The sequence below is a fragment of the Bombina bombina genome, chromosome 7 (assembly GCF_027579735.1).
Source record: "Bombina bombina isolate aBomBom1 chromosome 7, aBomBom1.pri, whole genome shotgun sequence".
NCBI lineage: Eukaryota > Metazoa > Chordata > Amphibia > Anura > Bombinatoridae > Bombina > Bombina bombina.
The window spans coordinates 502,333,786-502,405,874 of NC_069505.1; positions in this window are offsets into that span (position 1 = coordinate 502,333,786).

Below are 72,089 nucleotides of genomic sequence, written 5' to 3' on the forward strand. Positions count from 1 at the left end.
TTTACATTGACCGGCTTCAGAAATGTCCCAAATAGGACATGGGTGCATGATGACAGATGTGAAAATTCCAAGTTGAAAAACTGGAATGCGCCCCCTAAAATTAAGGCCTTTTAGCCCCCAGAGAACCCAACACACCTATACATGGGTGGTATCACTGTACTCAGGAGATGTTGTTGAATACATATTGAGGTTTTTTTTGGCAGTAACACATAACAGGGACTGAGAATATATGCCTAAAGTACAATGTGTGTGAAAAATAATGCAAAAAAATGACTACCTAAAAGTTTGACAAAGACTAGTGGTTGAATTAGTGCATGGGAAGTGTTAAAATACCAGCATTTGAAATACCCTAGGGTGTCTACTTTTCAAAAATATATGGTTTGATGGGGGTAATTTACATTGGCCGGCTTCAGAAATGTCCCAAATAGGACATGGGTGCATGATGACAGATGTGAAAATTCCAAGTTGAAAAACTGGAATGTGCCCCCTAAAATTAAGGCCTTTTAGCCCCCAGAGAACCCGACACACCTATACATGGGTGGTATCACTGTACTCAGAAGTTGTTGTTGAACACATATTGAGGTGTTTTTGGTCAGTAACATATAACAGGAACTGAGAATCCATGCCTAAAGTACAATGCGTGTGAAAAATAACACACCAAAATGACTACCCAAAAGTTTGACAAAGACTGGTGGTTGAATTAGTGCATGCAAAGTGTTAAAATACCAGCATTTGAAATACCCTAGGGTGTCTACTTTTTAAAAATATATAGTTTGATGGGGTAATTTGCATTGTCCGGCTTCAGAAATGTCCCAAATAGGACATGGGTGCATGACGACAGATGTGAAAATTCCAAGTTAAAAAACTGGAATGCGCCCCCTAAAAATAAGGCCTTTTAGCCCCCAGAGAACCCAACAGACCTATACATGGGTGGTATCACTGTACTCAGGAGATGCTGCTGAAGACATATTGGGGTGTTATTTGGCAGTAACCCTTAACGTTCTCAGTAAATGTATTCTTGAATTGCTATTTTGTCAAAAAATCACCACTTTTTTTTTTTTTTCAAACTTTGGCATAGATTGGTGGTAAAATAGTTGCATGGAAAGAGTCAAAATACCCCATGTTTAATACCTTAGGTTGTGTTCTTTTAAAAAATATATATATGTGAAGGGTTAATCAGGGATTCCTGACAGATATCAGTGTTCCAATGTAACTATCGCTAATTTTTTTTTAAAAAAATTTGGAAATAGCAAAGTGCTACTTGTACTTATTGCCCTATAACTTGCAAAAAAAGCAAAGAACATGTAAACATTGAGTATTTCTAAACTCAGGACAAAATTTAGAAACTATTTAGCATGGGAGTTTTTTGGTAGTTGTTGAAGTGTAGGAGATTTTGAGGGTCAAAGTTAGAAAAAGTGTGTTTTTTTCAATTTTTTCTTCATATTTTATAAAAAAATTTTATAGTAAATTATAAGATATGATGAAAATAATGGTATCTTTAGAAAGTCCATTTAATGGCGAGAAAAACGGTATATAATATGTGTGGGTACAGTAAATGAGTAAGAGGAAAATTACAGCTAAACACAAACACCGCAGAAATGTAAAAATAGCCTTGGTCCCAAACGGACAGAAAATGGAAAAGTGCTGCGGTCATTAAGGGGTTAAGCTGCAAATAGCCTCCTACACCTTTTCTATATCATGCAGCAGGAATGGTAAAAAACATATTTTAAAATGAATACTGTTTCTGGCCACTTTGAAATGGCTGCCGAGCTCCACTCACTGATGACATCATGATCTAGGCTGCATATGGCATCCAATCACAAAAGGCTCCCTAGTTGGATTCAACATACTTTCAATGCTATTCAGCAGAATGCCTAGATGCAGCCCAGATTGTGATGTCATCAGTGGGCGGAGCTTGACAGCCATTTAAAACTGGCCAGAAACAATATTCATTTTAAAATAACTTTTTTACTGTTCCTGCTGCATGATATAGAAAGGGCACAGGAGTCTATTTGCATCTTAGCCTAAGGTAAGACTTTAAGATGACTAAGGTGTAGACTGTCCCTTTAGATAAGGGTATACAACATATATAACATGCAAAAAGAAGAGGTATGAGATGTAGAAATACAAGTTATTGGGTGAGGTGGATTTGGAAGAAAAAGTAGAAAAAGTGATATGGAGCAATAGAAGGTATTATAATGAGGTTTGGAACTGGACACCTAATAAAATATTATTATTATTGTTATTAATATGGTTATTGTTATTGTTATTAATATGGTTATTGTTATTAATATGGTTATTGTTATTAGTATGGTTATTGTTATTAGTATGGTTATTGTTATTGGTATTAATATGGTTATTGTTATTAATATGGTTATTGTTATTAGTATGGTTATTGTTATTAGTATGGTTATTGTTATTAGTATGGTTATTGCTATTAGTATGGTTATTGTTATTGGTATTAAAACTGATTTGTAAAAATAAAACAAAGTTCTTTAGCGATGATAAGCAAGTTAGTAAGATACGCCTCTTGTATAGATGATTTGCTATATTCTTTATTGCTAGCGACCAGGTTGATGCTTGACAATCATATTCTTGGCTTTAACATGGGACAAATTAAATGGGACATGTTTGTGGAGAATCAAATATTGATCCATATTACTCCTGGATTATCTTATCACCTTTTTACAATTAAATACAAAAAAAGAGAACAAAAGAAATTGGATGCATTGTCAATCTTATTTCTAAATGTTAAATTAATTATGAGTAATCAGTCATGCATAAGCCAAAGAAAGAACTATTAAACAGTCATACGGCTTAAAGGGACACTGAACACAATTTTCTTTCATGTAATTAGCAAGAGTCCATGAGCTAGTGACGTATGGGATATACATTCCTACCAGGAGGGGCAAAGTTTCCCAAACCTTAAAATGCCTACAAATACACCCCTCACCACACCCACAATTCAGTTTTACAAACTTTGCCTCCGATGGAGGTGGTGAAGTAAGTTTGTGCTAGATTCTACGTTGATATGCGCTCCGCAGCAAGTTGGAGCCCGGTTTTCCTCTCAGCGTGCAGTGAATGTCAGAGGGATGTGAGGAGAGTATTGCCTATTTGAATGCAGTGATCTCCTTCTAAGGGGTCTATTTCATAGGTTCTCTGTTATCGGTCGTAGAGATTCATCTCTTACCTCCCTTTTCAGATCGACGATATACTCTTATATATACCATTACCTCTGCTGATTCTCGTTTCAGTACTGGTTTGGCTATCTGCTATATGTAGATGAGTGTCCTGGGGTAAGTAAGTCTTATTTTCTGTGACACTCCTAGCTATGGTTGGGCACTTTGTTTATAAAGTTCTAAATATATGTATTCAAACATTTATTTGCCTTGACTCAGAATGTTCAACTTTCCTTATTTTTCAGACAGTCAGTTTCATATTTGGGATAATGCATTTTAATTTAACATTTTTTACCTTAAAATTTGACTTTTTCCCTGTGGGCTGTTAGGCTCGCGGGGGCTGAAAATGCTTCATTTTATTGCGTCATTCTTGGCGCGGACTTTTTTTGCGCAAAAATTCTATTTCCGTTTCCGGCGTCATACGTGTCGCCGGAAGTTGCGTCATTCTTTGACGTTATTTTGCGCCAAAAATGTCGGCGTTCCGGATGTGGCGTCATTTTTGGCGCCAAAAAGCATTTAGGCGCCAAATAATGTGGGCGTCTTATTTGGCGCGAAAAAATATGGGCGTCACTTTTGTCTCCACATTATTTAAGTCTCATTTTTTATTGCTTCTGGTTGCTAGAAGCTTGTTCTTTGGCATTTTTTTCCCATTCCTGAAACTGTCATTTAAGGAATTTGATCAATTTTGCTTTATATGTTGTTTTTTTCTTTTACATATTGCAAGATGTTCCACGTTGCAACTGAGTCAGAAGATACTTCAGGAAAATCACTGCACAGTGCTGGAGCTACCAAGCTAAGTGTATCTGCTATAAACTTTTGGTATCTGTTTCTCCAGCTGTTATTTGTATTGCATGTCATGTCAAACTTATTAATGCAGATAAAATTTCCTTTAGTACTGTTACATTACCTGTTGCTGTTCCGTCAACATCTAATTTTCAGAGTGTTCCTGATAACATAAGAGATTTTATTTTTTAAATCCATTAAGAAGGCTATGTCTGTTATTTCTCCTTCTAGTATACATAAAAGTCTTTTAAAACTTCTCTTTTTTCAGATGAATTTTTAAATGAACATCATCATTCTGATACTGATAATGGTTCTTCTGGTTCAGAGGTTTCTGTCTCAGAGGTTGATGCTGATAAATCTTTGTATTTGTTCAAGATGGAATTTATTCGTTCTTTACTTAAAGAAGTGTTATTTGCATTAGAAATAGAGGATTCTGGTCCTCTTGATACTAAATGTAAACGTTTAAATAAGGTTTTTAAATCTCCTGTAGTTATTCCAGAAGTGTTTTATCTCCCTGATGCTATTTCTGAAGTAATTTCCAGGGAATGGAATAATTTGGGTAATTTATTTACTCCTTCTAGACGTTTAAGCAAATTATATCCTGTGCCATCTGACAGATTAGAGTTTTTTGGGACAAAAATCCCTAAGGTTATGGGGCTGTCTCTACTCCTGCTAATGTACTACTGTTCCTACGGCAGATAGTACTTCATTTAAGGATCCTTTAGATAGGAAAATTGAATCCTTTATAAGAAAAGCTTACTTATGTTCAGGTAATCTTCTTAGACCTGCTATATTTTTAGCGGATGTTGCTGCAGCTTCAACTTTTTGGTTAGCAGCTTTAGCGCAACAAGTAACAGATAATTTTATAGCATTATTATTATTCTATAACATGCTAATAATTTTATTGGTGATACCATCTTTTGATATCATTAGAGTTGATGTCAGGTATATGTCTCTAGCTATTTTAGCTAGAAAAGCTTTATGGATTAAACTTGGAATGCTGACATGTCTTCTAAGTCAACTTTGCTTTCCCTTTCTTTCCAGGGTAAATAATCATTTTCGTTCCTTTCCTCACAAGGAACAAAAGCCTGATCCTTCATCCTCAGGAGCGGTATCAGTTTGGAAAATATTTCCAGTTTGGAATATATCCAAGCCTTATAGAAACCTATAGCCAGCTCCTAAGTACCTATGAAGGTGCGGCCCTTATTCCAGCTCAGCTGGTATAGGGCAGATTACGTTTTCTTCAAAGAAATTTGGATCAATTCCGTTCTTAATCTCTGGTTTCAGAAACATTGTTTCAGAAAGGTACAGAATTGGCTTCAAGTTAAGGCCTCCTGCTAAGAGATTCTTTTCTTTCCCGTGTCCCAGTTAACACAGCAAAGGCTCAGCATTTCTGAAATGTGTTTCAGATCTAGAGTTGGCTGGAGTATTTATGCCAGTTCCAGTTCTGGAACAGGGGCTGGGGTTTTATTTTATCTCTTCATTGTACCAAAGAAGGTCAATTCCTTCAGACCAGTTCCGGATCTATCATTATTGAATCGTTATGTTAGGATACCAACATTCAAGATGGTTACTGTAGGACTATCCTGCCTTTTTGTTTAGCAAGGGCATTATATGTCTACAATAGATTTTCAGGATGTGTATCTGCATATTCCGATTCATCCAGATCGCTTTTTAGTGTCTGAGATTCTCTTTTTAGACAAGCATTACCAGTTTTGTGGCTCTACCGTTTGGCCTAGCCTCAGTTCCAAGAATTTTTTTCAAAGGTTCTCGGTGCCCTTCTTTCTGTAATCAGAGAATAGGGTTTTGGTATTTCCTTATTTGGACGATATCTTGATACTTGCTCAGTCTTCTCATTTTCGAAGAATCTCATACGAATCGACTTGTGTTGTTTCTTCAAGTTCATGGTTGGAGGATCAATTTACCAATCAGTTCATTGATTCCTCAGACAAGGGTAACCTTTTTAGGTTTCTAGATATATTCAGTGTCTATGACTCTGTCCTTGTCAGACAAGAGAAGTTTAACATTGATATCAGCTTTTCAAAACCTTCAGTCACCATCATTCCCTTTGGTAGCCTTATGCATGGAAATATTGGGTCTTAGGACTGCCGCATCAGATGCGATCTCCTTTGCTCATTTTCACATGCGACCTCTTCAGTTCTGTATGCTGAACCAATGGTGCAGGGATTACTCAAAGATATCTCAATTAATATCTTTAAACCGATTTTACAACACTCTCTGACATGGTGGACAGATCACCATCGTTTAGTTCAGGGGGCTTCTTTGTTCTTCCGACCTGGACTATAATCTCAACAGATGCAAGTCTTACAGGTTGGGGAGCTGTGTGGGGATATCTGACGGCACAAGGGGTTTGGGAATCTCAGGAGGTGAGATTTCCGATCAATATTTTGGAACTCCGTGCAATTTTCAGAGCTCTTCAGTCTTGGCCTCTTCTGAAGAGAGAGTTGTTCATTTGTTTTCAGATAGACAATGTCACAACTGTGGCATACATCAATCATCAAGGAGGGACTCACAGTCCTCTGGATATGAAAGAAGTATCTCGAATTTTTTGGTTTGGGCGGAATCCAGCTCCTGTCTAATCTCTGCGGTTCATATCCCAGGTATGGACAATTGGAAAGCGGATTATCTCAGTCGCCAAACGTTGCATCCGGGCGAATGGTCTCTTCACCCAGAGGTATTTCTTCAGATTGTTCAAATGTGGGAACTTCCAGAAATAGATCTGATGGCTTCTCATCTAAACAAGAAACTTCCCAGGTATCTGTCCAGATCCCAGGATCCTCAGGCGGAGGCAGTGGATGCATTATCACTTCCTTGGAAGTATCATCCTGCCTATATCTTTCCGCCTCTAGTTCTTCTTCCAAGAGTAATCTCCAAGATTCTGAAGGAATGCTCGTTTGTTCTGCTGGTAGCTCCGGCATGGCCTCACAGGTTTTGGTATGCGGATCTTGTCCGGATGGCCTCTTGCCAACCGTGGACTCTTCCGTTAAGACCAGACCTTTTGTCTCAAGGTCCTTTTTTCCATCAGGATCTGAAATCCTTAAATTTAAAGGTATGGAGATTGAACGCTTGATTCTTGGTCAAAGAGGTTTCTCTGACTCTGTGATTAATACTATGTTACAGGCTCGTAAATCTGTATCTCGAGAGATATATTTTAGAGTCTGGAAGATTTATATTTCTTGGTGTCTTTCTCATCATTTTTCCTGGCATTCTTTTAGAATACCGAGAATTTTACAGTTCCTTCAGGATGGTTTAGATAAGGGTTTGTTCGCAAGTTCTTTGAAAGGACAAATCTCTGCTCTTTCTGTTCTTTTTCACAGAAAGATTGCTATTCTTCCTGATATTCATTGTTTTGTACAAGCTTTGGTTCGTTTAAAACCTGTCATTAAGTCAATTTCTCCTCCTTGGAGTTTGAATTTGGTTCTGGGAGCTCTTCAAGCTCCTCCGTTTGAACCTATGCATTCATTGGACATTAAATTACTTTCTTGGAAAGTTTTGTTCCTTTTGGCCATCTCTTCTGCCAGAAGAGTTTCTGAATTATCTGCTCTTTCTTGTGAGTCTCCTTTTCTGATTTTTCATCAGGATAAGGCGGTGTTGCGAACTTCTTTTGAATTTTTTCCTAAAGTTGTGAATTCCAACAACATTAGTAGAGAAATTGTGGTTCCTTCATTATGTCCTAATCCTAAGAATTCTAAGGAGAAATCGTTGCATTCTTTGGATGTTGTTAGAGCTTTGAAATATTATGTTGAAGCTACGAAATCTTTTCGTAAGACTTCTAGTCTATTTGTTATCTTTTCCGGTTCTAGAAAAGGCCAGAAAGCTTCTGCCATTTCTTTGGCATCTTGGTTGAAATCCTTAATTCATCTTGCCTATGTTGAGTCGGGTAAAACTCCGCCTCAGAGGATTACAGCTCATTCTACTAGGTCAGTTTCTACTTCCTGGGCATTTAGGAATGAAGCTTCGGTTGACCAGATCTGCAAAGCAGCGACTTGGTCCTCTTTGCATACTTTTACTAAATTCTACCATTTTGATGTATTTTCTTCTTCTGAAGCAGTTTTTGGTAGAAAAGTACTTCAGGCAGCGGTTTCAGTTTGAATCTTCTGCTTATGTTTTTCGTTAAACTTTATTTTGGGTGTGGATTATTTTCAGCAGGAATTGGCTGTCTTTATTTTATCCCTCCCTCTCTAGTGACTCTTGTGTGGAAAGATCCACTTCTTGGGTAGTCATTATCCCATACGTCACTAGCTCATGGACTCTTGCTAATTACATGAAAGAAAACATAATTTATGTAAGAACTTACCTGATAAATTCATTTCTTTCATATTAGCAAGAGTCCATGAGGCCCGCCCTTTTTTGTGGTGGTTATGATTTTTTTGTATAAAGCACAATTATTCCAATTCCTTATTTTATATGCTTTCGCACTTTTTTCTTATCACCCCACTTCTTGGCTATTCGTTAAACTGAATTGTGGGTGTGGTGAGGGGTGTATTTATAGGCATTTTAAGGTTTGGGAAACTTTGCCCCTCCTGGTAGGAATGTATATCCCATACGTCACTAGCTCATGGACTCTTGCTAATATGAAAGAAATGAATTTATCAGGTAAGTTCTTACATAAATTATGTTTTTTTCTATCGTGATTCAGATAGAGCATGCAATTTTAAGCAACTTTCTAATTTACTTCTATTATCAAATTATTTTCATTCTCTTGGTATCTTTATTAGAAATGCAAGAATGTAAGTTTAGATGCCGGCCCATTTTTGTTGAACACATTGGGGCCTATTTATCATATGTTTGTCGGACCTGATTCGACAGTGCGGATCAGGTCCGACAGACATCGCTGAATGCGGAGAGCAATGCGCTCTCCGTATTCAGCATTGCACCAGCAGCTCTTGTGAGCTGCTGGTGCAACGCCGCCCACTGCAGACTCGCGGCCAATTGGCCGCCAGCAGGGGGGTGTCAATCAACCCGATCGTACTCGATCGGGTTGATTTCCGGCAATTCCTGTGCGCCTCATAAGAGCAGGCAGACAGGGTTATGGTGCAGCGGTCTTTAGACCGCTGCTTCATAACTGGTGTTTCTGGCGAGTCTGAAAACTTGCCAGAAACACGGCCCTTCAAGCTCCATACGGAGCTTGATAAATGGGCCTCTATATGTTCTTCTTGCTGATTGGTGGATAAATTCACCTACCAATAAACAAGTGCTTTCCATGGTTCTGAACCAAAAAAATAGCTTAGATGCCTTATTTTTCAAATAAAGAAAGCAAGAGTATGAAGAAAATTGATAATAGGAGTAAATTAGAGAGAGAAAGATTTGAAAAAGATACTGAAATGAGTGTTAGTGAAAAATAAAAATGTAATGCATCTTATAAAAACACCATTGAGTGGATGTAAATATTTTAGCATGAACACAGTCTGGAAAGTTGTAAAATCATAGAAAATATACTTTATTTACTTTATTTTGTTAACAGAATACCCCATGAAAGTTCTTTATTGAATAACAATATTGACTGAGCGAAGCAACCATAAATTTCTTCTACACAGAAGGATCAGCTGACCTAGGTATAATTTATTTACTAATTGGGATAAATAAAACAATTTGATTAACTATATATATATATATATATATATATATTGTCCCTTACAATATTTTTGGTATTATTGAGTAATAAAGTCCATAATGACAGGTGTTATTGATCTAGGTGGACATCAACAACTTAAATAAAAAGATTTGAGATAGCTTAGAAATAATGTTGTATTCATCGCACAACAAATGAGAGTTGAAAAGGAATGGGGTGATTCAGAAATCCAGTTATTTTTGTAGCAATATCCTCATTAGTAAACGTTTTCTCTGAGGTTAAGGAGAAGTTTTGAAGGATAATGGTGAAGAAAAGAAAGAGCTCTGTTACAGCAAGCACCTCCCCAGGACATCTCCGCTTTCCTGTAAAAATAGAAAATAGATATTCACCAACAGCTTTATAATGGCCATGGCATATAAAACATAGATCACAGTTCTCTACAGTAAATAACTTTACTGACAAAGATTGATACCTGCAGAAAAAGCCATCAAAGCTTTATTTTTCTTTAAAGGGACATTAAACACTTTGAGATGGCAATATAAAATGATAAATTGCATATAATAAAACAACTCTGCAATATACTTTCATTATTTATTTTGTCCTCTTCGCCTGTAATTCCATTCTGAAATTGTGAGCTTTTCAGTTCCTGTTAGAAATGGAAGTGCAGAACACTGTTAAATCCAGCACAACCATTGGCTGCACACTCTAGTGACCTATTTATAACTGACCCTAATTGGTCACAGCAGAGAAGGTAACACAAGTTACAACATGGCTGCTCCCAGTGTTTTATAGACACTAAAACTTTACACTTATTTTGTCACTTTTTAAACAACTAATGAAACTTTAAAAAATACATCTACATGTTAGTCATGGACTAATCTTTTCTTTGAATGCATCATTCTATCTAGCATTTATTTAGTGTTTAATGTCCCTTTAATCCACCGTTCTCATCTAGGAAGTGATTGGGGTTGAATTTGTACGGTGTAGAGAATTGGGTCGGATCACGATGAACAGTACAGAGCAATGGGTAAATGTCAGTGCCCTTAAAAAGTGATAAAGCAGAAGCAAATTAGCTATTTATTGAACAACATTTAATACATCAGAAGTGACAGTTCTTTGAGGATCAAGAGTCCCCTCTATTGGAGGATTAAGTAATGTCGTCCTACAGGATCCTCAATTACTGCTCCAAGTTCAAAAATAGCCACTTAATCTAATTATTTGCTACATACCTATGTAACTGGCCTCTGTTTATTGTGAGTTAAAAAATATATATGTATGTATGTGTATATATATATATATATATATATATATATATATATATATATATATATATATAAATAAACACCAAAAAGCGCACTCTCACTCGCCAACAAAACTCAGGACCAGGGTGCTGAAAAAATATTCATCAAATTCCAATAATCAGCACTCTCTGGATTTACACACAGCAAATTTAATAGGCAGAGATGTTTCGGGGCATTCACCCCTTCCTCAGACCAAGGTCTGAGGAAGGGGTGAATGCCCCGAAACATCACTGCCTATTAAATTTGCTGTGTGTAAATCCAGAGAGTGCTGATTATTGGAGTTTGAGATATATATATATATATATATATATATATATATATATATATATATATATATATATATATATATATATATATATATACACCCTCTTGGGTGAGTGGTAAGGACAGTATAAAACTCTATATCTATCTTATTCAGATTAATATTTCATGTATTTGAAATAAAAGCTCTTTTTAAAACTCTGTACTGTAATGTCCTGAATCAGACATGACACAGACCTAGCTTTTACTATGCTCAAATACACATTACTGATCTGAAGTCTCAAAGCACAAACGGGGATAAACATTTGTTTAGATAGAAAGATATGTCACTTCAAAGAAACTTTTAGATCAGTCTATAGATATACAAGGAAGCAGATCATAGGCCCTGTGCAATGACAGGGAAACTGAGGGCTCGATGATTGAAAGCTCATTTTTAAAATATGTAGTGATGTCGCGAACATAAAAATTTGGGTTTGCGAACGGCGAACCTAAACTTCCACAAATGTTCGCGAACCGGGCGAACCGCCATTGACTTCAATAGGCAGGCGAATTTTAAAACCCACAGGGACTCTTTCTGGCCACAATAGTGATGGAAAAGTTGTTTCAACGGGACTAACACCTGGACTGTGGCATGCCGGAGGGGGATCCATGGCAAAACTCCCATGGAAAATTACATAGTTGATGCAGAGTCTGCTTTTAACCCATAAAGGGCATAAATCACCTAACATTATAAAATCTGAGGAAAAAATTGAAAAAAACACACTTTTTCTAACTTTGACCCCCAAAATCTGTTACACATCTACAACCACCAAAAAACAACCATGCTAAATAGTTTCTAAATTTTGTCCTGAGTTTAGAAATACCCAATGTTAACATGTTCTTTGCTTTTTTTGCAAGTTATAGGGAAATAAATACAAGAAGCTCTTTCAAAACCACTTTTTTTCAAAATGAGCGCTAGTTACATTGGAACCCTGATATCTGTCAGGAATACCCGAATATCCCTTGACATGTATATATATTTTTTTTTTAGAAGACATCCCAAAGTATTGATCTAGGCCCATTTTGGTATATTTCATGCCACCATTTCTCCGCCAAATGCGATCAAATTTAAAAAAAACTTAAATTGTTTGTCACTGAAATTATTTACAAACAGCTTGTGCAATTATGGCACAAATGGTTGTAAATGCTTCTCTGGGATGCCCTTTGTTCAGAAATAGCAGACATATATGACTTTGGCGTTGCTTTCTGGTAATTAGAAGGCCGCTAAATGCTGCTGCGCATCACACGTGTATTATGGCTAACAGTGAAGGGGTTAATTAGGTAGTTTGCAGGGAGCTTGCAATGTTAATTTTAGCTTTAGTGTAGAAATCAGCCTCCCACGTGACACATCAGACCCCCTGATCCCTCCCAAACAGCTCCCTTCCCTCCCCCACCCCACAATTGTCCCCGCCATCTTAAGTACTGGCAGAAAGTCTGCCAGTACTAAAATAAAAGGTTTTTAATTTTTTTTTAATTTTTTTTAATCATATTTACATATGCTGTGGTGTAGCGTCGCCCCTTAGCCCCCAACCTCCCTGATCCCCCCCAAAACAGCTCTCTAACCCTCCCCATCTGCCTTATTGGCGGACATCTTGGGTACTGACAGCTGTCTGCTATTATTTCACAGTCAAAAAAGTGTTTTGTTTTTTTAAATGTACACTACTGTTACACCAGATATGAGTGGTGGCACTGGGCAAGTGGGCACAGTATACGCTGTGAGCCTGACACACACGCTGGCAGGCAGACAACTGCAATTAGATTACAAAGGGAAACAAAAAAAAAGCAGACTGATGTTCTAGCCCTAAAAAGGGCTTTTTGGGGTGCTGTCCTTACAGCAGAGATCAGATGAGTCCTTCAGGACTGTAGTGGACACTGAATACACTAGCCTAGCTATCGATTTCCCTATTAAATCAGCAGCAGCTACACTGTCCCTCCTCTCACTAAGAATACAGCTTCCGAATGAATCTAAAATGGATGCTGTCCAGGAGGTGGGAGGGTCTGGGAGGGAGGGTCTGCCGCTGATTGGCTGGAATGTGTCTGCAGACTGTGAGGTACAGAGTCAAAGTTTACTCAATGATGATGAATAGGGGGTGGATCGAACATCGCATATGTTCGCCCGCCGCAGCGAACGCGAACAAGCTATGTTTGCTGGGAACTATTCGCCGGTGAACTATTCGCAACATCACTAATGATATGATGTAAAGATGTCCGCACTGGAGTGCAAATATAATATCGTAATGATTGAAAGTGTTCGAAATTGATTGTGTGTATGTATTCGAAATGGGCGTGTTTTCGTCATTCGACATACGCTGCGAATGTTTTTTTTTGCTTTGCATAATGTTAAATACCCACTTTGTATGTGTAATTCTGTATTCGTAATTTATTTCAAAAGTGTCTATTGATCAATTGTATTGTCAACTTTGAACTTAGAAATTCAGATTTGTATATTATAAATATTAAATGTCCAAAACTCATGTATTATTTCTGACTTTTGTTTATTTTGAAATAAAAAGGAAATTAATACAATTGTATTCATAAGTAAAGCAATGCAATGTAATTATACAGTTTTAAATCAAAAATAATTATTAATCATGTGTTCCCTCACACTGGTGTTTAAAGCAGGGTCCTGTGAAGAAAATTCATTTTGAATTATTCCATGTTCATAATCATAATCTACATCAATATCTAGATTATTTTCAATGGCTAAATTATGAAGCATACAACACAAAGTTATTATTTCTGCAGCCTTTGTCGGTTGATATTTCAATGCTCCTCCAGTTTTATCGATACACCGGAACCTACTCTTAAGAAGTCCAAATGTACGTTCAATAGCTGCTTTTGAGTGTGCGTCATTGAACTTCATTTCTTTTCTGTTTGCTGGTTTGGAGACAGGTGTGATTAACCATTTTTAACATGGGTATCCTGCATCTCCTGTTGGATGTATGATTTATGGTTAGTATTACAAATAATTTATTTTATGTATTAGACAATTAAACATCTTAGTACATAACTTACCAAGTATCAAATCATTTCCACAAATTCCTGCATTCATATATTCATAAAGGAGTGATTGCTTTAGAATATAAGAGTCATGTGCACTCCCTGAAAAGCTGACAACAGAGAAATAATTTTGTATTTGTGGTCACATAATACTTGAGTGTTTAGAGAGTGCCACCCCTTTCTGTTAAAATATGTTTCTGGATGATCAATTGGTGCACAAATTTGTATGTGTGTGCAGTCAATACATCCTAGAGTATTTGGTATTCCATAATGTTCATAGAAATATTCATTAATTATATTTTTTTCATTTTCAGTCATTGGAAATTTTATAAATCTGTTGATATTTTTCTTGAAAACATTAATTACCTGGTTAAGAAATCTGGAAAAAGCACTTTGTGACACACCTGTATTTGAACTGGTGGTATGTTGGAAAGAACCTGTTCCCAAAAAATGAAGTGTGGACAATAATTTAACAATTCCTGGTATTGCTCTATTTCTCCTTGTTCTAGGATCCAAATCATCTTTAAATAATTTGTAAAGGGTAATTATAACTGATCTGTTAAATCAAAATCTTTGAAATACAATATCATCAGGCATGTCACTTAAAAATTGTCTTTCACTGTATGTTCTGGGCCTGTATACCCTGTGTGTCCTCATGGTTGTTGGTTCAACATCATTTTCATTCAATATTTCTATCATATTTGTATGATGTGTTATCAACCTCCTTCTTCTCCTTTGAAATCTTCTATGTTCAAATAATGTATAATATATATATTCTGCCATCTGTAATTATAAATATTAAATCGAATTGTAAATTAAATATTTTATTAAATGTTAAATCATATTTTTCTAAATCATTTTCGTAAACTTACCCTCGTAAATTGAATTTCGCGCACTTTTTTAAAAATTGCATCAAAATATTTATAGTCTACATAATTGCTTATTACGACGCTCTTTGGTCACGTCATTTTTGATCATTGCGCATTTTGTAATAAAGTTTTGCTGTGAAAACATACGCAATCATCCTTCGCTATTTCAATATAAACTTCGTAAATGTGTTTTTGAATATTCGTAACTGCAATCGTTACGTAATTTGACATTATAAAAGTCCCCTTTTTATGGCGCGAAATTCTCTATGCTACTTTCCTGAGTAAACTTAAAATTCGATTTGCATTTCCCAAAGAAAAACAAGTGTATTTAAATTCAGAAAATATTAACAATGGTAAGTACATATAATCCACCATATTATATATATTTATTGTATATGTTATTTTACATTTACTTTTATTTATTTAAAGAAATATGAAACATTTAATGCTAATGTTATTTTATAAAATATTTTTTTAAAAAATGTATTCATAGGTTCTACCAACTGGAGTATCATCACAAAATAGTGAGTCTGGTAGAAACCCTGCATTCACAGAAGAGGAAAATTTTGTATTAGCACAGCAAATGCAAATGTATTATGATAAACTGTTTGGATCCATGTCTGCAAAAACTTCAAATTTTGAAAAGAATTCAATATGGGAAAAAATTGCAAAATCTGTATCAGCTGTAGGTGTTAGGCCCAGATCAGTGACCAAATGCAAAAAAAGATACTCTGATTTAAAAATTAAAGTTAAAGCAAAAATGGCAAAAGAAAAAACTGAAAGAATGAAAACAGGTGGTGGAACATATGTACCAATCACATACTCTGAATCTGAAACAAATAATTAGAGAATTAATCCCAGCTGCAATGGTTTCTGGAGTTCCTGGACCTACTAATATTGGTGTAAGAACAGGTAATTTTGATTATGTTTCTGGATAATGTAATTTAAAATATGTATGTGAAATAATAAATATAAAATAAACAAAAAACATTTTTTTTTAGTGGCAGAAGAACAAAATGAAAGCTCACAAGAAAATATTGAGACACCATCATTGGATCGTAATGAATCTAATATTAATGAAATGTTTGATAATTTAGAATGTAATATAACTAATAAAGAAATAAGTATTGAAAGTGAACTACCACCCAACAATATATCATCTCAAAATGAAATACCAATAAATGTAGTGTTGGATTTATCACAAGCCACATTTTCAAATAGTAACACAGAACAGGAGGAGGAAAACAACAATAGCAATGAAGCTGAACATACAATTATTTTTTTACAAAATGAAAATAATTCATTACCATCAGAAAATGAGAACAATCCTGAGGACAATGAATTTTATAAGGATGTTGGTGAATTTAGTTATAAATTAATACAACATAATGATTTATTACGCGACAGACTTGAGATTATGAATAACACAATGCTTGAATTTAAGGAAGAAATAGTTCAACAAAATCATGCTATTAAAAAATTAAATGATTCTGTTGAAAAAAGTAATACACATTTGGAACACATTAGTGAGTCCTTAAAATCAATAGCTCAGTCAATGATTTTTCTATGTCAAAAAAATGATTGTACTAATACTCCTTTAAATTTAAATGTTAGTTCTTCAGAAAAATTTAATTTTAAAATTTAAATTCATTTGTAACCGAATCAACCAATTTAGGAAATTCAGATATTGATGGAATAAATTCTGATGTTATAATTTCTGATGGAAAAAGAAAAGGAAATCAGAATTCTGATGGTAATCTTCAAGCTAGTAAAAAGCAATAAGAAAATATAGAAAAAGAAAATAAATTTAATATGTGTATATTATTATTCTTTGAGTTAAACATAGTAATTTAAAATAAATGAAGATAAAAAACTCGTAAAATATTTGTAAGGTTTATTTTTGAAAAATATTAAAGGGACAGTGCACACAAATATGCAGACAAATATGTGTATTATAAACTAATATAAGTAAGAACATGATTTGATAATGATATATACATCCATGTTCATTAATTATATAATCATACTTGTGAACACCCCACACTGAAATCATAAATCAAATGTACATGTCCCTTTAATACATGTGTGAAAAATATGTAATGTGTTGTATGGTGTATAACTCAAAAAATAAAGAGACCAATTATAAACATTCTTTTTATTAACTTTCAAACTAACAAACAAAAAAACAAACATAAGATATAAATGTGGATGATAAAATGGTCCACCACGTGTTTTAACCCCAGAATAAAATGCCCTTCCCTCCCACCTTCTTTCTCTGAACATTATAGCACGCTGTTCTTTTTGATTTTCAATGTCTCTGGTTAAAAGTCTTCTTATTTTTTGGTTGTGAAGATGATTTTTGCGAAAATTGTGAAGCATAGAGTCTTTTAAAACGGTGAGATTGGTGTTTATATTTTCTAGCAAAACACACATTTTATCAAATGTATTGTCTTCCCTTTTTCATGTTATAAATAAAACAAATATCATATTAAACTACATTAAAAATTTAATTGCACTATGCACAAATGTAAAATATTGTTATGATAAAGAAAAAAAGACAAAACAAATTGATAGTTCATGTGTTAAAAATAAAAACTGTGACAACAATGTAATTTTATTTTTACATTTAAATAAAAAATGCACACACATAAGTGACATTCTTTATTAACATGTAAATTAACATGTTAAGGTGTAAATGAATACATACCTTGTTCATGTGGTTGAGAATCTTCTCCATTGTCAGCATCAACCACATTTGCACTAATTGCATTTTCAGCATTTTTAAAAATAAGAAAATGAAATTAGTTAGAAACATATTTATATATTTTTTTCTATATTACAAGTAGTGAAAATAAAATATTGTGCATCCATTAATGTATAACAAATCCCTTTTATGGATGCATAATTAATAACCATCCATTACAAGTGCTTTTAACATTATTTACAAAGCAGAAGCAGGTTTTTGGGGTTAAACTTTGCAGATGTAAGGAGATATCCTAACATGTTATAGATCAGGGGATTTACATATTGGTCTATAGGGAACTTTGTCATCTAAGAAAAAATAAATACAGTGGATATAAAAAGTTTACACACCCCTTTTAAAATGTCAGGTTTCTGTGATGTAAAAAAATGAGACAAAGATAAATCATTTCAGAACTTTTTCCACCTTTAATGTGACCTATAAACTGTACAACTCAATTGAAAAACAAACTGAAATCTTTTAGGTAAAGGAAAATAAAAATAAAAAACTAAAATAATATGGTTGCATAAGTGTGAACACCCTTAAACTAATACTTTATTGAAGCACTTTTTGATTTTATTACAACACTCAGTCTTTTTGGGTATGAGTTTTTTAGCATGGCACATCTTCTTTGCAAAAACACTCTAAATCTGTCACAATGCGAGGGCATCTCCTATGCACAGCCCTTTTCAGATCACCCCACAGATTTTGAACTGGATTCAGGTCTGGGCTCTGGCTGGGCCTTCCCAAAACTTTAATCTTCTTCTGGTGAAGCCATTCCTTTGTTGATTTGGATGTATGCTTTGGGTCGTTGTTATGCTGAAAGATTAAGTTCCTCTTCATGTTCAGCTTTCTAGCAGAAGCCTGAAGGTTTTGTGCCAATATTGTCTGGTATTTGGAACTGTTCATTATTCCCTCTACCTTGACTAAGGCCCCAGTTCCAGCTGAAGTAAAACAGCCCCAAAGCATGATGCTGACACCACCATGCTTCGCTGTGGGTATGGTGTTCTTTTGGTGATATGCAGTGTTGTTTTTGCGCCAAACATATCTTTTGGAATTATGGCCAAAAAGTTCAACTTTGGTTTCATCAGACCATAACACCTTTTGCAACATGCTTTTGGGAAACTTCAGATGTGTTTTTGCAAAATTTAGCCGGGCTTGGATTTTTTTTGTTGTAAGAAAAGGCTTCTGTCTTGCCACTCTACCCCATAGCCCAGACATATGAAGAATACAGTTGTCACATGTACCACACAGCCAGTACTTGCCAGATATTCCTGCAGCTCCTTTAATGTTGATTAGGCCTCTTGGCAGCCTCCCAGACCAGTTTTCTTCTCGTCTTTTCATAAATTTTGGAGGGACATCCAGTTCTTGGTAATGTCACTGTTGCACCATATTTTCTTCACTTGATGATGACTGTCTTCACTGTGTTCCATGGTATATCTAATGCCTTGGAAATTCTTTTGTACCCTTCTCCTGACTGATTCCTTTTAACAATGAGATCCCTCTGATGCTTTAGAAGCTCTCTGCGGACCATGGCTTTTGCTGTAGGATGCGACTAACAAAATGTCAGGAAAGACCAACTAGAACAGCTGAACTTTATTTGGGGTTAATCAGAGGCACTTTAAATGATGACAGGTGTGTACTGACTACTATTTAACATGATTTTGAATGTGATTGCTTAATTCTGAACACAGCTACATCCCCAGTTATAAAAGGGTGTTCACACTTATGCAACCATATTATTTTAGTTTTTTATTTTTATTTTCCTTTACCTAAAAGATTTCAGTTTGTTTTTCAATTGAGTTGTACAGTTTATAGGTCACATTAAAGGTGGAAAAAGTTCTGAAATGATTTATCTTTGTCTCATTTTTTTTGCATCACAGAAACCTGACATTTTAACAGGAGTGTGTAGACTTTTTATATCCACTGTATATATATTCAAAAATTACAATGCTTAAAGGGACACTGAACACACTCATAGAACATGCAATTTTAAGCAAATTTCTAATTTACTCCTATTATCAAATTTTAATTATATTCTTGCTATCTTGATTTGAAAAAGAAGGCATGTAAGCTAAGGAGCCAGCAAATATTTTGAACAGCAGTTGTTTATTTGTGTGTGAACTTATCCAACAATCAAGAAGAAAAACACAGGTTGATTGTCAAAAATGTGCTAACTACTAACAACTAAACCTACATTATTGCTTTTCGAATAAAGATAGCAAGAGAATGTATAACATTTGATAATAGGAGTAAACTAGAAAGTTGATTTTAATTGCATGCTGTATCCTATTCACAAAATAAAGAATGTGGGTTCATTGTCCCTTTAAATTGATGTTTAAATTTACATGCTAAATGATTATAAAATAAAAATATACACATATATACCGGTAATGATGAATTCCAGATTTTGAATTTCTGCAATTTCAAATTGGTCACTTCCACATGCTGCCTCAGTGCTTTCAGCAAGTAATGCTGGTGACGTAGTAACTTCTTGCACTAAATTAAAATAAACTTTATGTAATTTTTTTAAGGAACATGATATGTTAAATAAATTAAAAAAAAGAAAATTACCTTCATCCACATCCTCAGTATTATTTTGCTGCGAAACATCACTTTCTAGGCCAACAGAGACATCTACATGTTCTTCACACAAGGGAGAAGTCTGGGAAGATGATGCTGAAGTCGACTGTTGCTCAATGTCCACATTAGGGTTTACAGACATTAAAAGTTTAATAAATATTCTTTCATATTTTAAAAATCGCCTCCTCCTCTTATTCTTTCTTTGAACTTTCCTTTTAATGTCTGCAACCCTTTTGCGACATTGAGCCACAGTCTTTATATGTGTGGCATTTAAATTGACCATTTCAGCAATATCTTCCCAGATTGCATCCCTTGTCTTTAAACTAGTGTCACGCCTCTGTGGTCCAAAAAGCATGTCATAATTTGGCTCCAAAGCAGATACAAGGATTTCGTTCTCCACAACTGAAAACCTCTCAGCAACCATTTTCAAATATCTCATCAACTGCCTCACAGAATAAAATATAATATCTATATAAATATACATGTAACCAGAGTAAAATGTAAAATACGCTGTGATTGTAGAATATTAAGGAAGTACTCATAAATATGCGTACATAAATGTATTGCAAGGTATTATGGTAACAGAAATAATATAACAGTAAATATGATTGGTTAACAAATATTGCACATTGAACATTTTTTAAAACATATACGCAATTTCGTAATAATACAAATGAGTGAAAATATCTAAATAAAGAGCGTAAAAATATTTATTGTACGATTTCAATAAAAAGTATAACAAAATATAACAAGAACACTAAAAGCAGAATTCATTGCAAAGGAGAGTTTCATTTGGCGAATTAACATGAATAACATTATTTACAATATTTATTTCATTTGAAAAATAATACGATATAACGTATTTAGACAATATACTATAACTGTAGTTTTACATTTTGAAATATGCAAGCGCAAACTGAAATAAAGTGAATCATTAAAATTACGAAGCGACGCAATGATATTTGGAAACCCATTTCGAAGTTCGTGAAATTATATAAGGAGGCGAAGTCTATAGTTTACTATGGACAACTTATCGTGTAACGTATTGTTTACAATGGACTGCCCACTTTATACGATCATTACACATGGCGTGAAATTTGCGAGATAGGCGAGTCAGAAATATACATTTCTCGCCGCCAATGACGAGCTTTCAATCATCGAGCTCTGAGTCTAACCTTTAGTTGAGATATGCTCAGAATCCCAGGATATAGTGAGTTAACAGATACATGTGATAGGCAAATGATGGGACAAATAATCCCTGTGAAGGTCTGAATCCACATATACATCTGTAAGGGACACTAACAAAGCATGGGGGAGTTTAAAATTTAAAAGTTAAAATTTAGACAGAAATCATATATTTAACCCTTTGAGTGCTAAGCACTTTCCCACCTGGGTGCTAAGCTGGATTTGAGGTTTTTTTGAATATATATATATATATATATATATATTTATATATATCATTTTTTTTTTTTTTTCTTTTTTTCAGATCCCCAAGACTGTTACCATTGGAAAGGTTAGGCGATTACCTTTTCAACGGTGGGTCTTGAGGGTCAGTAGTTGCTTAGATGCCTGAGATACAGGCGCGGTGACATCATCACGTCATTGCGCGTGATGTTACCAGGCGAAACATGAAGCCCCAGCGATGCCTGTCACTATGCAGGCAAAATCGCCGGGGTAGGAGCAGGTGGGAGCCCCCAGATCTCCCTCAAGGTGGGAGAGTGCTAGCGACGGGTTAATAAATAAGTAAAAAAAAGTATTAATAATGCATATATATATATATATATATATATATATATATATATATATATATATATATATATATATATATATATATATATATATATATATATATATATATATATATATATATAAGCCTAAGAGGCATGTCTAAGCATAGCACAGGTTACAATATATTAAATATGAAGTGAATTTAATAAGTAGCAATACTGATTTGTAATATTTGACCAACAACATTTTTTTTTCCTGAAATCTGATGTACTAATGAGGGTTTGAAATGAATACATACTAAATAAACTCTTGCTATGAATTATATCTTAATTATGTTTAATAAAAAAGAAGCAGGGGATCTCAGTGCAGTAAAAAATCAGGATTTTATTGAAAAAATAGGATAAAAATCCCTAACACCAGCACTACAAAAGAGAACCAGCTGGTCCTACTAGTTTCGGCTGAATGCCGTAATCTAAGACCTGCTGTATGCCAAACAAATTGAGGTTTAAAAACATTTCTCTACACAGTCATTGGCTACATAGTGGAACAGAGGAAACACCCACTTAACCCTTAAAACAGTGTAAATCAATAATTAGTTGATAATTACTAATAAAGCTGGGAATGGAAGAAAAGAATCTAACTGATATAACTAAGATAATAAATAAATAAATACATATATTTACAATATATGATACAAATAATATACATTTGAAATAAATGGTTGTACAAAGAACACGCAGGACACAAAACACAAAAATAACCAGAAAAAGCTCCTCAGTGATAGAATAACAATGATGGATAATATGCATATTTGAATAATACAGAAAAAACAATATGAATCAAAGATTATGAAAAAAGAAGAAGATGGAAAACATATTAAAAAATAAATAGTTTATCCTGCTACATTGCTTGCAATAACTTAGGTGCCTATTGGAGGTACACTATAGTTACATAAATCAAACTGTAATATTTAAACAACAGAATCTTACACCTAGTAGGTATAACTATTATTGTAAGAATTATACTCCAAAAAGCAGTATGGTTCAAAAAAGAACCACCAGACCAATTATCTATTCATAATCCTAAAGATATAAGTAATATAACTATGCATAAAAAGAAAAACCCGTCTTTTATAATGATAACTGTAGAGGAGCTAAAAGGTTAAAGATAGTATAAATTGTGTTTATATTAATATATATTTCATTTAGCACCAGTGATTGATCAGATCAAACTCCGAATTGAAGCCATTAGGAGTTTGGGTACAAAGTTTAAAAATCCAGAAAGCCTCTTGACGTGCTAAAATGGCCTTCTTATCCCCTCCCCTTGGGGGTCTCCTAATGGCCTCAATCGCTCGCCACCTGAAAGATCTGACCGTGTACCTCAATGAAATGCCTAGATAGTTCAGAGCAAGGTTTATCATTTTTAATGTAGCCAAGATGTTCATGTACACGTGTACGTACATCTCTGGTTGTCATGCCAATATACTGACGGTGATGTTCAGTGCATTCAATAAGATAGATGATATAATGGGAGGAACACTTAATGCATCCCTTAGTCTCGTAAGTCTGATTAGTTGCATATGAGTGGAAGTTTTTTCCTTTCTGTGATGTAGTCACAGGCCTTACACCTTGGTACACCACACTTGTAAGTACCATTAATAGTTAGCCAAGTGCTGGCTCTCTGCTTGCTTGGTAATTGGCTAGGAGAAAGAATGTTTCCCAAAGTGAGATTCCTAGAGTAAACACAGCTGAATCCCTGTTCAACAGTAGACTTTAATTGTTTGTCCCCATACAAAATGGGAAAGTATTTTTTCAAAATGTTGCAAATCTCATAATATTCAGATGAGTACTGAGTGATGAAATGGGTACGTCTATCAAGGGTCTTGGTGGGTTTACTCTGGAGTGCATCCCTTCTATTAATTTGGGTTACTTCTTTGGCAACATTCTTAACCAATGTGTGGTTATATCCTCTCTCAAGTAACCTGCGTTGGATCTCACAGCATTCCTCCCCAAAATCTGAATCTCTATTGCAGATTTGTCTAGCCCTGAGCATTTGCCCTTTGGCAATGCCCTTAAAAACATGTTTAAGGTGGGCGCTGTTACTGTGAAGGAGGGTGTTACCTGCTATTGGCTTTCGATATAGTTTAGAAATGATAGCACCTGTTTCAACAACACGCATAAGGCTTACATCCAAAAACTTAGTCTTAGATGCGTGCCACTCATAGGTGAATTTCACTCCATTTTCGCTTACATTAAGGTAGTCAACAAATTTGCCTGCTGTTTCATCAGCAGAGGACCAAATGATTATCAAATCATCAATAAAATGCCTGTAAATTTGTATATGTCCAGCAAAGGGGTTCCTATCCACATAAACAAAGTTAGTCTCCAGCCACCCCATAAAGATATTTGCATAGGAGCGGGCAAATTTTGCCCCCATGGCCGTACCCTGTTCCTGCAGGTAGAAAACCCCTTTGAATACAAAATAATTGTGTTCAAGCAAAAAAATGGTAACTCTGATGATGAACTCAATAGAAGGATTACTCATAGAGTAATGGGATCCCAATGTCTAATGGCTAGTATACCCAGTTTGTGGGGTATAGTGGAGTACAATGACACCACATCAATTGTAAGCCAACTGAAAGTAGGTACCCAAACAACTTCATCAAGAAGCTTGAGTAGGTGAGTGGTATCCTTAATATGACTGTATAATGATAATACAATCGATTGTAGGATGGCGTCCAACCATTCTGACAGTGGTTCCAAAATGGAGCCAATGCCAGAAATGATTGGACATCCCTTAACCTCTAGAAGACTCTTATGTACTTTGGGTAGATGATGGAAAATAGGGACAACTGGGTTGTCAACATACAGATACTTAACAGTATCATCATCCAGTAGTCCCAAATATCTTCCATCATCCAACAAATCAGATACCTCCTTCTGAAATCTTCTTGTAGGGTCACATGGTAAAATAGAATATGTGGCAGAGTCAATCAGCTGTCTCTTAGCTTCATTAATGTATGTGACTTTGTCCAATAGTACCACGCTGCCACCTTTGTCTGAGTTTCTGATGACCAATGATTCATCATTTTTAAGGGCACTTAAGGCCTCTTTCTCTCTCAGAGACAAATTGTGGTTTCCTGGTCTACTAGAATGATACAAGACAGTCAAATCCTCAACCACTCTCTTATGGTAAAGGTCCAAAGTCTTTCCTCTAGATTGTAGAGGATAAAACTTGGATGATTGTCTAAATTTGGGTTCAATGTCCCTTTAAATAATATTATTAAAATAATTTTATCTCCATAGTAGAAATATGACTCTTAAACGTATCCCTTGAGATATACTATAAATATACTATATATATTTCTTTGATTTTTTTCTCCTTTAATTTAAAAAAAAAAATTATCTCTCCCTTTTCTCTCTCCCTCTCTCACCCCTCGACTCTTCTTCCATGTTGGTATAAGAGATGATGAACACAAATATTAGACTCACCTCATGGAGGGGGTATTTCCTCTCCTATAAAACGAAAAACGATCTTAACACATCTTCGTAAACTTAACACGTCTATCGCCCTCTTACAAGAAACACATTTAAATGCAGAAGAATCTATTAAACGTAAATCTTCCTGGGTAGCAGAGGTTCTATTTACCCCAACATTAAACAGGAAAAAAGGTGTGGCAATTTTGTTCGGAAAAAAGTTAACTTATGTCAAATTACTTACATTGGCGGATCCTGAAAGCAGATACCTAATTTTAAAATAAAAAATCGCAAATCTAACCTACACTATCTGCAATCTATATGCACCTAACATAATTGATTTAGAATTTTGGGACTCACTCCAGGCCAAAATCTTACAGGTGACAGAGGGGCATATAATTCTAGCAGGTGACTTTAACATGGCTCCTCGATTTCCCCTAGATAGATTAAGACGAGGTACTCTCCAAAAGAAAATAAAAAAAGATAATCTTGAAACAAAAATGTTTAATTCTATTTTTCATAATTTAGCAGTTAGAGACATCTGGAGATTACAAAATCCGGATACCAGGAATTATACTTGCTACTCCAAATCTTTCAAATCACTTTCTCGGATTGATCTTATGTTGACAAGTGAGAGCTTGCACAAAATTGGAGCAAAAGCCTCAATATCTGAAATCTGTATCTCGGATCATGCTCCCATAATGTTAGATATTCCAGGCATCAATGCTTATACACGAACAGCCCGCTTTTTCTATCCAAAATACCGGAATAAAAATCCTGAATTCAGTAACTGGTTAAAAATTAAACTAGATGAGTATTTTCAATTTAATATCGGCTCAGTTCCTAATTTCCCTATAATATGGGAAACTGCGAAGGCAGTGATAAGAGGAGATATAATCGCCTGCCTGGCTAGGCTCAAAAAGGATTCTAGACTGAAAGAAAGGGAAGTGATAGCTGCTGTAATAAATGCCTATAATTGGCATTTAAGAGTTCCATCAAATGACAACTGGAGAAGATATATAAGGGCAAAGAGTGAACGGGATACTCTCCTAACTCTATATACATCCCATGCAGAATTAAAATATCAAGCAAAACTACTTAAATGCGGTAATAAATCAGGCAAGTTATTATCTAAGTAAGTGAGAAACTGCAGACAATCTTCAATAATTGATTCTATACAGGAAAAAGGGAAGATACTCACTTTACATGAAGAAATCTCTAAATCCTTTTTTCAGTATTACAAAACAATCTATTCTTCTTCACCTTCAGGAACAGAAGCACGTGAAACATTTTGGGAAGATATCGTACTCCCACACAGCAGCTCTGAATTTAACCTTAAACTTAACTCTGAGATCTCAGAACTCGAAGTAAATCAAGCTATTCAATCATTAAAATTGGCTAAGGCTCCAGGTCCGGACGTGTTGCCAAACAAATTATATAAAAATTTGGCCCATACCCTTGTTCCGTATTTAACAAAGCTATTTAATTCGTATTATATTGAGAATCTTCAATACTCTCGTAATTTTGCAGCATCTCAAACTATTCTTATACCTAAGCCAGGGAAAGATCCCTGCAAAAAAGAGTCATACAGGCCTATAGGCCTTTTAAACACGGACTATAAATTATTTACTTCTATTCTAGCTAAAAGACTACAAGAAGGACTATCGGAGATGATTCATAAAGATCAAGCTGGGTTCCTTCTTAATCGCAATTCGACAGCTAAGATAAGACAATTATTACTACTTATTGATTACTTTAAAAATTCTGATAGTCAGGCATTGGAAGATCAACCTGATGTAGCAGTTATAGCTATCGACGCTGAAAAAGCTTTTGATAGTATGCATCACGATCATATGCTGGATACGCTGCATTGATTTGGATTTAGTAATAATTTCCCAAAGCTAATTAAGAATCTGTGGACTCACTCTTTTACTAGCCGGATAATCAATGGGGTAGAGTCAAAAACAATTAAGCTAGAAAGAGGCACGCGGCAAGGATGTCCACTTTCACCGCTATTGTTTGATCTTGCAATCGAACCTTTTGCTATTAAAATCAGGGAACAAATTGAAGGTATTAAAATTCAGAAAAAAAGAGGTGAAACTGGCACTATATGCGGATGATATATTAATCTATATGTCTAATACTCTTTCAAATATACCAAAGCTTATGAGCATAATTAATCTATTTGGTCAATTTTCAGGGTACAAAGTTAACTACTTAAAATCTGAATTACTATGGTTGAAAAAAACAAAGAATTATATGGTAAAGTTTCCCTTTAAGACAGTTATAGAGGCATTTAGATATCTCAGGATCATGGTATCGGCCGACCCTCAAAACTGGTATTCTTTGAATATCCCCCTATTTTCTCGCAAATTAACATCCACATGAAGAACTGGCAAAATCTCCCCTTATCAATATCGGGACGCATAGCACTCTTTAAAATGGTACTCTTGCCTAAAATCTTATATATACTACAAAACCTTCCTATTTTCTTGAAAACTTATGACAATTCGACGTTTTATCTGGCAATCAAGGAAACCTAAAATATCACTACATAAGTTATCCCTTCCTAAACAATTTCTTGATCTTGCTCTTCCAGATTTGCATACTTATAATTTAGTTTTCCTTGTTCGTATTGCAGTTGACTGGATCACAGAATCAGACCGTTTTACAGACAATGTATTATAATCAAGTATGATATATCCTTTATCTCCCATCTCCTTAATCCACATAGATCTTAATTCAATTCCTAGCCAAGTGAAAGCATATAAATCAATCTATGTGATAATGCAGGCCTGGAGAAAGATTGGATTATCGAGTAGATTTAAATACAAGTATTCCGAGATTCCAAACGTTTTTAGGTAATCCAGATTATCAAGAAGGTTCACAATCCTTGCTACTGAAGAATTGGCACAGGAAAGGTCTTTATTATGTCTCACAATTTATCAACCCAATGACAGAAAATATTAGATCTTTTGAAGAGTTAAAGCAGGAATTTGATCTAAATAACAGATTTTTTTTGCATTTTTACAAGCAAGGCATTATGTCCAACAGTTAGTTAATACATTCTCCTGGAAATGGTCATGGGGTAGACTTGAAAATTGGCCGATTTCGGCCAAAGCAGGTCATTACTCTATTTCCAATTGGTACTTATACTTGGTCTCACACGATGGAGGATCAAATTTAGAAAGCATAGCTCAAAAATGGACAAATCTTATCTCTGATAACATTGATCAGAGTCTTCATGTAGCGCGCTCGGTACACTTGCTTTTTCATGCCACAGTATCTGAGACTTGGAGAGAGTCCCACATAAAATTAATTTATCAAATCTATTATACTCCAGATAAAGGATTAAGATGGAACAATAAAAAGTTCAACAAATGCCCAAAATGTAGCCTACCAGCTGCAAATTTAATACATATGATTTGGACATGTTCCAAGTTACAGCAGTTTTGGAGTAAAATAGAATTTTGGCTATTTAAAGTGTTTAAATTATCTCTCCGTAGACTCACCTTAAAAGACATAATATTTTTAATAGACCAAAAATTGCCTTTAAATGAAACTAAGATAATAAATTTGGTTATTCTTGCCGCCAGAAACCTAATCTTTAAGAACTGGAAGAGTAAATTTTCCCTGTTGATAACGGAAGTTAAGAATTATCTTAAAAAACAATACATAATTGAGCAACTGACTACAGATTTGAACTCTGAAATACTTTGTTTCTTTAAAAAATGGTCTAAGTTCATTAAAATATTCCCACCCAGAGAAATTGACCATCTGATTTTTCCCTTTAGAAATACCGAAATAGTTTTGTTGGGTATCTGGTAGTCAAGGAAGGTGAGAGAGAGGGGAGATCATTAGGAAAGAGAGTTTTTTTTTCTTCTTTTATTAGCTTAATGAGAATATCTTACCTAGTTCTCAAATTTTATGTTTTATTTTTATTTTTCTCCTTAGGAATGCTGTGGTATATTAATTTTCAAATTTTATTTTATTGAAGAAGTAGATGGCTGGTTTATGTGTTATTATGTTATGTTTAGAAAATTACCAACAGTATGTCAAGGAATCTTTGAAGTTAAGGAAAACCAGTTTCAATACTTAACTCACAATTATGCAATATTGACCTATGATGAAAATACAGTTGTATATTTAGGATGCCCTCAGGCACCAATATGTGAATTGCTTTTTTTTTCTTTTTGTTTTTATGGTTTTTCTTGTTATGCATTGTTAACGATATATTTTTGGTTTAAAATATAAATTAAAAAAAATAATTGCATGCTCTATCTAAATCACGAAAGAAAAAATTTGGGTTTAGTGTCCCTTTAAATAATATTATTAAAATCATTTTATCTCCATAGTAGAAATATGACTCTTAAACTTATCCCTTGAGATATTCTATAAATGGAAATGGTATGGGAACGTACACTGAAAATACATGTGTATCATATATATATATATATATATATATATATATATATATATATATATATATATATATATATATATATATGATACACATGTATTTTCAGTGTACATTCCCATACCATTTCCATTTATAGTATATTGAAAATCATATCTAAATATGCTCAGTAGCTGCTGATTGGTGGCTGCACATAGATACCTCATGTGATTGGCTCACCCATGTGCATTGCTATTTCTTCAACAAAGGATATCTAAAGAATGATGGCGTATCCTAGCAACTGCCTCACCAGCCTCTGACGTCACCGCACGTCACATATATATATATATATATATATATATATATATATATATATATATATATTTATATATATATATATATATACCATTATACCCATTGTCTAGGATAAATATTAAATATATGTCTATACTCAGTTAAATTAAACAATTGCATATAATATTATCCAAATGCTTTATTAAAACTAGGAAATTATAAATGTATTGAATGTACATTTCTATAAAAATATATATATATAGATAAAAGAAAATGACATCCCTGTATTGGGATAACATTAAAATATTTTACAAATGGAACTACGTTCCAATTTATGTTGCCCTTGATGGTCTATATAAGAAATGCAGCCAAAGATATTAGGTACAATTGAATTACCAATTGGCCAATGAGAACTAAGTTCAGAATCAGAGACTTCTTATGATGAATGATTCAGAAATGGAGGTGGAGTTTGTCACAGATAAAACTCTTTGCACAGGAAGTGAAGCTTATCTTTCTTACTGACTGACCTGGTGCCTGGAATAGACAGTCTTTGTGAGATAACCGTGTGGGACACTTTTTGTAATAAAAGAGCAAACTAATTGGGCCTACTATTACTTCCAAAATTGTGCATAACCTTTGTATGACAATAAGAACTCTGATTGGAGAAGCTGAATTCTCAAATTAGCTAACTGGTAACGTATAGCAATTGTTTTAGATGTTTTTAATAGACTTTAGATAGACATTCTTTATAGAAATAGTTAAATAGCTGAAGCTTAAAGGTAACATATATATAATTTAACATTACATAGTTCAGGTTACTCTAGATATTAATTAGACTCGTATTAAAGGACCAGTCAACACTGTAGATTTGCATAATCAACAAATGCAAGATAACAAGACAATGCAATAGCACTTAGTCTGAGCTTCAAATGAGTAGTAGATTTTTTTTCTGACAATTTTAAGTTATGTCTATTTCCACGCCCCCTGTACCATGTGACAGTCATCAGCCAATCACAAATGCATACACGTACCATGTGACAGCAATCAGCCATTCACAAATGCATACACACTTATTCTTGCACATGCTCAGTAGGAGCTGGTGACTCAAAAAGTTTAAATATAAAAAGACTGTGCATATTTTGTTAATGGAAGTAAATTAGAAAGTTGTTTAAAATTGCATGCTCTATCTGAATAACGAAAGTTTAATTTTGATTGAGTGTCCCTTTAAGTAACTTTATTATTGAGAAAAGAATTAGGCGATAATTTTCACAAATTTATTTTTATTTACTGTGATATCTCATAGAAATTGCACTTTAATTGGCTTGATGATAACGTATTACTATTGCATTGATGATATATTGAATTGTTCATAAGGTGTAAAATCTCTGGTTGATTATTTGAAGTTATATAAGGCTATATTTTGGATTAGATAATAAAATTATATTTTCCTGGAAATTGCATTAGATTTGTTGGAGTTAAACCAAGATTTTATTCCGAGATTTGGTTATATGCGCTGCCCAAACTTTGTTCTCTATAGCCTATATATATGAATAATTAAAGGGAGGTTACTGCTGAGATCAATATAAATAATATTGTAACCTAAATAACATAATAATTGGAATACACCACTGAGATAATATTTATGGTGATTGCCTGGGTTTGTAATGTCTTACACATAAGATTACTGCATTAATAAATAGTGCATTCCTATTTTCAGTCCTATCTTCGTTTAAGAAAAATACATATTTGTTTTTAATCTGGATCTTGTATTCTAATATTTCATTTAACCAAAAATCAAAGGCAGCTCTAGAGTTAGTTAGCCCTTAGGCTAGAATTCAGATATGAGTCTTCTCTCATGCTTAAAGGGACAGTCTACACCAGAGTTTTTATTGTTTAAAAAGATAGATAATCCCTTTATTACCCATTCCCTAGTTGGCATAACTAACACAGTTATATAAATACACTTTTTACCTCTGTGATTACCTTGTATCTAAGCCTCTAAAATGTCCCCCTTTATTTCAGTTCTTTTGACATCCATTTTAGTCAATCAGAGCTGGCTCACCTGAACTCCACATGCGTGAGCACAGTGTTATCTATATGAAACACATGAACTAACACCCTCTAGTGGTAAAAAACTGTCAATATGCCCTGAGAGAAGAGGTGGCCTTCAAGGGCTTAGAAATAGCATATGAACCTCCTAGGTTTAACTTTCAACTAAGAATACCAAGCGAACAAATCAAAATTGGTGATAAAAGTAAATTGGAAAATTATTTAAAATGACATTCTCTATCTGAATCATGAAAGTTTTTTTTTTCTAGACTGTCCCTTTTATTTGTATTGCCCAATAAACATGTCCCTAATCTGTATAACTTGTGTACAAAGATTGTTTACTCTTTTTTTTTTAATTATTTATATAATTTATATTCTGGAGTTTCATTGCACCAAATCTCTCAATAATAATAATATTATAATAGATATAATAATAATAATAATAATCATAAAACTTATAATAACGAGGAGAGAGATAAAATAGAGATGGTGAATAGAGACTGGAGAAACTGCATAAATAAAAAGAACAAAGTATGAGGAGGGAGAGGAAAGAGAAATAAAATGAAGAAGAGATAAAAGGTAAAAAGGAAGAGTAAATATAGAATACATAATAGCTAGAGAAGGGAGAGATAAAGGGATCCATTAAAGGGACACTGAACCCAATTTTTTTTCTTTCATGATTCAGATAGAGCATGAAATTTTAAGCAACTTTCTAATTTACTCCTGTTATCAAATTTTCTTTATTCTCTTGGTATCTTTATTTAAAATTCAAGAATATAAGTTTAGATGCCGGCCCATTTTTTGTGAACAACCTGGGTTGTCCTTGCTGATTGGTGGATAAATTTATCCACCAATAAAAAAAAGTGCTGTCCAGAGTACTGAACCCAAAAAAGCTTAGATGCCTTCATTTTCAAATAAAGATAGCAAGAGAATGAAGAAAAAATGATAATAGGAGTAAATTAGAAAGTTGCTTAAAATTGCATGTTTTATCTGAAACACAAAAGAAAAATTTGGGTTCAGTGTCCCTTTTAACTATGGCTGTCCACAATTAACATTGCACAAGAATTTCACAAGTAATGACTATGCAATGCTGCCCCTGCTCACTGGCAGCCAAGTAAGCAGGGGCTGTCAATCAACCTGATCATATCAGATTGAGATGATTTCAATTCTTGAAACCAATGCCGAAATTGGAGATAAGCAAAAAAAAAAAATTTTGGACAAATTAAATTCTGATATCAGTGCATCAAAGGGTTTAATATTATGACAAACGGCTTCCTTACATTAAGCTACTGTTTTCAAACCATTCGGTATAGTTTATTCCTTCTATAAATAACAGATGACCTTAATGGGATATAATTATACATATAGGACTAGATTTCCAGTGGAGCACAAATCAGTGCTCTTTTTCACGGGTTGTACTTGTATTATGAGTTGAGTAAAAAGTTTGTGCACAAACGCTAACACAAAGTTTATAGAAATTGAAGCCGTGTCAAATCCGATCAATTGGAATACCGAACCCTTTACTTTGGAAATCTCCTAGGCCTTTTATCAGGAAACTGGGTGAGATAGTTTCCTTTTATACACTCTACAGTGGGGTTAAGATATATATCAATATATTCTGACGGACAAAGTTCTTGAGTGCCGGACCAACTATTATAAACTAAATGGATGATGACCCTTATACCTTTGTTTGAAGTGCACACTCGGTGGTTATAATCCTTAAGTGTCTGTTTTTTTTATTCACCCTGCCATACATTGGCCCATTATATGCATATAACACGCTTTGCTTTTGCTTTCTGACATCTGCAATATATATCGTAAAAGTAAATCAATATAAATTATTGCAATTACCCAGAATCCTCTTGTGCATTTGGTAACAATGTGTATGGAGTTTTGCTAAGTAAAGGCAAGTGGGGATACTTGCCTAGATGTGCTAATTGCCTTTGCAATAATAAGTTGGGCAGCGATGGGAGCCAATATAAATATATATGCTGTTATATATATATATATATATATATATATATATATATATATATATATATATATATATATATATATATATATATGTTACAGTTAAAGTGCAGAAATCAGTTCATGTGCACATTACCTAGCTAATCTGCAGATTAACTAGGGTGATCAGTTAAAGTGCAGAAAAATTGTTTCATTTCTCAAATTACCTAGGTAATGTGCACATTACCTACTAGGCACTAGTTAAAGTGCAAAAAATGCACTTTAGCGGTAACATATATATAAACTAAAGGGAGTCCCATGGTTTTTCCTATAATAATCAGTTCATATCACTTTTTTTTAGAGAGCCTGGGGCACTTTCTTCTGAAAATGGAGGTAAAAACAAAATCTTAAAGGGCAGTGTGGCGCACTTTATGCATCATTCATTGCCCAGACACACTTCAACTTCTTAACAAGTTTATAGAAGTTTTCCCAAGGGTATAACAACTGCTCTCGTTCTGTTTTTGCATTTATTAGCATCTTGTCCTCTACACTTCTAAGCATTGTATATTTCCCATTCTGCATTCTGAATTGTTACAGAATCGACTTCCCTTCACGCAGTTAATTGCGTACTATTAAAACTTATTGCTAACACATGATAGGTGTTAACAGTAAACCTGCAACCCATTGTGGAATTATGCAATGAGCACAAATAAATGTAAGAACATCGTACTGAGAATGTGAAATATCTGCCATTCTAGCTGTAATGTATCTGTGATTAGTGATGTCGCAAACCTAAAATTTTGCGTTCGCGAACGGCGAACACAATCTTCCGCAAAAGTTTGCGAACCGCCATAGACTTAAATAGGCAGGCGATTTTTAAAACCCACAGGGACTCTTTCTAGCCACAAAAGTGATGGAAAAGTTGTTTCAAGGGGACTAACACCTGGACTGTGGTATGCCGGAGGGGGATCCATGGCAAACTCCCATGGAAAATTACATAGTTGATGCAGAGTCTGGTTTTAATCCATAAAGGGCATAAATCACCTAACATTCCTAAATTGTTTGGAATAACGTGCTTTAAAACATCAGGTATGATGTTGTATCGTTCAGGTAGTGTAAAGGTTTTTTTTTTTTAAATGTACACTACTGTTTTAGTAGATATGACTTGCACTGGTGTGACACTGTGCCCTGGCAGGACCTGGAACGCACACGTGTGAGGGAAACTGACTGCTATTATTTCACAGTAAAAAAAGTTTTTTTGTTTTTTTTTTAAATGTACACTACTGTTTTAGCAGATATGACTTGCACTGGTGTCACACTGTGCCCTGGCAGGACCTGAAACGCACACGTGTGAAGGAAACTGACTGCTATTATTTCAAATTAAAAAAAGTTTTTTTTTTTTTTTAAATGTACACTACTGTTTTAGCAGATATGAGTTGCACTGGTGTCACACTGTGCCCTGGCAGGACCTGAAATGCACACGTGTGAAGGAAACTGACTGCTATTATTTCAAATTAAAAAAAGGTTGTTGTTTTTTTTTAAATGTACACTACTGTTTTTAGCAGATATGACTTGCACTGGTGTCACACTGTGCCCTGGCAGGACCTCAAATGCACACGTGTAAAGGAAAATGACTGCTATTATTTCAAATAATTTATTTTTTTTTTTTTTTATGTACACTACTGTTACACCAGATATGAGTGGTGGCACTGGGCAAGTGGGCACAGTGTACGCTGTGAGCCTGAGCTGGCAGGCAGGCTGCAATTAGATTACACAGGGAAAAAAAAAAAAGCAGACTGATGTTCTAGCCCTAAAAAGGGCTTTTTGGGGTGCTGTCCTTACAGCAGAGATCAGATGAGTCCTTCAGGACTGTAGTGGACACTGAATACACTAGCCTAGCTATCGATTTCCCTATTAAATCAGCAGCAGCTACACTGTCCCTCCTCTTACTAAGAATGCAGGCTCCGAATGAATCTAAAATGGATGCTGTCCAGGAGGTGGGAGGGTCTGGGAGGGAGTGTCTGCTGCTGATTGGCTGGAATGTGTCTTGTGACTGTGAGCTACAGGGTCAAAGTTTACTCAATGATGACGAATAGGGGGCGAATCGAACATCGCATATGTTCGCCGTCCACTGCGAACGCGAACATGCTATGTTCGCTGCAAACTATTCGCGGCAGAACTGTTCGCGACATCACTATCTGTGATAATACAGTTGAAAAACAAATAATACACTTTCAAGCACTTTAGCTTTTTAGAAAAGTTTGTTTCTCTCATGTAAACTGTTAATTGAAAAAGAAGCCGAAGAATGTTCCGATTTCGGCCGAGGGCAGATACGCTCCAGAGTGCTCTGTTCTAATCAGAGCCTCGGGCGCCGCAACTACCTCTGGGAACCTTACCATGTGTCACAGCCCGCACGTCTTGAAATTCTCTGTCTGGGAAATTATCTATCTATCTATTGAATCTATAGGTAGGATAATCTTCAGGGGGTTAGTGTTAGGTTTTTTTAGGGGGGGTTTGGTGGGTTAGAGTAGGGGTATGTGGGTGGTGGGTTGTATTTTTTTAACATGAAAAAGAGCTGAATACTTTGGGGCATGCCCAGCAAAAGGCCCTTTTAAGGGCTGGTAAGGTAATAGAGCTGTTAACTTTCGTAATTTAGAATAGGGTAGGGCATTTTTTTATTTTGGGGGGCTTTGTTATTTTATTAGGGGGCTTAGATTAGGTGTAAGTAGCTTAAAATTGTTGTAATATTTTTTTATTTTTTGTAACTTACTTTTTTTATTTTTTGTACTTTAGTTAGTTTATTTAATTGTATTTAATTGTAGGTATTTGTAGTTAATTAATTTAATTTATTTAATGATAGTGTAGTGTTAGGTTTAATTGTAACTTAATTGTAACTTAAGGTAATTTTGTAAGTATTTTAGCTAGTTACTTATTAAATAGTTAATAACTATTTAATAACTATTCTACCTAGTTAAAATAAATACAAAGTTACCTGTAAAATAAATATAAATCCTAAAATAGCTACAATATAATTATTAGTAATATTGTAGCTATATTAGGGTTTAATTTATAGGTAAGTATTTAGTTTTAAATAGGAATAACTAACGGCTAGATTTGGAGTTTGGCGGTAGATGGCCTGCTAACGCTACGCGTGGTTTATGTCTAACGCACGGCATTGTTTGACTCCGGTATTTAGAGTTAAAAAAAGACCATCTAACGATGCTCCTAACGCGTGTATGTCACACGCGGAATCCAGCCCGCGTTAGACAGTCTCCCATAGAGATCAATGGAAAAGCAAAAAAATAGCTTTTTTCACCTAACACTCGATCTCGCGAGAAATACGCACGGCTCGGTCATATGACGCATACCACATCATGCACAACAATAACACGCCGCAAATGTCACAACAACAATCACTCAACAAAGCACACAAGCATTACACATTCACAAACGGGGGGATTTTTAATAAAATTTAATACGGGGAATACGCATATACTTTAAGATGCGGAAATTCGCAAAATAACAACAAGGAATCAAAAATATATACATACACTAGAAAAATAATCGCATTCAATATCACTATATATTAGGACAAACATACATATACAACACTTCACTAATAACACACCATCGCAAATTCACATTTAAAAAGAATACTATTGGACAATGTTAGAGAAAACGACCACTATGACATCATCGCATTCTACACATTCCACAAATAATAACTCAAAATGAGCATGCGCAAATTCACACACCTAATACACATTGCACAAATACGAATTGCTAATAATGCACACCTGAACACAATTTACAACGCAAATAGGTACATCATTAAACATTTACACAGGGTATATAAGCACCACACAAGCATGGCTTCTTTGACTGTGTTGCTGGTTGGTCTTTGGAGATTGGAGGTTTAAGATTAGAGAGTTGGTGCATTATTGTGAGTGAGTTAGTGTTAGCGTGAGAGAGTCAGTTGGTAGTGTTATCGTGAGTGAGTTAGTGGGAATTAGTGGGAGAGAGTCTGTTAGTGGGAGCGTGAGTGAGTTAGTGGGAGTGGGAGTTGTTAGTGAGAGTTGTTAGTGGGAGCGTGAGTTAGTGGTAGTTAGTGAGAGTTAGTGGGAGTGTTTGTTAGTGAGAATTAGTAGTAGTGTGAGTTAGTGAGAATTAGTAGTAGTGTGAGTTAGTGAGAATTAGTAGTAGTGTGAGTTAGCGAGCGAGTGATTTTTCTGTACACTTAACACATTTAAACGCAAACACATTCAATACATACATACACTTATCAATAACACTACATACACTCCATACCCCATACCCCCTCATACTACACTCCATACCCCATTCCCTGTAGTCCCATTCCCTTTCATCCCATTTACTCTTATCCCATACCCATCCCCTAGTTACATTTAGTTTACATATCCTCCTTTTAGTCTTCTTCTTCTTTTGGTTTATTTAAATACTCCTTACCCTCTTTGTTTTTTTACATCCCTCTCACACTTTCAGCACTATTTTTGTCTTTTTAGTTCTTTATTTTGACCCCCTTTCATTTCATCACACTCACTTTTTGTTTGATTATTTGGGGTTTAGTTTAGGGAACAGATGGAGGCCAGGCAGGGGAGAGGTAGAGGGGGGAGGAGAGGGAGGGGGGGAGGAACAGGGCAGGAAGGGGGGCAGGAAGGGGGGCAGGAAGCGGGGCAGGAAGCGGGGGTGGAAGCGGTGGGTGGACCCAGCCACTTGGTTCAAGATGAACAAGTGGCTGGGCCCAGTGGCGGACAGAGTAGGGCTTCACAGTCCGGGAAACAGAGGGCATCGTCACAGGGGAAGGCCAAGGTGACTAGGGAGGCGAGGTTTTCGATGGAGGAGAAGGAGGCCCTCGTCGAGGCCTATATGGCCAGGTATAGGAGGCTGCAGCACCAGAAGACCACCCCGACTGAGAAGAGGAGGCTCTGGAATGAGATAAGAAATGCAGTCAATGCAGTGGGTGGCCGGAACAGAGATATGGACTCTATAAAACATCGATACCGGGACTGCAAAATGGAGCTCAAGAAAAAGTTAAGCCTGGAGGCCCGACATGCCGCAGGAACCGGTGGCGGACCTGCCCTGGAAATAGAGTACTGCTGATGGGAGGAAATGTTGCGGCCCAGCATCTCCGAGGTGGATGTAGTCGGTATCGGAGGAATTGATACCGGGAACCTGCCACTCTCATCTGACGGTAAGCTCATTTAAGAATAAATTCACATACGAATGTATTTCAAGGGACACTATACGCAAACCTTTACTTTCATGATTAAGGTAGCGAATACAATTTGTCAAAACATTCAAATGTACTTATATTACCTAATTTGATTCATTCTTTAGATATACTTTAATGAAGAAATAGACATGCACACGGTGAAACAATCACAGGAGGCAGCTATATTCAGCTACCAATCGGCATCTTCTAAGCATATCTAGATATGCTTTTCAGGAAAGAATATCCAGAGAATGAAGCTAATTAGATAAGAAAAGGACATTAGAAAGTTGATTATAAATGTATGCTTCTAAATCATGAAAGATAAAACATTGGGTATAATGTCCCTTTAAGGATCAGATTAATGCTATAACGTTATTTACACGCATTCACAATTACTTTGCGGTTACATCAGTATCTAGGCTATAGGTTAGGTGTGCATTTAAACAGACTGAAAACAAACGCTAAAACATTCAGATTTAACAGAGATATCACAAACACGGTTTAGAAAATAAGGACATCGTATTGATTGTTAGATTTCAAAGTGGATTAATGATTCTGCTTTTGTAATTGTATCGTAAGCTAAGTCATTTAAAGCTTGATTTGGAAATATGCTAATATATACATTTTTTATTTGTTCAAATATACAGAGTCCGGGGAGGAGGCAGCACAACAAATACAGCCTCCTCCATCTCCCCGGGATGAGAGTGGTGGGGAGGAATTTCCACTTCGGAGGGAAGAGGCCCCCCGTGACGAAGAGCGCACGGAAGCAGATGAAGAGGCCCCGGAAGCAGAGGAGGAGCCCGCGGAACCAGAGGAACCTCAAAGACCCGCACCCCGCCATGCACGGGCACTCCGCCGTGCACGGGTACCCCGCCGTGCACAACAAGAGGAAATAGCGGAGGTGCAGGTTCTACTAGACTACATTGACCAGATGCGTAACTCCCGGATACAAAATATAGAAGGCAGAAGTAGAATTATTGAAGAGCTCAGTGGCATTCGAGAAGGCCAAAACCAAATCATACACCTCCTTACTCGAATAGAAGAACGCCAAAACAGAACCTTTACACTCCAACAAGAGATGTTTAATTTCTTCCGGGAGGCGCATGCTGGTCTGCATCCTGCTGCTGGGCCTCCTGCTGCTGAGCCTCCTGCTGCTGGGCCTCCTGCTGCTGGGCCTCCTGCTGCTGGGCCATCTTCTCCTGCTGCTGAGCCATCTTCTCCTGCTGCTGAGCCATCTTCTCCTGCTGCTGAGCCATCTTCTCCTGCTGCTGAGCCATCTTCTCCTCCTCAGCCATCTTCTCCTCCTCACCTTGGTCGTCCCAGTACTCTTCCTTCCACTCTTCCCACAACATCTCCAAGGAGAACTCGTCAGAGTCGGCAGTTGCCCCTCCCAGAGCCTCAGCCCCGTGGGAAGAGGGGAAGGAAGAGGAAGTAAGTATTTGTTTTCATGTTTAATGTTTTTTTTATTTAATGTGTAATGGATAGGTATGTGATGATGTGGTTTTCATACACTTGTGGACCACACTCTGTATATAATCTACTTCTATGGGACCGGGTCCATGGAGGCAGATTGTTTGCAGAGTGTGGGTTATAAGTGTGTGAAAACCACATCATCACATACCTATCCTTGTTCATGATATTGATTGGTTTCTGTGATGTGATGTCCAAACTGTTTCCCGAATCGCAAACAAAATTACCCTTACAATTATCCATGATGGCATATTACTGTTTGAATGCCAATAACACAGCTTAAAGGGACAGTCAGAAAATTCTTGATTACAAAGAAAACACTGTATTATGCATTATCAAGTTGGAAACAACAAAACATGGAGAAATACGTGTGATTTATGTGCTTACCCTTGTATCTATGACTATGAAAAATGAACACTTATTTGTTGTTCTGACCTAACAACATTTTAGATATCAATGATCAATACATGGTAAATAATATGCTGTATGAGCACAAGGTTTAACATATACAAATGCTATCCAAATGCCCTCTAGTGGTCAAATTGTATAATGATTACATGCACTCTTCAAGCTCGAAGAAATCAGCACACGAACCTCATAGGTTTAGCTAGCAAATTAAAATAAACACAGACAAATGATTAATTGGTGAGAAAACTTTGATATCATTGATATTACAAAATTGACTTTTAGAATAATGCAAAACATTATTTGTTTTCTAAACTGTCCCTTTAACAAAATTACATATCCTAACATATATTTGAAGATTGTTGGTATATCTACATGTACTTGTTCAAACAATAAATATTGAAAACAGATTTATATTGACGTGATAAATAAAGTCTATTTTCTTAAAGAGACATTATTGTGTTCATTTATTTTCAGAAAGACATTTGTTTTAACAATGAATATGGTTTCAAGTCCTTTTAGGAGTGGGGGGGGTGAAAATATGCTAACAATAATATATTTGGAGATTAACCAATGTGGAACTCATACATGATACAAAAATAAACATTTGCATTAAAGGGACAGTATACTATATTTTTAACAGAACTGTATGTAATAGACACTACTACAAACAACAAGATTAACATATACTGATATCAATATTACAAAGTTTCAAACACTTTCTAAGAAAATCGGGTTATCTCTATTGAAAATATAGATGAACCCCCATTACAAACGTAAAACAAGACAATACACCATCATACACAAAACAGGAGAAAGCTGGAGATGGTACTCACATGAAACTTAGAGGCTTGGCGAGGAGTCTGATAATTAATTACATTTTATTGGAACAGAAGCAAAATGAAACGTGTATTTGTTAAACAATGGACTATCTAACTAGAGACCAAATTAAAAGATTTCATTTATAATGTGAGTGTCTAATGAACCTTTAATAAAATATAGAACGAAATTACATTTAGAAGAAGTCGGCATCATATATTTAGCATATGATAAAGATAAATGCATATTGATTACTTGATTCTAACACAATAGCGCATATTTATTAATTAGATATCTTTAACATTAAACACAACAGTCATTTTTCTGAAAAAGGAACATATTGTTGACAAACATATTAAACAACATGGACTATAGAGATTTGCACTTGCCTCGAAATATCATATGCATGAAAACATTTTGCTTTCGTTCGTTTATTCAACCAGACATCCAGCAAAAGAGAATTTGGTGGTCTTTATCAGCTACGGGTCAACAATGTAACATGATGCAAAAAATCCATATTCGCAAGGTTATTAAAATTGGCTGCAGTCACAAACGTGTTTAACGTGCACAAACAAATATTGCGGGACTACGTAATACAATCAGACGTTTTTTTACCTTTGCATGTGACGTCTTAACATGGCGCTTCCTTGATCACGTAAGAACGCCATCCAATAAAAGGCACATTCTTGATCACGTAAGAACGTCAGTCAATACAAGGAATCATTGGACAGCCTGGCAGGTGACGTCTTAATCAACATGGCGCATCCGAGATCGCTGAAAAACCGCAGCCAATACAAGGACTCAGTTGACAGCTTGGCATATCACTAAGAAACGTATTTATATTTTAGGAACTAGTATGTGTCTAGATTGCTATCTAGGAATGTCACGAAATCATGAATCAGCTTTTCGGACTTGACTGTCCCTTGAACTATAGCTATGGTGTATATCTTTAACATTTAAAAGATACACATGAGAAATACATATGCCATTGATGTTTTAAGATATGTTTTGATTGTTTGGGAATAACAATAATTATACATGGATTGATTAAACGTGTCATTTATTCAAGTTTAAAAATGGTCAGCCTACCTATAGCCATATATTGGAGGAGAGAAGTATTTTGTTAACATATTTGTTAACAAATATTCATCATCTAAAATATGCGCATTACACACAGAGATTGATTTGGTTACTTTTACAATAAGATAGAATTGAAAATGAAATACATGTGCTGTCAACATTACAATAAGATTGTTTATTAATAAGATTATATGTCCTTGTTCATGTAAAAAGGACAAAAACGCTTTAGAAATGGAAATACATTCATTAACAATTGTGCTCACCATCACTTAAAGGGACATGATTTTTTATTTTAAAAAGAGGATACACATAGACAATACTTTTTAAATAAAATGAAAACTTTACAGGGATTATATAATTGTATCAATCCTCAGATCATTTGTTAAAGGTGCATCAATTCATGCAGAGTTTCTAAATACACACATGGATGTGAAAATTTAAATATACATATATACACAAATAACAATCTATATATACATATATAAAACAATTACTATGCTAATCATAATCATGCAATGATAAAGCTAAGAGAAAAATATATAAAGACAAATAATAAGATTACATTGGAGATGTTAATCTTAAAGTCATTTACAATTGTCTTACATATATGATTTTTGTTAAAAAATTATTTTTGGTAGGTCCCTTTAAGGATCAACAAGATAAACTAGAGCTTTCAAAAAATAACATGAAGAATGAGGACAAATAATCGTGCAATGACATGTCTTTTATTAGTATGTAAGAAAACATCAACAACGTTTAGAAATAATCTTGTAAAAATAAGGAATATTTGAGCCATATGACAAGGTAACAGAGTGCATCACAGTCCATGAAGAGAGTTGCCAAGGGCCAGCATAGCCCCATTGGAGACATATGACAAGGTAACAGAGTGCATCACAGTCCATGAAGAGAGTTGCCAAGGGCCAGCATAGCCCCATTGGAGACATATGACAAGGTAACAGAGTGCATCACAGTCCATGAAGAGAGTTGCCAAGGGCCACCATAGCCCCATTGGAGACATATGACAAGGTAACAGAGTGCATCACAGTCCATGAAGAGAGTTGCCAAGGGCCAGCATAGCCCCATTGGAGACATATGACAAGGTAACAGAGTGCATCACAGTCCATGAAGAGAGTTGCCAAGGGCCACCATAGCCCCATTGGAGACATATGACAAGGTAACAGAGTGCATCACAGTCCATGAAGAGAGTTGCCAAGGGCCAGCATAGCCCCATTGGAGACATATGACAAGGTAACAGAGTGCATCACAGTCCATGAAGAGAGTTGCCAAGGGCCAGCATAGCCCCATTGGAGACATATGACAAGGTAACAGAGTGCATCACAGTCCATGAAGAGAGTTGCCAAGGGCCACCATAGCCCCATTGGAGACATATGACAAGGTAACAGAGTGCATCACAGTCCATGAAGAGAGTTGCCAAGGGCCACCATAGCCCCATTGGAGACATATGACAAGGTAACAGAGTGCATCACAGTCCATGAAGAGAGTTGCCAAGGGCCAGCATAGCCCCATTGGAGACATATGACAAGGTAACAGAGTGCATCACAGTCCATGAAGAGAGTTGCCAAGGGCCACCATAGCCCCATTGGAGACATATGACAAGGTAAAAGAGTGCATCACAGTCCATGAAGAGAGTTGCCAAGGGCCACCATAGCCCCATTGGAGACATATGACAAGGTAACAGAGTGCATCACAGTCCATGAAGAGAGTTGCCAAGGGCCAGCATAGCCCCATTGGAGACATATGACAAGGTAACAGAGTGCATCACAGTCCATGAAGAGAGTTGCCAAGGGCCACCATAGCCCCATTGGAGACATATGACAAGGTAACAGAGTGCATCACAGTCCATGAAGAGAGTTGCCAAGGGCCAGCATAGCCCCATTGGAGACATATGACAAGGTAACAGAGTGCATCACAGTCCATGAAGAGAGTTGCCAAGGGCCAGCATAGCCCCATTGGAGACATATGACAAGGTAACAGAGTGCATCACAGTCCATGAAGAGAGTTGCCAAGGGCCACCATAGCCCCATTGGAGACATATGACAAGGTAACAGAGGCACTCAGATGAATATCAATTACTGTCTGTACAATTATAACATTATTATTGTGTTTTGGCCTGGAATATGCATGTGACATAATGATGGCATGAATTATACATTTTTTTTAAATTTAAATTTTCATGCTGCCTGATATAGAAAGGGGGCAGTAGTGTATTTGAACAGACAAATAATATTCCTTTTTAAATTGCAAAAGCTGTAGACTTTGAATGTCTTCAATAAAATGATTTCAAATAAAGCAACATGTTGGAAACATGATAGATATATTTCACATACCATCAGACTCCAAGGCAGCCTCTTCCTCCTCCGTCACACATGTTAAATCAATCTCTGTAAAACATAACATGTTGTGTACACGTTAAGATCAGATATTATAACATATGTTACTGTTGTTCAAAGACACACATCAATGTTGCATTAAAGATATACACACCCAAAGTTATGATTTACATCATTTTGATGGAGCATACAAATTACATTAGATTTGTTATTCTCAATGATTCAGATTTTCAATGTATTGTTTGTATTAATTTCTAAATCAGAAAAGCATAGTACATATAACATTTAAGATTTCTCATGTGTGTATCACTTGATGACTGTTGTCAAAAATGAACATGGAAACAAACATATGCTATACATCTTCTGAATAACAAAGGTGTAGACTAATAAAGTTGTAATTATTAATCTTTCAATATTCAAAGAAAATTAATATATAATCAGAAGAGAAAATTATGTTTGTTTCAAATGTTATGCTTCATCAGAATCATGCTCATAATATTGATTACCAATACACCTTCAATGACATATAAATGAGTCAATGGACTTACCAGGGGACCGCAAAGGCGGCTCTGTGTCACTGCTGGATTCCTGTGGGCTCCCCACACCAACTCTCTCTATGAATGATATAGATATATATTAGTAAACACATTTGGGATATCACTAAATCACATCTGTATCGAATTTTATGATTAATCAACTTTAAAATGTGAAAAATAGAGCAGTCAATAAACAAAAAAATGCTTGATTGAATCAAGGGGATTCTGTTAAAAATGATGTATTGAACATATGTTTAATTTCTGACTATATTAGACATCAAACTCATCTCATACGATGCTATTGCATATCTAAATATACCCATTGATCAATGTTCTTCAAAGGATACACACAAACCACATTTTGAAGAACAGCTGTTGACAAATATAAACAAAGACATGTGGCACATCGAGGCATTTGTGCAATGTACAGTAATCTTGTTTAGGACACAACGCATATTGATCACAATACAAAACAAAATTGATTAGTACAAATATGTAATCATGGTGCTGTTAGAGTATGCTGATATCTATAAAGTAACTCCAACAGTGAATATGTGAATTATATATCAATATTGTTTAATCCAAAGAATGTAAAGATGAATGAATCTATTGTTTATTAAAGGGACACTGACATGATTTATTTCAATCATTGATTTCACTGTTCAAACTGTTCCAAATGATTTAACATTGACTCCTATTATAATTTTAATGTTGCTACATTTTATTCTTAAAGGCAGATAAGCAATATTGGATTCCATAAATATTGTTTGTTGAAGGTATCCACCAATCATCAATAAAAACCAAGGTTGGTCAACCAAAATGGAGCTGCAGATAAACGTACATTCTTGATTTTAAAATACATTTAGCAATAGAATATTTCACATATGATTATAGTATTATATTTAAATGTTTATTAATATTGCATACTCTATCTGAATGACAACATTAATAATTTTAGCTCAGTATCCCTTTAATATAAAATTTTATTGATTTGACAATGTTGGTGTTAATGAATTCTCTACTCCATATGTTGATGTAATGAATGGGATTGAGCATGCAATTCAAATCTAATATGTTATTTAAGGATATCCGAAGAATTATTTAATTTTCATCTATTAAAGGGACATTACATATAAATATTGAACAATGTGGATTTAGTATGTAATGTTCTGTCCATGTTTCTAAGACAAATGTCAATTAAAATGAGACATACCATACTGTGACAAGCCCTGCCTTAAGGATCCAGCAGCAACATCCATATCTGTAATATATTAAATGAGGATTGAATATCATTAATACAAATCATGCCATGTTTAAAATCTTTACATTATTAGCAAATCAATTTAAAACTATTAATCCTTTGGTAGTCCCATGAGTTAATTGTTTCCTCAATTAAATTCATGATAAATATATCCTGTACTCTTATTTTCAATCAGTTGTGTTGTTTACTGTAGCTTTAATTATTTTTTGTTGTTATTTCATTCTCATCAATTGATGGGCATATGTTATAATTTATTTGTATTCTTCTTTTTTTATTATGTATAATATTGAAAATAAGAATACTGTATTCTTCACATATATAATAATTCACATTTCATTTTGACCAACATGTGTAAAGCAATGCCACTTACAGCAAAGCCATGTTAACGTGTATGCGCAATTCCATTTTCGCGATCATTGCGCAATGATTCCAAGCGGAATTACGCATCCGTCATTTGACCAACATGTATAAAGCAATGCCACTTACAGCAAAGCCATGTTAACGTGGATGCGCAATTCCATTTTCGCGATCATTGCGCAATGATTCCAAGCGGAATAACGCATCCGTCATTTGACCAACATGTATAAAGCAATGCCACTTACAGCAAAGCCATGTTAACGTGGATGCGAAATTCCATTTTCGCGATCATTGCGCAATGATTCCAAGCGGAATTACGCATCCGTCATTTGACCAACATGTAGAAAGCAATGCCACTTACAGCAAAGCCATGTTAACGTGGATGCGAAATTCCATTTTCGATCTGTGACGCATATTCTGTAGAGCGCAAGACACATCATTCCTATTTCATGTATCACTAATCTAAAATCAGATATCTAAACATCATATGTAGTGTATGTTGTGAGATCTGTATAGGTTTAGTATCTGACTATATACACATTTTTTGATAAAAATAACAAATATTAAGATATTATATGAAGTTGGATAATTACCTGGTTCAGATTCTCCATCTCCTCCCAGGCCACCGGATGGAGAAGCAGCTGCCCTGGCCCCCGCGTCAGGACTTTCAGATCCCGCAGCTGGGAGGGAAGAAGAGGAGGCCGAGGATGGCGAGGATCGAAATCTTTTGGGGACCCGGAGATTGAGGAGCTCGCATAAAGTCACCTCATAAGGGAGTAGGTACAGTTTCCGCGGGGCCTCTCTTTTGCCACCTCTTTTACGGGCTTGTACCCAGTCCCTTATGAGGTTGACTTTTTTTGTTAACCGCAACCTCATATCTACGAATCTCCTCATGATCTGATCCTGGGTCCTCTGGACGTCACACACCAATCTAACCGCATTGGTGATAGACTCCCAGAGGGCCTTCTTAAAGTGCGCATCTGTCAACCTCCTCTTGTTCCCAAACAGCTGGGGATAAAAGTCCTTGACGGCGTGGACCAGTGCAGCGCTCTCCTCCTTGGTGAACCTGGGAACTGACATGCCTGCTGGGTTGTAGAATTTTTTCAGCAAAAAAAAATATACTGCCTGCAGGCATTAGAGAACTGACAAAGATGGCAACGTGTAATGGACTTTTATATGGTGAAGTAAACATGAGATACTTACTTATATCGTTTCCCACGCAATATTTCTGAATGTTCAAATTCAGGTTATAAGGTCAGTAACTTGGATAATCTGTTTATAAATGTTAAACTACAGGTTTGTTTGTTATTAGCAAATAAACCTCAAGCTTGTATTTGTCGGAAGTGCTCATATATGTTATTTTGCAATGGCGTCTTTATTTTTAAATAGACATTACAAACAAACAATTGTATCAAATGATCTGTAGAGATAGAAGATTGTTTAGACTTTAAAATGTAAATCAATTTATCTTAGTATTTATATATCCTCAACAGAAGAAATTTAAATGCACATGGTTGAGCCAATCACATAAGGCATCTCTGTGCATCCACCAATCTTCATCTACTGAGCCTATCTCGATATGCTTTTCAAGCAAAGTATGTCAAGATAGGAAGAGAAGTAAATACACTATTTAAATCTCTTAAAGGGACACTGTCCAAACAAATTTAGCGTTGGTGATTCAGATTGAGCATGAAATGTTAATCAACTTTATAATTTAATCCGATTCTCAAATGTTAACAGTTATCTTGTTATCTTTCTTTGCAAATCAATAATGATATTTTAGATTACGGAAAATTGTTTCCAAAAAACCTGGGTTGTCCTTGATGATTGTTGGATAAATTAATCCTTCCAAAAAAACCAAGTTCTGTCCAGAGTACTGAAGCAAATCAATTATCTATTTAATGCCTTTTTTTTAAAGTAATGATAGCAACATCACAAGGAGCATTCAGAATACGAGACAATTTTTAAAGTTGCTTAAAATAGAATACTCATTCATAATGTATAAATCATTAATTTTTTAACTGTCTCCCTTTAAGTATATTTTGATTTCATGTCCCTTTAAAGAAACATTTCACAATAATGCTTAAAATATCAGAAACATAGGCACCTTCATTTTGCTAAATTAGTATAACATATGAGTAAAGCAAATTTAGATTAACTTCTGGATTGTTTTACACACTGACTGAAATATATTTTGTAAAGGAGGTATTTTGGAGCCTTCAGCTTAGAGGGACATTAAGCTATATGTTATGTATGCATTTTGTATAAGATTATAATATTTGAACAACTTAATATGTTTTGTTATTCAATCATTAGATTGTAATTATATATATTCTTGGATTAAATACATATCTACATAGGCTATTTTGATGCTGATTGTTGGTTGCACATAGATGCCTTATGTAATTGACTAAGATATGTGCATTGATGTATTTTTTAAAAAGTATATTTAAAGACTGAATGTAATTCTATATTACTTTCTAAATATGTTTAAATTCTTTTATGATTTTTAAAAAAATCTATACACAATATACTTTGTGAATGTCCCTTTAAGGACCAAAACATTTGGAATGTTGATTTAACATTGTCAAAATAAACTAAAGGGGAATTAAAATTATATATAGATATTTGATGTCTAACCCAAGAGGTAAGATTTTAAAAAATACATAATATTAATAACTATAGTTAAATGACTCCACTAGAAAATTACATCGATTAACCTGGCATCCAACCATTTATAACAGTAAAAATTAAAATAATTTCGAAAATAATGTTTTGAGATACCTAAGGAAGATACAAGATCTTATAAAATTAATTTTACATTCAACAACACTGTCACTTTAATGTAATTGAACCACTTCCCCTTCTTAAAAGTGAAAATAAATAATTGTTGAGAAATTTTGACTACATATCCGAAATTAATTTAACATCTAAGAATTTCAAAAGAAAAGCATCGATGGATCTCACTCCCCAATTAATGTTAAAAAAGATAGTTTAATGTAATATTCTCGGAATCAGTTGATTTTCTAAAATTAATGCATTATTTGATCTTATGCATGTGCTTGTCAAATAGCCAACTACCAGTCATGGGAGTCAAACTTTTTTTTATTGACAGATTATATGGATATTTATTATAATCTGTTCAAAAGAATGTATTTAATAATAAAATGTTTATTATTAACATTTAAAAAAAAAAAAAAGTTTATGAAAAAAAAAAAATCCTGGAAGTCATCAGATGCCAATCTGAAATAAAAAAAAACAAAATTGAACAAAGTTAATACACACGTTGTCAAATATTCATAAAATACATTTACAATCATCTTGTGTCTATGCTCTAACTTTGTTCAACATTTTTTAAAGATATTTATTAAATTGATTTTTTAAAAAAAAAAAAAAACATACACCATTATATTAAGAATAAAAATTAAATTTAAATATCCTAATTTCTAATTATATATAATAATATATATCACATTTCAACAATATATGTATGCTGAACATAAATGTAATATTTCATGTCCATTCAAATACCTCTATATCAACTATAATATGTATTCCTTTTTCTGATTGTGATCCCTAAATATCTAATGATGAAATAAGTATGACTAATGTATGTAAGCTAACAATAATCAACATTCTTCCTGGGATTCTTAACTAGCATGCACCAACCTGGATAATGCATGGTCTTTGAAAGTCAATTCAGGGGTAAACAGTTGATCTTCAATAGGTGTCTTATTCATCAGTTCATTAAATAGAGGACTGGGAAATACCATCTAAAAAAGTAAAATCATCTAAGTGTCTGATTGTGATCCCTAAATATCTAATTAAGAACTAAATATGACTAATGTATGTAAGCTACTAATATTCAACAGTCTTCACTAGCATGCATTGGTACACCAACCTGGATAATGCATGGTCTTTGAAAGTCAATTCAGGGGTAAACAGTTGATCTTCAATAGGTGTCTTATTCATCAGTTCATTAAATAGAGGACTGGGAAATACCATCTAAAAAAGTAAAATCATCTAAGTGTCTGATTGTGATCCCTAAATATCTAATTAAGAACTAAATATGACTAATGTATGTAAGCTACTAATATTCAACAGTCTTCACTAGCATGCATTGGTACACCAACCTGGATAATGCATGGTCTTTGAAAGTCAATTCAGGGGTAAACAGTTGATCTTCAATAGGTGTCTTATTCATCAGTTCATTAAATAGAGGACTGGGAAATACCATCTAAAAAAGTAAAATCATCTAAGTGTCTGATTGTGATCCCTAAATATCTAATTAAGAACTAAATATGACTAATGTATGTAAGCTACTAATATTCAACAGTCTTCACTAGCATGCATTGGTACACCAACCTGGATAATGCATGGTCTTTAAAAGTCAATTCAGGGGTAAACAAGTTGATCTTCAATAGGTGTCTTATTCATCAGTTCATTAAATAGAGGACTGTGAAATCCCATCTAAAAAAGTAAAATCATTTAAGTGTCTGATTGTGATCCCTAAATATCTAATTAAGAACTAAATATGACTAATGTATGTAAGCTACTAATATTCAACAGTCTTCACTAGCATGCATTGGTACACCAACCTGGATAATGCATGGTCTTTAAAAGTCAATTCAGGGGTAAACAGTTGATCTTCAATAGGTGTCTTATTCATCATTTCAAAAATAGAGGACTGGGAAATACCATCTAAAAATTAGAAAATCATCTAAGTGTCTCCAATAGGATGCCTCCACAGCCTTATTCTATCAAATAGTTGGCACTTACCATGTGAACATGTCTTTGTATGGTTTTCAAGGTCAGCAGATTTGAAAGATAATGCCAGACATGATCCCATTGGTATACTTCAATTTCAATCTTGGCTTTTTCCCACTGTCAGTCTGGGCAATCTTCACTGTCAGGCTTCTAATTCTTCCCTTTCAGTCTTTAGATTAAGTCAGCTCCCTAATGGAAGAAAAAGTTTAATTAAAATTACTACAAGTGTGTGGATCAGTTCTGTACCCCTCTCCCACCCCCCATTTCATAATAAATTTCTGTCACTAGCTTACTAAGCGTGTGTAGCATCCTGTGTTATTTTCTATCAAGTGTGAAGATGAGTCATATTGAGCAGAACAAACCTCTAATGTGTGACATTGAACCATAGTCATTCTAGAGGATCCCTTTCTGAGTATGTACATTTTAAGTAATGTGTAAACTAAATACTAGTTTAGAAAATGTATGCCATATGATGTATTTGTGTACAATTCATGCCAGCAACAGTCCATACATTTATACTTACCATCTGATGTCCTCTTTAAAAACCAGGTGGCAAAGACTCGCTACAGGACCCAATGCCCAGAGCATCACCTATATTAATAAAAGAAACACATTTTTATCATTTGATGAACAATCCTAACATGTTTGCACAATTCTCTACTTGTCATTTCCCTAGAGTTCACATCTATTGAAAATACTCCAGTCTAACTTCTATTCTTTACCGTCTAAAGTGGCGGTTGATGATGTCTGCTCTGACATTGAGGCCCTCGTCCCGGAATGGCCCCTCTAGAACAGGATCATCCTCCTCATCTCTGAGGAGGTCTCTGTCCACCGGGACGGCCTGCAGCATCCCAGCCCGCTGTGCAATATTATGCAGGACGCTACAGGCTACAACGATCTTAGCCACCTTCTTTGGGTTGTACTGGAGGGCTCCTCCCGAACGGTCCAGGCACCTGAACCTCATCTTCAGGAGCCCGAACATCCTTTCAACCACCGCCCTGGTTCTCTTATGAGCCCTATTGTAGCGCTCCTCAGACACATCAGTCGGGCTACGCAAGGGGGTAATGAGCCAAGGCCGGCTCATGTACCCAGAATCACCTATAAATTATGAACAGAACATAATTCAAACAGAATCCTCAAAATAGTATTTGGAGTCAAATAAAAAGTTTGGTACACGATAATCCAGTAACAAGTTGTTTCTAAAAAATCAAAAAATCTAGTTCTATATTATTCTGTATCTTCCCATTTCATCTAAGACATGCTACATATGCATATTTCTCCTAAACCAAACCTTGTGTAAAATGCTAACTACATGGTTACATTGCATCCTCTATCTGAGCATTTAAGGTAAGACATGCTACATATCTGCATTGAACTAAAAGTAGACATTAGCGGAAAGAGACAATGACATGGTTAAATTGCATTAGCTAATATCTTCCCATTTCATCTAAGACATGCTACATATGCGTATTTCTCCAAAAACAAACCTTGTGTAAAATGCTAACTACATGGTTACATTGCATTCTCTATCTGAGCATTTAAGGTAAGACATGCTACATATCTGCATTGAACTAAAAGTAGACATTAGCGGAAAGAGACAATGACATGGTTAAATTGCATTAGCTAATATCTTCCCATTTCATCTAAGACATGCTACATATGCGTATTTCTCCAAAAACAAACCTTGTGTAAAATGCTAACTACATGGTTACATTACATTCTCTATCTGAGCATTTAAGGTAAGACATGCTACATATCTGCATTGAACTAAAAGTAGACATTAGCGGAAAGAGACAATGACATGGTTAAATTGCATTAGCTAATATCTTCCCATTTCATCTAAGACATGCTACATATGCGTATTTCTCCAAAAACAAACCTTGTGTAAAATACTAACTACATGGTTACATTGCATTCTCTATCTGAGCATTTAAGGTAAGACATGCTACATATCTGCATTGAACTAAAAGTAGACATTAGCGGAAAGAGACAATGACATGGTTAAATTGCATTAGCTAATATCTTCCCATTTCATCTAAGACATGCTACATATGCGTATTTCTCCAAAAACAAACCTTGTGTAAAATGCTAACTACATGGTTACATTGCATTCTCTATCTGAGCATTTAAGGTAAGACATGCTACATATCTGCATTGAACTAAAAGTAGACATTAGCGGAAAGAGACAATGACATGGTTAAATTGCATTAGCTAATATCTTCCCATTTCATCTAAGACATGCTACATATGCGTATTTCTCCAAAAACAAACCTTGTGTAAAATGCTAACTACATGGTTACATTGCATTCTCTATCTGAGCATTTAAGGTAAGACATGCTACATATCTGCATTGAACTAAAAGTAGACATTAGCGGAAAGAGACAATGACATGGTTAAATTGCATTAGCTAATATCTTCCCATTTGATCTAAGACATGCTACATATGCGTATTTCTCCAAAAACAAACCTTGTGTAAAATGCTAACTACATGGTTACATTGCATTCTCTATGAGCATTTAAGGTAAGACATGCTACATATCTGCATTGAACTAAAAGTAGACATTAGCGTAGGAAAATAACAAATGGTTAAATTGCATCCTATAGCTGAACATGACGCTAACATTTTAAAACTACAGTGGCAATTGTCAAACTAATTAACCATGTTGTGCACAAATACTCACCAACGAGATAACCAGGGGGCATTTGTCTTTCCTCAAACGGTCTCCACAGGGACGACTGAAAGAGGATGCGGGCATCATGACAAGCCCCTCCAAAATTCGCACACACATGCATAATCCTCATCCGTGCGTCACAAACATACTGCACGTTGAGGGTATGAAAATGTTTGCGATTTCTGAAGGGCAAGTCATCAATTGGAGCACGCAGCGCAATGTGGGTACAATCTATGGCTCCCAAGACATTGGGCAATTGAGCAATATCAAAGAATTCCCGCTTCAGGCGCCTCCAATCACCATCATTCTGTGGGAATCCTATGTATTGCTTACTGATACGTACCATGGCGTCCAGAAAGTTATCAAACACCCCAGAGAATGTACCTTGAGCCAGGCTATGCATGTACAGTTCTCCGGATTGAAAACTCCCGGAGGCCAGGACGTATAGACAGCTTAGCATCTTACTCATGGGGGGAACAGCAGTCCTTATTTGTATACGTGGCTCCAAATGAGGTTTAAGAAGATCGTAAAGGCCAATGAGCTGTTCGCGATCGAGCCAATACTTATCATAAACCTCAAAGTCGCTCATGTTTTCCAAGGTGGGTCTCACCCTGTAGACACGAGGACCTCGAACCAGATGACCCCTTCGTCTCAGTCTGAGCCGCCGAGGCTGCCTGATTCGATCAACAGCTAGTTCGCCAATAGCAGCACCAGCAGTGTCTACCATGTCATCGTCATCCATCTTTCAAAACAGCGTAACAAGGTAAGCACTTGATCTGATGTGGATCACAAGTGATGCATTGGCCATGTTGTTTGGGGGATTTATAGTCCAATTAGTCCAATGGTAGTGAGTTTGTAATGATTGCTAATTGTATTCACTTGTTTGTATGTGAGCGGCGCAAATGCTTTCACAGTGGGCGTTTTTTTGTTGTTTGCTGAAATGTTGTTTTCCAACAATGAATCTCAATGTGAAAGTGTCAAATATCCCACATACAGTGCATGTTTGTAATGTTTGTTCATATGCGTAATCAATATATATTAAACGCGATCTTATAGTAACAAGCACACGTCCAGGCTAACATGAATGGAAGTGCATAGTTGTGTATAATGTGCATCGAATGTGATCGATCAATGTTGCTGCAACATTGTTTGTAAACGATAAAGTAACATCTGCCATCTGTAGTATTTTATATATAAGTGATTGCCGAGCAGTCAATATTGTACCCGTCCCTTTAAAATCGCAATAATAAGTCAGAAATTCCCGTCTGCCATTTGTAGTATTATATATATATAAGTGATTGCCGAGATGTCAATATTGTATGCGTCCCTTTAAAATCGCAATAATTATTCAGAAATTCCCGTCTGCCATTTGTAGTATTATATATATAAGTGATTGCCGAGATGTCAATATTGTATGCGTCCCTTTAAAATCGCAATAATTATTCAGAAATTCCCGTCTGCCATTTGTAGTATTATATATATAAGTGATTGCCGAGATGTCAATATTGTATGCGTCCCTTTAAAATCGCAATAATTATTCAGAAATTCCCGTCTGCCATTTGTAGTATTATATATATAAGTGATTGCCGAGATGTCAATATTGTATGCGTCCCTTTAAAATCGCAATAATTATTCCGAACTTCCCGTCTGCCATCTGTAGTATTGTATATATAAGTGATTGCCGAGCTGTCAATATTGTATGCGTCCCATTCAAATGGCACTAATACTGAAGAACTTCCGGCTGTCATCTGTAGTATTGTATATATAAGTGATTGCCGAGATGTCAATATTGTATGCGTCCCATTCAAATGGCACTAATACTGAAGCACTTCCGGCTGTCATCTGTAGTATTATATATATAAGTGATTTGCGATCTGACAATATTTCTTAATTGTCCCATTGAAATCTCCCTAATAATGCTGTTCCAAAGTGTTGTTTACGTATATGTTGTATTGTAGTATTGAGTGTTAAAGTTCCGAAAGGGGCGGTACAGTGGAATCTGTGATGTGTATGGTTGAATCTTCTAATGACGTCATGATATTATTAACCTGCCTATGTAGTTCTGAAATCCTCATTGTGTTATTGTATTGTGCTACATTGTTATTGTGTGCTGAATAAAATCTAAATGTGTGCTTTGTGGTTGCGTGATGGGTGATGCGTGTTATGTACATGTACGTATATATTGTGATTGTGTCCCACATATGCTGACTTCTATATAGCGGTGTGGCATTGTTGTTCCTTCCCATAAAGTGACATGTGTAATCTGGTGTAATGATGTTCTTGTTGTGCGTAATTCCTAATGGTTTCTTGTGAGTGAATCATGATGTTAAAAGTACATTAAAATCCATATGTTGTGTTTTGTGATTCCTCGAGAGAATGTAATGTGTTTTTCCCCCATCATTTGAATGCACATGTATGAGTGAATGTTAAAAGTAATGTATGTGCATCCATGAGTGATCATGTGTTAAGCCTATGTAGATATGCTGTTGCTGCAAGCATATGAGTTGAATAACTGAAATGCAATAATAAATGTAAATGAGAGGTGTTTCCCATTGTGTACTGTTTGTGAATCCAGAAAAGTTTAATACATTTTTTGGTCCGTTTAAATGTAATTTTATTTTAATAAAAATTTGTTACTAGTGATGTTGATTTGTAGTTGATGTAATCTAAAAGTGTGAAACAATTTAATGGTGTTGTGAATATTCAAACTGTAAAATCCATAAATCCACCATAGGGAAATAGTCATTTCTTGATCTATTTATCATAGCTGTGTCTAACGCATAAAATCATGTATTTTCTAGCGCTGGTATTTGGAGTTTTTCTGTCTACGCTATTTGCGTGCGTTAGGGAAATGTGGGTTTCGCGTGCACGAGCACGTCTTCCCAATAGAAGTCAATGGAGGCTCTAAAAATTGGTCGATTTTTTTTTCTAAGACTGGTTTTCCTCGTGAAGTGAGTGACGTCATGAGCTTGTGTGAAAAAGTAACTAAATCGTGTTCTTTTTGTAATAAATAAATATTTTTTGTATGTCATGTGGTGTATATTGTTTGTATGCATCGATGAGTGTATATTTGTGATAATGTTATTAGTTAGATGTAGGTATATGAGGGTCTTTTCCCGTGTGTCAATGTAAGTCAATGGGAAAATGGATTTGTGTAGTTTTTTTTCTAACACCCGAGATCTCGCAACTTTGATCCTTTGTATTTGGATGAAAAATTATAAAATTTGAAAAATAAATATAGTGTAGTGTTTGTATGAGTGTAAGTGTAGTTTGTGTAATATTTGTTTTGTGATTCGTGGATGTTTTTTTTGTCGGTATATGTTTACTACTGGTTCTGAGGTGTCGGTAGAAATTTGAGCGTTAGGTGTTTTTTGAGTGTCGGTAAATGAACTCTAAATACCGGAGTCCGTAAGAAACCCGCGTTAGGAGCCTCTAACGCTGGTTTTCACGGCTAACGCCAAACTCTAAATCAAGCCGTAATTTAATAAGAGTAATATTTATTTAGATTTATTAAATTAATATTTAAGTTAGGGGGGGTGTTAGGGTTAGGGTTAGACTTAGGTTTAGGGGTTAATAATTTTATTATAGATTGCGGCGGTACAGGGGGGGCAGGATAGGGGTTAATAAATTCATTATAGGTGGCAACGGTGTAGGGGGGGCAGATTAGGGGTTAATAAGTTTAATATAGGTGGCGGCGGGGTCTGGGAGCGGCGGTTTAGGGGTTAAACAATTTAGTTGCGGCGGGGTACGGGATCGGCAGGATAGGGGTTAATAAATTTATTATAGGTGGCGGCGGTATAGGGGGGCAGGATAGGGGTTAATAGGTATTATGTAGGTGGCGGCGGGGTCTGGGAGTGGCGGTTTAGGGGTTAATCAGTTTATTAGAGTGGCGGTGGGCTCCGGGAGTGGCGGTTTAGGGGTTAATACATTTATTATAGTTGCGGCGGGGTCTAGGAGCGGCGCTTTAGGGGTTAATAACTTTATTTAGTTGCGGGGGCTCCGGGGGCGCCGGTATAGGGGGGAGATCAGTGTAGTTTAGTGTGGGTGCTTAGTGACAGCTTATCAATAAAGTTGTAAAAAATCCGAAGAGCAGCGAGATCGGATGAGTGATAACTATCACAGTCCGCTGCTCATCGCCCCGTACTTGGTGCGCGGCTTTTTGACAGCTTTTTTGATAACTTTGGCAAGCGTATTCAGGTCCGCGGCGGCGATGTGAGGCGAGCTTAGGTGGGCGTATTGGGGCCGGCGAAGGCAAGTAAGTAGACACGTTGATAACTAGAGGCCAATGTCATTAAGACTCAATTGGGTTCTTAGTTTGACTATCCTACTCCATCCCTTCTCCGTAATCACTTGGGCCACAAGTGGCTGGCTAAATAGTCACTCAATTATGCAACTAATATGAAAAAATAGAGGTTTCAATAGCCAACTCTTTTCCTATCTTTGTCAGTCATTCTTATTTTCCTTACCTCATGGCTTCTTTTTTAACTGACTGGATGGCATTCGTTTGTTTTTTCTTTTCTGTATTTACACAACCTCAATAAAAGAATATTCAATAAAAAAAACTAACACTAACCCCCGACAATCCACATACAGTTTTTGAAGTCCTGACATCCATCCTCATCCAGGCAGCATCTTCTATCTTCATCCTGGGGGCGCGGAGTGGCCCATCTTGAGGGCATCCGGCGCGGAGCATTCTCTTCATACGTTCGCCGCCGTATACTGAATCTTCAATGCAAGGGAGCCTTTTCAAAATGGCGTCCCTTGCATTCTTATTGGCTGATTTGATTTTGGAAATTCAAATCAGCCAATAGGATGAGAGCTACTGAAATCCTATTGACTGTTCAAATCAGCCAATTGGATGATAGCTTCTTAAATTCTATTGGCTGATTTGAATAGCAAATAGAATTTCAGTAGCTCTCATCCTATTAGCTGATTTGAACCACCAATAGGATTTCAGTAGCTCTCATCCTATTGGCCTACATCTACCTACAGTATTTTGGGGGTTCTTATCTAAATCATCACTCACTAATTGTTTGAAAATCTCTATATGTGCCTTGTTTGTGAGTTTAGGGACATAATTTGATGTATTTTTAAAATGGGTACGAATATGGGTACGAATATATCCGTCACATAACCTAGAATCATCTTTGAGTTGTTTTTCTGCAAAATATTTCTGCATAGATAACTTCTGAGTAAATCGATTCAAATCAACAAAGAGTGAAAAAATGTTATGCTTATTTGTAGGACTAAAAGAAAGTCCTTTACCTAATACCCTAATCCTAATACCCTAATCTCATCATCCGTTAGAGTGGGAGATGAGAGGTTGAAAACGCCTTTGCTTAATCCCTGTAGTCTTGCCTTTTTGAGGGCTGCAATACTTCCTATGCACCCTTGTTTAGGTGGGGCCTTTTTCCCTTGTAGGACGGTGTTAGGGAGACTACAGGTTCCAAGTAACTGGTTATTTTCTTTTGTTTCCAAGAATGTTGTCTCGGACGTGGCTCTAAAAAATACTGTGAGGAATTAGTATTGGTGGCAATATGGCCCACAATAGGATTGGGGGGCACATTGTCATCATAATAGTGGGGTTCAGTGTAATTTAATAATCCATATCTATTATGTATATTGGGACCTTCACAAGATGGGGATACAGTATCATTAGGGTGTTCATATCGATCCTGAGTATTGTTACTTGATGGTACTCTTGAGTGGAGTGTACTTTCATGGGCTCCATGTGAGGTTCTGGACTAATGACAGTTTCTATGTGATTGCATATATTGATTATATTGCCTTGGGGCAAAAGGTCCCTGGTGATGATATCCTGCATTAACTTGGCTCCTAAATGTATGCCCATTATTGGTATGTTGTGGTCTATTGTTCACCCATCTAGCTTCACTATGATAATTCTGATTATAACCTTTATTATTTTGATTATTTTTGTTTTTATTTTTATGGTGGCTCACCAGAGTCCACTCATTCGTATTATAATCACTATAGGGATGTTCATTATATATGGTGGAATGGTTGCTATTTTGATAGTCATGATTAATCTCGGGGGGAGATTTGGGTATATTTTTCTTTTTGTTGTAAGGGTGTATCTCTCCTTTAAGGTAATCTTCCTCATCCCTAGCTAATTTCCGATTTTTATTTTCCATTAGTTCTTTCTTAAAAATATTCGCCTAGATTTAGAGTTCTGCTTTAGCCGTCAAAAGCAGCGTTAAGGGGTCCTAACGCTGCTTTTTACCGCCCGCTGGTATTTAGAGTCAGCCAGGAAAGGGTCTAACGCTCACTTTCAAGCCGTGACTTTTCCATACCGCAGATCCCCTTACGCCAATTGCGTATCCTATCTTTTCAATGGGATCTTCCTAACGCCGGTATTTAGAGTCTTGGCTGAAGTGAGCGGTAGACCCTCTACCGACAAGACTCCAGCCGCAGAAAAAAGTCAGTAGTTAAGAGCTTTCTGGGTTACCGCCGGTTTATAAAGCTCTTAACTACTGTGCTATAAAGTACACTAACACCCATAAACTAACTATGTACCCCTAAACCGAGGTCCCCCCACATCGCCGCCACTATAATATATTTATTTAACCACTAATCTGCCGACCGCACACCGCTGCCACCTACATTATCCCTATGAACCCCTAATCTGCTGCCCCTAACATCGCCGACACCTACATAATATTTATTAACCCCTAATCTGCCCCCCCCCAACGTCGCCGCTACCTAACTACACTTATTAACCCCTAATCTGCTGACCGGACCTCGCCGCCACTATAATAAAGTTATTAACCCCTAAACCGCCGCACTCCTGCCTCACAAACCCTATAATAAATAGTATTAACCCCTTATCTGCCCTCCCTAACATCGCCACCACCTAACTTCAAGTATTAACCCCTAATCTGCTGACCGGACCTCGACGCTACTATAATAAATGTATTAACCCCTAAAGCTAAGTCTAACCCTAACACCCCCCTAAATTAAATATAATTTTAATCTAACGAAATAAATTAAATCTTATTAACTAAAGTATTCCTATTTAAAATTAAATACTTACCTGTAAAATAAACCCTAATATAGCTCCGGATGTCCTCTTTTGGTCCATCGGTGCCCGGCTGGGTGAACACGGCTCAAGGTAGGGAGATCTTCAGGGGGGTAGTGTTAGGTTTATTTAAGGGGGGTTTGGTTTAGAGTAGGGGTATGTGGGTGGTGGGTTGTAATGTTGGGGGGTGGTATTGTGGTTTTTTTTTACAGGCAAAAGAGCTGAATACTTCGGGGCATGCCCCGCAAAAAGCCCTTTTAAGGGCTGGTAATAGAGCTGTTAAGTTTTGTAATTTAGATTAGGGTAGGGAAATTTTGTTATTTTGGGGGGCTTTGTTATTTTATTAGGGGGCTTAGAGTAGGTGTAATTAGCTTAAAATTCTTATAAATTTTTTTGTAATTTAGTGTTTGTTTGTTTTTGTATTATAGATTAGTTTATTTCATTAAATGTAATTGTATTTAATTGTAGTTAATGTATTTAATTAATTTAATGATAGTGTAGTGTTAGGTTTAATTGTAACTTAGGTTAGGATTTATTTTACAGGTAATTTTGTACTTATTTTAACTAGGTAGCTATTAAATAGTAAATAACTATTTAATAGCTATTGTACCTAGTTAAAATAAATACAAAGTTGCCTGTAAAATAAATATAAATCCTAAAATAGCTACAATATAATTATTCATTATATTGTAGCTATATTAGGGTTTATTTTACAGGTAAATATTTAGCTTTAAATAGGAATACTTTAGTTAATAAGATTTAATTTATTTCGTTAGATTAAAATTATATTTAACTTAAGGGGGGTGTTAGGGTTAGACTTAGCTTTAGGGGTTAATACATTTATTATAGTAGCAGCGAGGTCCGGTCGGCAGATTAGGGGTTAATACTTGAAGTTAGGTGGCGGCGATGTTAGGGAGGGCAGATTAGGGGTTAATACTATTTATTATAGGGTTTGTGAGGCGGGAGTGCGGCGGTTTAGGGGTTAATAACTTTATTAGAGTAGCGGCGAAGTCCGGTCGGCAGATTAGGGGTTAATAAGTGTAGGTAAGGTAGCGGCGACGTTGGGGGGGGGCAGATTAGGGGTTAATAAATATTATGTAGGTGTCGGCGATGTTGGGGGCAGCAGATTAGGGGTTCATAGGGATAATGTAGGTGATGGCGGTGTCCGGAGCGGCAGATTAGGGGTTAATTGTGTAATGCAGGTGTCATCGATAGCGGGGGCGGCAGATTAGGGGTTAATAAGTGTAAGGTTAGGGGTGTTTAGACTCGGGGTACATGTTAGGGTGTTAGGTGCAGACTTAAATACTGTTTCCCCATAGGAAACAATGGGGCTGCGTTAGGAGCTTAACGCTGCTTTTTTGCAGGTGTTAGGTTTTTTGTCTGCCCAAACTGCCCCATTGTTTCCTATGGGGGAATCGTGCACGAGCACGTTTTTCCAGCTATCCGCTACCGTAAGCAACGCTGGTATTGAGGGTTGAAGTGGCGGTTAAATATGCCTTTATGCTCCCTTTTTGGAGCCTAACGCAGCCCTTCAGAAAACTCTAAATACCAGCGTTGTTTAGAAGCAGCGCTAGAAAAAAAAGACGTGTAGCTAACGCACCCCTTCGGCCGCAAAACTCTAAATCTAGGCGATAGTTTTTTTGTAAGATCATATTATTGAACTCTTTATATTGTTTTAATATTTTGAATTTATCCAAACTGCTTTGTATGGTATCTATTTCTTTAGGGGTTTTTTCTACCAATGATTTTCTATGTGCAATTAGAATTTTCATGAGTTTAAAAGAGCAATCATTAAGAGTTTCATCCCATTTGGAAATCAAAGACTGGTCTTCTTTAAAAGAACAACTCTTAAAAATTCTAAGGCCTCGTGGTACCTGGTTTTTGTCAACATATTTCTGCAACATTTCAGCACTTAACCAGTGCCGGCATTCAATATTAATTAACTCTTCTAATTCAGCAAATAAAGCATGAATAGGTAAATTTTCTATAGAGCTATCATCATTTGGTGCCAAACTAGTGGATCCTATATGAGAGGCTAATAAAAGTCTCTTATTGTTCCTCTCATTAATCAAAAGCATAGTGATTTAAAGTGGGGTGGCTGATCGCCACTAGGTGTATCTATATAAATTTGACAAAAAATAAAGCAAATATATTTGTTTAAATGTGGAAAATAATAGAAAAAAAAGGATTGTGAATAGAAGAGATATCAAAAGTGAAGGACAATAAAACTTTAAAACATACAAATAAATGGTATGGAGACAATTCTTACCATCTAAAACCTGTGACCTGGAAAAAATCATATAATGCAGAAATAATTAATATAATTTGAAAGTGAAAATTGGAGCAATATACAATATATCAAAAATACCTGATAGCACCTGTGGTGCCAAAAAATAAAAGCAGCAAACCTCAAAGCCGCAGCATAAAAAGTGATAGTACAAATAGGGCTAGGGAACCCTAAGGAGGTGCACTCATACAGTATATGGAAGGACCCAACAGGGATATATTGAAAAACAAAAACTCAGAATGGCGGCCACTCTCCCAGAAGAAGTGGTCAAATGAAGATCCTGTGAAGACAGAAGAGGAGGCACCACATTGAACAATATTGTCAGGACTAGTATACAGATAAGACAGACAAATGGCAACTCACATAGGAGGAGGCACAAACCGTGCCATCAACGCCAGGCCGGGACCTCTTAGTCGCCTGACAGACTCACTCCCATTATCCAAGAGCCGGTCACGTGGTAGTGTCTCAACAATCCGGATCGCTTTCTCCACTGAACGTCACTCACCAGCGTCCTCGATACCTAACCAATCAGCTGGATCAGAGAGGGGGGGTGTGAAGGACTGACCTCACCTCTCGTGTATACGATATACACACAGCAGACCCCACAAAAGTGGAGATTGAATTATTCACAGAGCAAGGGTGAATAAAAAAACAAGTTTATTTAAAAACAAGTAAAAAGCAGCAACGCATTTCTCGGCCAACAGTGCCATTTCATCTGGCCGTAAAAAACATTAAACCACCCTTTAAATCAGTAGCTAGTACAAGCACACACCCAAACCAGATGTCAAGCCTAAACAAAATAATGTAAAATATTATTGCTGATCGTAAAAACCTTTATATCTAGCATGATTAGAAACAGACTTAACACATTCAATGTACTAAAAATGGACAATGATTAAACATGACAACCAAATATTGCCGATATTCTATATAGACAGTGAGATCATATACATTCATATAAATGTATAAATACTGGAATCATTGGTTATCACACAAGATCTATTGTGGAGCACGTGTGATGTCCAGGCCCTTTACTCTAATATTCCCCACAATTTGGGAATTTTAGCAGTATCTGGGTATCTTGAGGGTGATATGTTTTTACCTGATTTACAAAGAGAATTAATTTTACAATTGATATCATTCATCCTGAGACAACTACTGAGCATGTGCAAGAATTCACAGAATAAACGTAGATGCATTTGTGATTTGCTGATGGCTGTCACATGATACAGGGGGAATGGAAAAAGGCTTAAAGGGATAGTCAACACCAGACTTTTTATTGTTTTAAAAGATAGATAATCCCTTTATTACCCATTCCCCAGTTTTGCATAACCATCACAGTTATATTAATACACTTTTTACCTCTGTGATTAACTTGTATCTAAGCATCTTCTGACAGCCCCCTGATCACATGACATATTTTATTTATTATCTATTGACTTTCATTTTAGCCAATTAGTGCAGTGTCTGCAACAATCCCGGGCATGACCACAATGTTATCTATATGGTTTACAAGAACTAGCTCTCCCCTGTTGTGAAAAGCAAATAAAAAACAATATATAAAGGACTACAGGTCCATACAGAATAGAAATTGCATATTCAGTTTACATAGACATCAGATTCAAACACAGCAGATGTCTGAACCTCAGAGTCCATCTAGAAGAGTGCCTATTTTCCTTTTTGGTGCAGTAAGTATAAAGAAAACATATTTATATAAATATAAATGTATAGGTGCTGGGTACTGTGTCCCATATCTGTGGGCTCAAACTACATAAACAAAGACAACATTGGTAACAAAGTATTAACAAGCATTAGCCAACCTTCAGCAACAACCATATGTCTGGAATACCGTCAGAGCTGTAATGTACCAATTTAAGTGCATAGGGGGAGAAGGTGGAAGGGCTAGGAAGGGAAGGAGGAAAGAGAGAGAAGAAAAGAGGTGAGAAGAGGGAGAGAGAAAAAAAGAACATGAAAGGAAGGAAAGAGAGGGAGTCTGCAGGAAGCAGCTCGAGTGAGAATACGGCTCAGTCTACTCTAATCCCTAGTTTCTGTGTGAAGAGAGTTCCATGGCTCCCATATTTTAGAATATAAGTCAATAGTACCTATATTGATAGATACCACTTTCTCCATACCTCTGATATAATTAATAATTCTAATATTTGATGTATCGAGGAAGTTACCTGTTGTTTCCAGTGTCTCGCTAGAGCAAGTTTTGTTGCCATCATAACGTATACAAATAGATGTTTTTGTGTCGTAGTACTCTGGGGGGAGTCCTAAGTCTAGCAAGCATCTCTCCGGGTCCGCACTATTGGGATACCTAGTTTAACACAGAGGTCTAGCACCTCTTTCCATAGATATTGTATGTAGGGGCACTCCCACCATATATGCATATCATCACCCCTATTTCCACAGTTTCTCCAGCATAAGTCAGAGTTAGTATGTGAGAGTCTATGTAGTCTAACCGGGACCCAGTGCCATTTAGTTAACAGTTTGTAGTAGAGTTCAAAAAGTGTAACGCAGTGGATTTCTGTTTTAGTCAATATAATAGCCCTCTCCCAGCTTTCCGGTTCCCCTACGAATCTAAGGTCCCTTTCCCATACTAAAATGTTATGAGTCTTCTTTAACTTTAAGGAATCCATTAAGCATTTGTAGTGTATTGTCATCGGTCTCCGTCCCTGTAACCCTGCCTTCCATCTTGTTTCCCATAAGGTCATGTCTTTAGGTGCTGAGGAGGTGAACCCCCAGCTATGTATGATGGATCAAAACCTCATTGATTTGAATGTGAGTTTTTGGGGAATATCATATTACAAATTCAATTGGGCATTAGTAAGCCATTGAGCCCCATCGTATAGGTCTGTCACAGTATGTAGACCCGAGATCTCCCAAAGTTTGGGACTAGATTCAGGTAGGCCCAGGACCAAGCCCCTGACACTATGGATTGGGGAAGGATGCGGGGCCACCTGAGGATAATGTTTTAGTTTATGCCAGGCTTTTAGGCAGTCAAGTAAGACTGGATTGGTAATCGAGAACTTGGCTAAACAATGTTGAGGAAGCCATGGGAGATCTTTAAGGAAAACGTTGACTGGGAGCGATACTTGCTCTATCTCATACCATCTGGGACGCTCTCCCGATCCTTGCCAATTAGAGATGTGTGTCAGCATTGCAGCATCATAATAGGATTTCAGGTTGGGCAACCCCAAACCTCCTTTTTCTATTGGCGCTTGAAGGATATTATGAGCTATATGGGGTTTGGTGTTGACCCAAACATAAGTGTTTAAGACCGATTGGAATCGGTCCAGGAGGGCTGTCGGCACTCCCAGGTGCAAGCATCTAAAGAGGTAGGTAAGCTTCGGGAGCAGCATCATCTTGAAGGCAGGGATTCTCCCCATCCAGGATATTTCTCTGTATCTGGGTAGTGTGACATCATGAGTTAAGGATTGTAGGATGCGAGAGTAATTCCTCTCCACCACCTAATTTTAATATTTTGATGTACAGTGTTTTATATATAGTACTATAAGCATATAGGTCAATATCTATTTAACACCAAACATGGTGTCTAATTTTTGGCTTAGAAACTATTTTCTGTACAAGTTATATATTCTTACATTTGTATACATATATTAATATTTAGATATTGTACATATTTATATTGAATTAAGGTCTAACGTTCATATGGTATTGTATTATAACAATCCACCTTAAATGATTTCCACCTTAAAAACAGAACCAGACATAGAGCTGATTTGTAAGCCAATCACTTATTAGGTGCATGTTTAAAAGGATATTGAAGACTGCCTTTAACCATCTTGATAAAGCAGTGCAATACGGTGAAACTTGTTGATGGTTTTGATACAAGTTGTGGATGTTGAAGTCGCTTGCCTCATTTGAAGGATTGTTACATATTAAAAAGGGACTATATCCTGTCACTACGAATCCAACAAACTCTGCGCAGAGTAAGGATATGAACACCACCATGGAACTACTTCTCATAGTAGTGCATGTAGACAGTGACGTCACCAACCCGGAAATCCAATTAACGGGAGCTGTGCAGACACCTGTGCCTCGCTGAACAAACGGCAAGTTACCAACCAAGCTAAGGTAGGCACATAGAGGTGTAACAGCCCGTTTAGTGTGGCACACCCTGGGAAAGTTTTTGTCTATACCGTATGATTAGATACGGGGTCATCGGACATCTGACTGGAGGTCTTTTGAAATACTAAGTTAATAACAGCTAACCAAGATTCCATACGTTTGTTCAAAAAATATTTTGGACTTCATCTTCCTTTTCACATCTTTACCAAGGATTAAGAGTTTATTCACACATCCTTACCAAGGACTATATAAGAGTTTTATCATACTTATCCTCAATAAGAATTTATCTTATGGCTAATAAGGATTATATGAGTGCACTACTTATTGGAATAAGACAACAGGAATATAACCTGTTTTTATCTGTTTTTACCTGCTTTTAAGCAAGTAACTAGCATCACATAGAATTTGCATTTATCACAAAATAGTGCAAACTTGTGATGCTCAAGGCGGAAATTGTTTATTCTTTGTCTATATAAACTTAGATGACCGGGCATATGTAGATACTTTTTAGTAACGTATCTGTGTATACTACAATTTTTAGTACAATTTTACTACTTTTTAGAATCTTTGTAGAAATAAATATTTACCTATTATGAATAACATATTGCTTCGACTTTGAATGATACAGTGCTAAAAAACTTTTCACAGAAAAGCCGTTAGCACACATATACACTACTTTTTTGTATCTTTGTATCTATCCTTTTTACTGTTTATTGGAAGCAGATTAGTATAGGTGCAGGGGCCTGAACTCTTTTTCACTAAAATGATTAAAGGGACATTCTAGTCAAAATTTAGCGTTCATGATTCATGTAGGGCATGCAATTTTAAATAACTTTCCAATGTATTATTATCATCACATTTGCTTTGTTCTCTTGGTATTATTTGTTGAAAGCTAAACCTAGGTAGTCTCATATGCTAATTTCTAAGCCCTTAAAGGCCGCCTCTTATCGCAGCTTATTTTGACAGATTTTACAGATAGACGGAGCTAGTTCATGTGTGCCTTATAGATAACACTGTTCTCACTCCCGTGGAGTTATTTAGGAGTCAGCACTGATTGGTAACCACAGATATAAAAAGTATATTAATATAACTGTGTTAGATGGGTAATAAAGGGATTATCTATCCTTTAATTATACAAATTCTGGAGTAAACTGTCCCTTTAATACAGTATCTGCATATATATGTACATATAGTGTATTACATGCAAATTAATATTAACATGCACGAATATTTTAAATACTCCAAAGACCTCTTTTATTTATTTTTTTATTTTTTCACTCCCAATAATTAATCAAGTCTAACTCCATGTTCAAACCAAAAGAAGGCATCTAAGCTATTTTTTTGGTTCAGGACCCTGGACAGAGCTTGTTTATTGGTGGGTTAATTTATCTACCAATCAGCAAGAACAACCCAGGTTGTTCACCAAAAATGGGCCGGCATCTAAACTTGCATTTCAAATAAAGATACCAAGAGAATGAATAAAAATTGATAATAGGAGTAAATTAGAAAGTTGCTTAAAATTGCATGCTCTATCTGAATCACAAAAGAAAAAAATTGGGTTCAGTGTCCCTTTAATAAATGCATGATAAAAAGACAACGCAATAGCACTTAGGGGCCCATTTATCAAGCTTCGTATGGAGCTTGAGGGCCCATGTTTCTGGTGAGCCTTCGGGCTCACCAGAAACACAAGTTATAAAGACCGCTGCTCCATAACCTGTCCGCCTGCTCTGAGGAGATTGACACCCCCCTGCTAGCGGCGAATCTGCAGGGGGCGGCGTTGCACCAGCAACTCACAAGAGCTGATGGTGCAATGCTGAATGCGGAGAGCGTATAGGCCTCTTAGTCTAAACTTCAAATGAGTAGTAGATTTTTATCTGACAAATTTTAAAGTTATGTCTATTTCTACTCCTCCTGTATCATGTGACAGCCATTAGCCAATCACAAATACATATACATATATTCTGTGAATTCTTGCACATGCTCAGTAGAAAATGGTGACTCAAAAAGTATAAATATAAAAAGATTGTGCACATTTTGTTATTGGAAGTAAACTGTTTAAAATTTTGACTTCAGTGTCCCTTTAATCAATCTGTCACTCTCCCCCACCAAGCATAGGGTGTGATGCCTTATCAATAGCTTCCCATTTAAATCTTATCACTTTTCCATCATGGTATTTTACAAAGTGTTGCACCCCCGGGGGGGGGGGGGGTGTTAGAGGCCGTGCCCACATAGATAGTAGAGAGATGTTCTCTAATTCCAGGTCTTATGTCCAGTGTGGTGAGGCCTATGTAATGACGTTTACATAATACACAAGTGATTCAATAAATCACATAATGTACAATTTAATAGTTAATGTTAAAGGACTAATTTGTAACTGTAGACTGAATACTATCAGATATTAATATACAAGCTCGGTAACACGAGGTGTCACATCTAAACAGGCCTTTACAAGAAAGCCATGAGTTGCAATCAATCTGTGCTTTCTTTGTGATTCTGATTTACAATCATATTTGACTTTTTATTTCTCCCTTGTGAAATATTAGAATAATATCTCTATCCTTGATGCCTCTATTTAGATATTCATCACTATTGTGTGTGTGTTTATAAAAGCAAATTGTTATTAAATAGTAGTGTTGCGGAATCTGTTGGCGCTCTACAAATACCTGTCAATAATAATAATAATAATATTACTAACCCATAGATCTGTAACCAATATTTTGCTGAAAGAGAAGAGATACCAGAAATGACCACTAGAGGTCCTCAGAGACAAAAAAAAAATCCCTTTTCCGAAAGAGAAAATGTAAATATGATCCTTCCCTGTGCTTAAAATAATAATCATTTTTTAAAAAAGCAACAAAACTAGCCAATAGCTTAGCAGTGGACCAGCATCTGCATAATATTCAGGATGGAAGTTAAAACTCAGCAACCTAGGTAGTTAACTGATCAGACCGCTGTTATATTTTTTTAGAGCATATGATAGTAAACTGTCCCTTTAATACAGTATCTGCATATATATGTACATATAGTGTATTACATGCAAATTAATATTAACGTGCACAAATATTTGAAATACTCCAAAGACCTCTTTTATTTCTTTTTCATTTTTTCACTCCCAATAATTAATCAAGTCTAACTCCATGTTCAAACCAAAGGGAACCCTTGTGGACAACTTAAAGATCAATAAATAATTAAAGGGACACTGAACCCAAATGTTTTTCTTTCGTGATTCAGATAGAGCATGCAATTTTAAGCAACTTTCTTATTTACACCAAAGTATGCCAAGTAAAATCTGCGCTCAATATTGAATACATACGTACATTGTCAATTAAAGTGATACTGAACTCAACATTTTTATTTCATGATTGAGATAGAGCATGACATTTTAAGCAACTTTCTAATTTACTTCCTATTATCATTTTTTTCTTTGTTCTCTTGCTATCTTCCTTTGAAAAAGGCAGGAATGTAACTTTAGGAGGCGGCCC